Genomic DNA, 72,089 nt, shown 5'->3' with positions numbered 1-72,089 from the left:
GTAATTGAATTTTGACTTTTCCACAATGCTTATTATCTTCAGTAACAGAAATATTTGCCCAGAGTCTATTTATAGAAGTTGCCTGCTCACCCCCACTCCCATACTGAGTTTTGCTTTTTCCTTCTTAGAATAAGTTCATTCTGGAAATAGATGAGATCTGCTTCTCCATTTTTCCCATCCATTTTTATATCCCAGCATTCTGCCTGGGCTAGTCTTTGGGAGCACTCAGACTTAACTTGGAGTTTCTAGATTCTCTTCATCTTTAATTTTTCTGACAATTTAACTTATGCATCATTTTTAATGTGTTGTTATTGGTAATGATTCTCATTTTATTATATGTATTTCTAGGGAAAGAGATTATGCAAAAAAAATGTTTCATCCATTTAACTAAATGAAAACAAATAAAAGTCACATTAAGCCTTTGTCTAGACCCTGTTTCTCAGGGTCTTTTATCTTTCCACTTCAGAGTGTTTGCCTAACAGGGAGCACTCACCAACAGTTGTGCTGAATTTGGACCCACATGGCTCAAGGGCCAGAATTCACACATTGCTCCCATTTCTGATATTCTCTGGACTTGCATTCTGACTGACAAACTTCTACATAGAGTTCTGTAACCTGCAACTAGATGCTTCTGAAGAGGCTGTTCTTTCAAAGACATCTGAGACTGGGGGTCAAGAATAGTGCTACTAAGTGTCTTCATGTAGAACATGAGATAAGCTCAAGATTAGACACAACAAATGCTTCACCACGGAATTTTTAAAAATTGGAATCACGTGTGGGTTTAAACCACAGTGCTCTCTCTCATTAGTACCTGAAGTTAATATCAAGGCATCAGGAACTCTCAGTGTGCTCCCACTGTTTATACTCCTGGTCACTTCCCACACCACAGATTTCCAACCCACAAGACAAGCAATATTTAATGATGGCCACATCTATCTTCTTCTCCAAGGGATTTTGAGAACATTTTTCCATAATGCTAATGAGTTATTCCCATCAATATCTTCTTTTGCATCCAATCAATACAGTAATGTCAACTTTCTCAGCTCAGTCTAAATCTGTGACATTGAAAAGACTGATCACCTGTGTGGAATGAGACTGCTTTCTTCTCTCCACAAGAACACCTATCACTTATCCTCTCTTAATGGTGACATAAAAAAAGACAATTGTAAAGTCAAACTTAGAGAAAATCATATACTTCTAATGCATTGATTGTGGTTTAAAAGCATAAAAAGCCACCCTATCTAGAAAAATGTTATTCTGCATTTACACTATCTTAATGGAATTTTATAAAAGAATAGCTTTTCAAAGTTTTCTTCAGACACTGAAACTTGCATTGGAGCATCATCAACAAACAAGTAACCTTTTTGAAGTCATTCATAGCTAGCATTTACTCTGGCCATGATTGATGATGCAGCCTTGTTTGTAATTACAGACCCAGCATTAAATGCATGGTATTAAGGAACAGAAGAGCAAGAAAATCTATTCTGTGTTACTACCATATAGAGTCCTGACATTATGAGTAATAACTATATAGCTGCATTATTCACATAGTAAGAGTTATGAAATTAACTATGAATGACACATTTCATGTAAAGAATGCAAAGAGATGCTGCATGAACCTGAAGAGAAATACTTAATTCTTTTCTTTCTAGGAAAGTTCTTCATTGGACTGAGAATAAATAGGTTTGTAAGTTGAACTGAATGTATTATTCTAAATAAACACTATTACATTGTAGCACACTCATTTCACTTGTGCATTGTATATTGCATATTTAATTATTTTATGCAGTTAGGGAAAGCAAAATAATCTACCAAGTCTCTACATGTTATAAATACCTTGAACAAAAATAATAGCTCCATTTCTATTCTCTTACCCAGCCATATCTCCATAATCAAATTAATTGTACTTTACTGCTTGCAATGCAACAGTAATTGGTACCAGTTGATGTGTGTGGGGAAGGATAGGGCAGCTGAGTTAAATGGTTGATATAACCAAGTAGTGACCAGGTAGGTGTGGAGATACAGTGTAATTTACTGAGATGAATACAGAATGTAAGAAGGAAGCTCATTCTAAAAGAGAACTTGTAAACTATTGTTATAAGAATGTTGAGCCTTGGGAAAGGGGTGGACATAGATAAATGCCCCATCTGAGAAACTACTCACACTTGCTTATCTTCAGAATTTTGATAGTCTCTTCACTAACCACTACCCATTTTAATAAGAAGTTTTTTTTTTTTTTTAACCAATGTTGAGAACAGCACTTACCTATGGATAGAAAAATAACAATAGATATTTAGGAAGCAGTTGGCAACTTAACCTCTTAGCAATATATCAAAGGTGACTTCCCTAGACACTGTTTCTGACCATGTGTACAGAACCAGGTATGAATTCCTACTGAGATGAAGAACTCAAATCTAATCAAGAAAGCCATTGGTTATCCCCATTTACAATGTTGCCACTGAGTATGTCTCATCTGGTATAAAATTTTATTTTACCTTAGAGATGGCATTGGATAAAGAATATCATCTTTATAGATGAGAGTATTAACATTAGTGCTACATAACCTGATTGGACCAGGCCAAGAGTAAAAAAAATTAAACTGCCAACAAACTTGAAATGAAAGTGGTCAACTTCAAAGCACACTTACCAGACTTATATCCATATTTTTCTTAAATTTAGGATAATTTCTAGTTTTTGAAACTGTCACTTACAAATTGTTTCCAAATCATATGTACATGTATATATATCTCAGACAGTCATCTCATCATGGTTAAAATATTAAATAATGTTCACCAGTGAAATGGTTAATATTACATAAAGAGTTTTCTTTTACAGAAAAATCTCTCCAGCAAAATCTGAGCTGGCTAATTTTAACACCAAACTTGATGTTTTTTCCTCAAAAGACACTTAGAAATCTCTGGAGCAATTGTGTCTACTTTTAATTATGAGAAAGTAAATAATGTAGTGATTATTTTGATTTGAATGGTTAGAAAGCAAATATTAATGACCAAATCATATTTAAGCAATTGAAAGCACTTATTTAATTTAAATAAGAATATTTCCCCTTATAATTTCTGTTAAAGACGGATAGCTTATAGGAACTTGTATCGGGTGAGTTTTGTTCTTTTCATTTTACATATGGTTCTAAGCACCACCGTAGTTATAACATTTAATACTTAAGAAGATGGTGTGTATCCTACAAATAAGTAATCTGAAGTTTGATAGTCTCATAAAAAAATCCCACTGATAGTAAATGTCAGACCTATGAGCTTGTCTGCTTCTAACATATATTATGCTAGTCATTACTCTATTATGAAATTTCTGGATGTTTTTAAAAAGCAAAGAATAGAGAAAAATCACTACTCAAAATGAGAATATATTTACTTTCTTCCTGTGAACATTTATAAAGCAAAGACCACGACAGAGAAAATGTTCAAGGATATACAATGCTTTAGGAAAATGAATGTAGACAATATCTATTTGAAAATTAAGGTGTCAGTTTAGAAGTTAATAGCCACAAAGTGTTGCTAGAGTTCAAGTATTTGAAATGAAGTATAGAAATATCTGATTATTTGAGGTCACAAACTTCCTCTAATTTCTAATAAGCACTGTTCTTAAAGATGCAGTTAGGAAAGCTGTCTCTGTATGTCTCTCTCTGTCTCTGTCTTTGTCTCTCTCTGTCTCTCTGTCTCTCTATCTGCCTCTCTCTGTCTCTGTCTCTGTCTCTTTCTGTCTGTCTCTCTCTCTTTTGTATGATTAGGAAGTAGGGAGAGCAGGATATTCCTGGTAAAGTATATCTTAGTCTTTATCAGAGGAAACATTCATAAATATTTTAAAGATAAAACATGTAGTCATTCATCAAGGGAATTATTAGATCATATACTTCATTTTATTGGAGGCTAGAATTTACAGCCATCATTCATTTTAACAGAATATGGGCTACTGCCTTCCTTCGTGACAGTTACTAGATACTAGAAATGGATTTCAGAACTATGGTTCCATAAGTGTTCTAATCCTTAATGAGATGGTGTGAACACGCTTTCAAACCAATAAAAGACATTGTGTTGATTGAGCGGCATTTGATTGCTTTAGAACTTTAGACTCTCAATTCACTTACCTCTGAGAAATTGGAAGGAATGGAAATCATACCAAGAATATTGTCCTTCTATTTCCACTTTACTCCATTTTACTTGAAATTCATTTATTGCCTCAAATCACAGTTTCTAATTGAACACATGCCTAGCTCTAGGATCTCCCAGGCCTTTGAATGCAGAAGAAAATCATGGGCTTTTCATATTCCTTACTCACAAAAGGCCTCAGATTATCCAACATTTAAAAAAATGTTGGGTTTAAAAAAAAAAAAAACAAAATCTAAAAGATTCCAAAGAAATCTGTTGTTTTAAGACAAACAAATTAGTCATGCAGCAAATCCAAATGGACATCACCACATTTAGAAACCATTTCCTATCAGTGATGGTCACAGTTTTTTCTTCCACCTTAAATCACTCCAAAAGCTATGGTATATTTCATAAGTTGATGTTTTCAGTCTTTTGATCACTAGATTCTGGGATTGCTTCAACCCCAACAAGGTTCATTTCTATTCTACGCACACTAGGCACTTTCAGGTTCAGAGATGTCTTATCTTCCTTACAGAAACAAATAAAACTCTACCATGAACATGTCCTTGCTTTATTCCTATTACAGACTTCACTGTCTCATCTTTTTTTTTTCTTTTCTAGTCAAATGTCATTAAACTAAGGCCATGGACATTGTGCTAAAATTTTTCTCTGTTCATAAATGTTTGCCTGGACTGTACTCAATGTTTTGTCACTATCAGACTGTTACATTTCTTTCATCAAGGTCACCAGTATGTGAAAAAGCCTTATGTGGAATCTCTGTCTTTTTTCCTGATATCCCTAGATTAAATTAGACCTACGTGCTACCACAGAACGTAGAGAACGTTTAAATCAGTGAAACATTCTCTTTTCCCCCTCTCTCACAAAGCAGGAATCCTAATGGAGAAGAAAAATAATAAAAAGTAAATATATACCAGTAAAATATTAATGACCTATGTGAGTATGTTATACTCAAAGATTCACCCTTGGCTAAAAGTAGTCTGTGCGTAAGCACAATCAGCAAGAACTGCAAATTTTGATGTTTAAAATTGGAGTTCAAACCTGTGGTGGCTTGGATGAGAATGGCCCCCATATGCTTATCTGATACCATACTTGGTTCCCTAGTTTGTGAAACTCTTAGAGAAGTATTAGGAGGTGTGGTCTTGTTGGAGGAAGTGTGACTCAAAAGCCCATACCATTACCAGTTAGCCCTCTCTGTCTCAAATTTATTAACTCTCAGCTGCTGCTCTGGAGTCATACCTGTCTACCTACTGCCGTGCTTTTCACCATGATGGTCATGGACTCTAACCCTCTGAATCTGTAAGCCCCAACGAAACTTTCTTCCATAAGTTGCCATGGTCATGGCATCATACTGCAGGAACAGAAAAGCAATTAAGATAATACCCTGGAAAAGTTGGCTCATGAAACTCTTGAGGACTGAGTCCATCAATGTGTGTTTTAAGAAGCAAGAAGACCATTCCCCTTTTAGTTAATTAATTTTTATTAGATTTTTTTTCATACAATATATTTTTATCATATTCTTTTCCCTCATCCAACTTCTCCCAGATTTACCTTCCTCCTTACCCACATAACTTCATAGATAACTCTCACTCTCAAAAAAAAAAAAAAAGAAAATCAAAGTAAACACACTAATAAAATGGAGACAAAAAATTGCAAAACAAAACAAAAACACACAAAATAAGATCCAAAATTACTTCTCTTGGGCATATATCCGAAGGATTCCATCTATACAATGGAATATTATTCAACTGCTAAGAAAAATGAAATTATGGAATTTGCAAGTAAATGGATGGAAGTAAAAATAATGATCTTAAATGAAGTACCCCAGATCCCAAAAGATAAATATTACATGTTTTCTGTTGTGTGAGGATATTAGCTTTCACTCTTTAGATATGTATGCTTCAGTGCAAATAACCACAGGAGTTAGATAGATATTCTGAGACCAGGTGAGAGGAAGGGATCTTTCAAGGAAGAGTGAACAGAATCTAGTGTTGTAAAAGATGGAATATGGGGAATGACAACCAACAAAACCATTCTGATGTGCAATGACTTATTAACCACTCAGAGTTTATATGCTGACATGCTTATCTACCAATCTCTTAGTTAAATAAATTGGTAGAAAATATGTATATAGAGGCATCTACCTATCTATATCAGCAGTGCTTGCTTCCAATCCTAAGATATGGATGATAGAGAAAGGAAGATAAAGAGTTCAAGGCTAGCTTGGATTGTATAACACATTTCACATCAGCTTGTTAGATAAGCCTGTATATCACAATATGTTTTATCTATATAATTTATTGTTAAAAAATTGAACAAATCATTATTTATGTCAAGAAACTTTGATGTTCAAAGTTTTCCAAGTCAAGAAATATAGCCTGTAGACATTTGAACATGTCTCCCCCACTTAGTGTCTGGTGTTCAAATGCTTGTTTCCCAGTTGAAGGCCCTGTTTGGGGAAGTCTAGGAACTGTGACCCTGCTGGAAAGAAAGTGTGTCACTAGGGATGGCATCAAATTTCAAAATTCATGTGTCATTCTCAGAAACCCTCTCTGCTTCCTGTTTGCAGTTTGAGATGTAGGCTCTCAGTTGCTGCAATGTCTGCCACCTGCTCTCTTGCTGTTCTCATCATTTGGATCCTTTCAAAACAAAAGCCTCAAACACAGTCTTCCTAATAGAAGTTGCCTTGATCAAGACTGTGCAAGATGTCCACCATAGGCTTCAAAACGTCAGTTCATGCACCAGGAATAGACCCTGATCTTATTGCCAGGGGACCCTTAAACAGACCAAGCTACACAACTGTCTTGCTTATGCAGAGGGCCTAGTCCTGTCCCATGCATGCTCCACATCTGTTGGTCTAGAGTTCATGAGTTCCCACTAGGTGTTGCTGACTCCCCATAGGAGGAGGCCTTACCTTTTTGGAAGAACTATGGGGGGTAGACTGGGGAGGAAGGCTGTGGGTGAGTGGGAGAAGGGGTGAGATGGGGGATCTCTGGTTGGTATGTAAAATAAATAAGAAATTCTTAATAAAATAATAATAATAAATAAAATATATTTTAAAAATCAGGAAAAAAAAGAAGTTGCCTTGATCATGGGCTTTTTAATCACAGTAATACAGAAGTAACTAAGGCATATGCTAGTATAAAAGCAAACTTTATTGTAATAGCCTCATTGTAACATATAATATATCCAATATGCAAAATGGAACTTAAGTTTTCAAATGCAGGCCCTTGTGAGGAAGGGTTTATCCTAATGTCTGTAAGTTCTAGGAGATGGAAAGTTACTGATAAATGTCTATTTATTTTTATTTTGTGAACCAATTAACTCAAAAGTTAAAAATTCACTGAAATTATAATTGGTAATACTATTTTTATGAGATCTAAATGTATGCATCTAACATTACAGTAACAGTGTACATATGAATATATTAATCAAATCTATAAAATTTTCAAAACAACACTCCACATCTACTATAGTATATTATAATCTTACATGATCATATATATCTGTGTGTTTGTATATCAGTATATATATATATATATGTCTATATGTATGCCATAGTAAATTATAATCTTACATAATCACATATATGTATGTATATATGTATATGTGTATATGTATATATATATATTATACATCTAAAAATAATGTTTGGTATGGATTTATATTTTCATATTGATTCTTATCAAATATGATATCTGCTTATATTTATTTGACTATTCTTTATTAATTTTAAATCAGTTAATTTTTCATTTTATGTTCTATATTTACATTCTTAACCATTTTTTGGTCTCCAAATTTAGAGTGTATACTCCACAAATTTTCAGTTCTATGCAGGCAAATCTATCCATCCTTAAGACAGGTCACAAATACTTTCTCTGTCATAGTCTTTCTGAACTATTGAATGAAATTTGTGTCTCATTTTATTAACCTCTTTGTACCTTTGTGCTCCCTCAATATCATCCACTTATTTCTAATCAAATAGGCTGGAAAAGACTCAATATTATCCTACAAGCTCGTCCCCCAAAATGCACCAGAAAGTGACTTTTGCATGAAGACAGTTAATAACATCTGTATTTATTTATTCTCAACTTTTCTTCAAACTCAGTTTGAGAGCTATTTCACCAAACTGTTTAGCTTAACTGAACTAAATTGAGAATAAATTATTAGGCAAAGTAATTTATTCTCTTTAGAAAATTATAATTGCTTTTACAAATACTCTAAAAATATAAATGATCATGAATTAAATTGTACTTAATAAGTAATAATTTAAATTCAGAATTTGATAATCTCTTTTGTCATTTTAAATTTAGAGAAATTTGTTCCCTTTAGACAAAGATTTAGTTAAGACATATTAATCTCTGGATAAATTTGCTATAAATCTCAATAAAAATAGAATTCAGCTGTTAGCATTCATACTAATTAAACACTAATGTCAAAATTCCACAGAGTGCCAAGAGGAAGAAAATCATCAATTGGCCCATATATATGAGTATTATGAAAAAATCATTACTATGAACTGACTTCTGTGCAGACAGATCCAAGACACAGTAATGGACCTGTCCAACATCGCTCATATTTCATAATTAAACCTTAATCAAAATGTAACAATTTTAATAAAACTGAGTAGACTATGGTATTTTAATAAGTATTTCAAAGGTCATTATGTTTCTAGCAGCGTATGGAGTATATGGTACATTAAGTTTCTTGAAGATTTTCTTATATATTTTGAATTAAAATTAAGAAAATGGTATTTTCATTCTTATTTAATTCCTTTTTTATCATTTAGTTTATAGTTAGTGTGTTTATTTGTGAGCATGATGTGTAAGGTGCAAAATGTGTGTCATGACATCAATGTACAGGTCAGAGGGTAACTATATGGAATCAATCCACTCCTTCCACATTAACATGGGTTCTGGGGCACAAACACAGGTAGCCAGGCTTATTTGGAAAGTGTCTTTACCTGCTGCTTCATCTCAAAGGCCATTCGTCATCTAATTTTATGCTAACAAACCAGTTTCAGACCTAACAGTAACTGTATGCATTACGTAATTAATTGTATGCGAATGATGTAATTGTTGCTTATCTGTTGCAAGTTAGTTAAGAGGCTACTTACATGATTAAATTAAATGTTAATTTGTAAAGAAACTTATAAGAACATTTGTTTTATTGAGCACTGGGAGGAGAAGTGGCACCCAGATCTGAACATGCAGATCCAAACTGGTCTTTTGTGTAGACCTTCTTTATAAACAATATAGGACTCTTATAGTTCAGCACTCTGATAGTATCTATGGGTGGAGGGATTGAATATAAACAAATAGATATACCATATTTTCAAATAATGTCTTTTGCATATCTTCATTAGGAAAGTTATTATAGTTTTTAACATTTGTCAACCTTTTCAAAGATTTTCCCAATGCTATAACGCTTCCTGGGACACATAGACCTTTAGAGAAGAACAGAAACCTGAACTGAAAAGCCACCTATGATTACACGATTTACCCAAAAGTAACAATTTTCCCACCATCTTCCAAATATTTCCTATAGTCATTAAATTAATCATGTGCTCTGGAGAGGGGAGAAAGACCTGACTGAATGTGCATGGTTGACATGAGTATGAACATGTCAAGGTTCCCAATGCCTCAGCCACATGTGAATGACAAAGTTGTCTGTGGATCAGGCTTAGGAAATGGGCAAAACTGTCTTCTAGTACAAGTATAAGTGTTTATGAATGACTGGTCAGTATGTTCAAAAACCTAGCACCCACAGCTTGCTTCTCCCAGTGACTATAACCCAAGACTCTTCCCATAGAGAGATCCATTGAGACTAACCTATACTTCCTTCTTCTGCTATACACGATAGATGCGCTGAGTGCTTTCCATTAGCGGGAGTACCTTCCACACCTGATCACATCTTTTCTGTACGAATGTCTGTGGATGGCTGTCTATCTGCTGTTCCTTCATTCCTGCATTGCCCCAGTGAATCTTCCAGGATCAAACTGGCAGGACATAGCACTGTGTACCTCAAATAAAAAAACAGACTATCGAAACGTTGTATGTTTCACTTTTCCTCTGAAAATTTTTCTCTGTATTTCTTTTCTTAGCACATTCAAAATAGTACTCATTAAACTATTTATTCAAATTTAAATTCAGTCATTCAAACCATTGATAGTTCAGCTTTGTATTCACCAACCATATTACCAAGTGTCTTAGGTAGGGCTTCTATTGCTGTGAAGAGGCACTATGACCATGGCAACACTTATAAAGAAAACATTTAATTGGGAGTTCCACTTACAGTTTCAGAGTTTCAGTCCATTATCATCATGGTAGGGAGCATGGTGGTGTGCAGGCAGACATGTTATTGGATAGGTAGCTGAGAATCCTACATCTTGCAGGCAACAAAAAGTTGATGGAGATACTGAGAAGTATCCTGAACATAGGAAACCTCAAATCCACCCCCACTGTAACACACTTCCTCCAACAAGGCCAAACTCACTCCAACAAAGCCACACCTTCTAATAGTCTAGCATTGCCACTCCTTATAAGATTATGGGGATCAATTACATTCAAGCTACCATATTCCACTCCTTGGCCCTCATAAGCTTATAACAATATAATAATGTGAAATGCATTTAGTGAAATTTCAGAAGTCCTTATAGTCTATCATAATCTCAACAATGTTTAAAAATCCAAGGTTCAAGGTCTCTTCAGAGATTCATGCAATCTCTCAACTGTAATCTCCTATAAAATCAAAATCAAAACACAGATCACATACTTCTAACATATAATCGCATAGGATATACATTATCATTCCAAAACGTCGGGAAGGGAACATAGTAAGGAAATACTGGGAAAAACCAAGACCAAAAACCAGTTGGGCAAACTCCAAACTCTGCATGTCCATGTCTGATGTCAAATGCTCTTCAGATCTCCAACTCTGTTCAGCTTTATTGACTGCAACACACTTCTTTCACTTGGCTGGTTCCACTCTCTGTTCAAAGCTCTCCTTGGTAGGTATCCCATGACATTGTCATCTCTAATACCATGGGATCTGCAAGGCAATACAAGCTTCAACTTTACAGCTTCAAGCAATGGCCTCTCTACTTAACCTCTATTCAGGGACACCCCTGACACATGCCTGGCCTCATTGGCTTTCTTTAGACATGGAGGCAAATTCCATAACCCATTTCTTCTATCCTTATCTTTAAAGCCAGAACCATGTGGTTGAGACTGGCAACTTCTGCTATTTGCTGGGGCTGTAACATGGCCCCCTTGTTCAATTACATCTTCACCAGTTTTCTATTTTTCACTGCTTAAGCCTAACTGCCCGACACTTGCTCTGTAAACCAGGTTGTCCTATATCTGCAAGCTTCTGCCTTCCCAGTGCTGGAATTAAAGGTGTGCCCCAACACACCTAGCTATAAGCTTTTCTTTCATTTCTTTTCACAAGTGGGAAACTTAGCTAGGTTGGATTTTGTCCTCTGATCACCAATCCCTGTATTCCATTTCTTAATCTGTTTCTCTCCTTGAACAGAGAATTTAATTCCATTCCACTTTCTGGTGCTCTTTTTCTCCTCAAAATTTACATTTTAAAATTTACCCTGTTCAGTTTGCTCCTTTTCATTATAAATCTTCAGTAGAATCACTACAAATATCCACATGACAGAGTCTGCACTAGGCTGTTTTGAAATTCTTCTGCCATAGTGATTAATCTAAATCTCTTCACTTTTGCCTCAAATAGACTCTTCGAACAAAGCAAAAGGCAGCCACTTTCTTCAGCAAAGTATCACAAGAATGATCTCAAGGCTTACATACTAACATTCTTCTCTGCTGAAATCTCTTGATCCCCACAGTTCATCAAATCACATTCAGCATCACTGTCTTTCATGCTCCAATTAGTACAGTCCAGTAGGCAGTACTTACCTTTCACTGCTTTCCTAACCCAAACTCCCAACGTCCATATTGCTCTAAACAGGCCTATTAGAGCAATATCCCAGTCCCTGGTTACAAACTTCTGTCTTAGTTAGAGTCTCTATTGTTGTGAACAGACACCATGACAACAGCAATTCTAATAAAGAAAATATTTAATTGGAGTGACTCCCTTGCCATTTTAGAGGTTCAATCCATTGTCATCATGGTAGGGAACATGGGGGTGTGCAAGGTAGACATGGTGCTGGAGAGGTAGCTGAGAGTCCTACATCTTTTAGGCAACAAGAAGTCACTGGGAAGTATCCTGAACATAGAAAACCTCAAAACCCACCCCCACAGTGATACACTTCCTCCAGCAAGGCCATACCCCCTCTAACATAGCCACAACTTCTTATAGTGCCCCTCCCTATGAGGGCCAATTCCATTCAAATTCCCACACCTAGGATGTTATTCTATCACACATTGGAATCCTCTTTCCATGTGATACTTGCCCATCTCTATTCCATCTAGGCCCAAAACAGTCTACATAGACATTTCTTCCTTTGATCTCAGGGGAATGTATCTATATCTTATTAAATAACTTAAAAATATTAGTCAAAGAGACTTGAAAACTTTCTATGAAAATTTGTTTTTAAGTATTAAAATCTTCTCCACCTCCATCCTCTTGGGATTCAGCCTTCTGGTGCAGATCCAGCATCACACCCCTAGTTCTTCCCCACCACTCATTTCAACTGTTCCTTCTTGACTCTTTTCATCCCTTTGTTACTACCTGCCAACCCTCAGAACAGTTCTCTAGCAGGGACCCCAGAGCTATCACACTTGTCTAGAACTAAGGATAAGGCAATAACAACCAAGGAGCAGAACATTCAACCAACAAGGATCTGTTACTGAGGACACCACTTGCTTATTTCACCAAACGAAGAGAAATTGAACTCATGCTGAACTAGAAGCTTCACCCATATTATCTAGCATTCATGGTGTTGGAAGATACTCTGTATGCTACCAGAGGATAAAGACAAACACCAATATCACCTAGCTACTGACCCTGTGATCTGTAATAGTGACAGGCCTGCAAACTCTACTGGTACAACAATAGCATGAATGTTATGGGAGTAACCAACCACTCTTTACATGGGCTTAAAGTGTATTCCATGTGTTGGAACCCATACCTGATACTGCTAAAGTGTCCAAGAACTTGAGACTAGATAAGCAACGGCTCCTAGGAGAAAACCTACTACTATGAGTTAATTAAAAGAACATATCAAAACACATGCTTCCCAATGACATACTGCTATATCCAAGATCAATGAATTGCTCACCCACCATTAATTCTTCATTAACACAGAGACCAAAAACTGGATAATATAGAAGGGATGATTTTAGGGTACTCAACCCTAAATAGATGTCCTTATCGAACCCTTCTCCTCAGTGTTCATGGTTCTATCATGACAAGGAGACAGAAAGAATATAAAAGCCAGAGGTAGAGGATGACTCCAAAGAAACAGCATCCTCCAGACACAACAGGACTGAGGCACATAGGAACTCCCAGAGCCTGTGACAACACACAAAAAAATCTAAACAAGTTCAAACCAGACAAAATTCCAGCACTGAGAGGGGAGCTGGACACAAATTCCCACATCTAACCAAGAAGCTATATAATAATTTATACCTGCTGAGAAAGGGAAAATCACTTTTCTTGAATGTAGTGACAGTGTGTATATCACACTTTAAGGTAGGCCATATGCCCAAGAATAATGGCCCAACATAAAACAGTCTCCATGTTTTTGTGCGGTTTTTGTTTTTTGAGTTTTTATTGATGTTGTTATTTTTTGTCATGTTGGATTTTTTGTTTGTTATAATTTTTTGAGAGAGAGAGAAAAAAACATGAAATTGGATGAGTAAAGAGGTGGGGAGAATCTCAGAGGAATGGAAAGAATAAAATAAAAAATTATTCCATGAAAAAAAGTTAAATTATAAAAAGTGACTGTGCAATGTAGGATTTCTTTAAAAGTACAAGTTTAATTTTTTTTTATTTTAAAAAGTATTGAAGTCTCTCATTTAGAAAGCATCTTTACAAATGAGGCATAATACAAAAAAAATTGATTACCATTCTAGGGGACTGTAATTGAATTATTGTAATTCTTAGATTCGTTCATTAATTAGAAAGCATCTGCCATGAAAATGTAGGCATTATCACTTACAGCTCTCAGTATTTGTCTGCACTTCATCAGCCTAATTTAACAGGAAAGAAGCAAAGTATTCTGGCTTACAGGGGCTCTGCACTACCAAAGCCAAACAGGTGAGGCAACATGAGATGAAAATCCTATGAGAAGAAAAAAACAATTAGGTCAAAATTTTGTGTCGATAAATGCAGCACATCACAATGATTTTTTTCATTAATCAAAACTTCTTTGTAATGAGAAATAATCCCCACTGTCTCCAAATCAATATTGCCACTAGCCTTCAGTGAGAATGTGGTGTCATCTCTTTCTGGTCCAGTGCATCATCTGTGAATGAAGAGAAGCTGTGCAGATATTAATAACACACATGTGACATTAACACCTACATAAGCTCTTATCCCTGGGGTATGCTCAGTATCATTGTGACAGGAAGAATTCTAGATGAGGAGGGGGACATAGCGTTGAGCGCTTTCCAGCTTCTGCACTTAGCCCTTGATTTCACAAGCACCCTTCCGTATTTGGATTTCTGTCTGTTTTTACCATTCCCCTTGCATCTGCTTATTTGTTGGCCTTTTCCCAGTTAGGAATTCAATTCATAGGAACTCAGGAAAATACAAAAAAAAAATGATTATGTCTAAAGTTTGGAGAAGTGCAATCCACATCTCATGTAGCATATTGAATGGAACAGTAGTTAAATATTTGTCAATTTACTCCTAGGAATAAAATCATTACTTAGGAAACTTCCATATGAACTTTAATATTTTAACTCAAAATAGTGCTACTACAGTATGGTATTTGGAAAGAAACACATTCTAGAGCATAGGGAGAGGGTTTCGTGAGTAAAAATCCTTGTAGTGCAGGGGTGAAGGCTGGAATTTGAAACTCGAGCACTCCCATAAAAACCTGGATGTCCCATGTGCTGGCAACCATGGTGCTGGAGTCGAAGGGGAGACAGAAGGATCTCTGAGGCTTCTTGGCTGCCAGCCTAGCTCCAGGTTCAGTGAGACCCTTTCTCAAGGGAATAAGACAGAGATTGATAAAGCAGAACACATTCTTCACTATTTTCTTCACACATATGTGCACATACATTACACACACACACACACATAAACTCACATATGCATATACATATACAAAAAATTTTAGAGACACCTTTTTGCTAATTTCAAAATCCTGTAAATTACTCCAATTTTGATACAATATTGTAAAAGACACAAGACATAAAAGAAATTGTATTATCTCTACAATGATTTAATGCCATCCAAACATATCAATATCTTAATTCTAGGAAATTATTTGTGAATTTATTCAATTCACCAGGTTGAAAGGGATGAGATTCTAATAGTAATTTTTATTGCTATGCATACTCTGTATAAGATGAGAGTTTATTTTAGACATCTTATTGACTTTGATGTTTTCATTTCAGATTGTTTCATGATAATAGTTCAGCTAAATGTGTATAGAGGTATACCACATATGGGAAAGGATGAACATCTTTTTATGGAAGGAATCCAAGCTCAAGCAATTCCTTGCTTCTTACAAAGCATCCTGCAGAAAATCAGAGAAGCTATGAAAGATGGGTTACCTTTGATGACCAGCAGAATAAATAATGAAATTTTAAAAGTAGAACTCCTTCATTTCTGCCTGCATTATTGTAACATATTCTCTTTATTTGAGCTAATTCTATGTCTTAAATTATGAATGAGCGCCGGGCGGTGGTGGCGCACGTCTTTAATCCCAGCACTTGGGAGGCAGAGGCAGGCGGATCTCTGTAAGTTCGAGGCCAGCCTGGGCTACCAAGTGAGTTCCAGGAAAGGCGCAAAGCTACACAGAGAAACCCTGTCTCGAAAAACCAAAAAAAAAAAAAAAAAATTATGAATGAGCTGTAAAATCACCATAACCCTTTTCCATAATGGACAGTGTCATTAATGTGATTTTACCAAAATCATACAGCAAATTAGAGGCAGAGTTACAAAGTTGTGTGGCAATAAAGCTTATTCTTCTCATCCTGTCATGTTACCTCTGAGATGTTTTTGTCACCAAGGAGATACAGATTGTTTCAATGTTGCTATGAATTACATCCCTGACCGGTCTTCAAGGCTTTCTTATAAACCACCGTTCAAACAAAGAGTTATGGCCAGTGTACCACTTTCTCTCCCAAATGTGATATCACACTTCTTATACCTCATTGGATCATTTTTATAGAAAAACAAATAGGCTTGTTTGTGTTATTGGAAATTAATTTTCAGTGACATTCTAATTACAGTTGGAAATTAGGAGAATAGCAAAGATTAACATCTCCACTTCTTAATATAATCCTTTTTACTTAATGTAAAAAGGAAAAGTAATACTGTTGAAATACAGTTGGACTTGGGCCAGAAAAATAGCTCAGAATAAGAATACTTTCCCCCAAGCCTAATGAACTGAGTTTAACCTATGTCTTACGTTTCATTTAAAGTAAATACATGAATAAATGTTTGTATATGTATGTGTGTGTGACTTAGTAGTATTATTTTGTATTTGCATTTTATGTGTGTGTGTCTCTATGTGTGTATATCTGTGTGTGTGTATCTGTCAGTTTGTCTCTGTGTGTTTCTGTGTGTGTGAAACTAAGTATAATTGGGAATGCTGCTATTCTTTTTATTTTGAAAATCAATTCAGAAACAAGATTTTTGTGGGATCCTCTAATATTTTGAGCATATAAAAATATGCTAAATTTCCTTTCACTTGTGACTATTAGAGTACCAAGAACAATGGAAAAGATGTTGTTTACATCAAAGTTTTATATCAAAATTTCCTGGTTGCTCTACACTAACTAAATAAGAGTCATTTCCTAGTAAAGGTTGTTCACATTGCTAAGGATTACTAAATTAATCTACCAAAAAATGTCTTTTGAAGGGGGAATGGGTACTTAGAAAAATGGAATTGTTGTCTTTAATGGTGAAGCTTAGCACCCATAGCATCTGGACAGGCATGGAACAGAAGCAGCAGATAACAGCTGGATGACCCCATGGAGCCTCACATGGTGCACAGGATGAGGAAGGCAACCATTAACAGATGAGCCCCAAGGCCTCAGTCAGCGCAAAGCCCAGAATGGCATAGGAGAAGAGCTGTTGCTTGAGACACGGGTTCCTGGCATAACCCAAAATCAAGCTACCAAACACCATTTCAATGCCAGACCCGATCCAGCCACAGCAACTGTGGTGGCCCCAGCACCAATACATCGGCAGTTGTATCAGTGTCCCAGAAAATAGCATTAGTCTTTAACTCCCTGGTCTGGTCACCTAGAGAGGGCGGCTGCTCCAGGAAGGCTGTTTAGTTGGTTCGTTTAGCTCAACATTTTTGTTTTTGTTTTAACCTGTAAGACAGAACAACAATCAGCAAATTATCATCCAAATATTTCTACTCTCATATCTGTTTGAACCTATCAGTTGTCTTCACGTCATCTTTGATGCGAGGGAGAGGAGGGAAGATGTGAACCATAATATTGTCAGATCACATAGCATCACACATACCTATGTTCATTTCATAGGTGTTTTGTAACATTGGGAAATTAAAGCAGCCTGCGTGAAAGGATATGAAACCTGACATCCTCCTTTTCTGCAAACTTTCACAACCTGAACCAGGAAATATAGGATGAAATGGCATGGACCAGCACATCCAATACTTAGCTCTAAACCAGTTCCAGAAGTATACATTTATTATTGATAAACAGTCATATAAAAGATGACAAATGACAGAACAAAAAGTACAGAGAGTGACAACTTTAAAGAGAATGGGTGAAGGACAAGGCAAGGGGTGCATGCTAACCTCCAACCAAATGCATTAATTACAAATGAGCGGCCAAATCCACAGTATGTTGCCTGGTTTTGAGACTAAAACTGAATATGTAGATACTTTATCTTTGCTACCTGGCATCATCATTTCAGCTTTGACAATAGAAATGGCCCAGGAACATTGCATGTGGAAGAGGATCCCTTACTGACTTTAGGAACATTGCATGTGGAAGAGGATCCCTTACTGCTTTTAGAACATTGCATGTGGAAGAGGATCCCTTACTGCTTTTAGGAATTGTTTGTCATCTTTCTGGATTCTGTAGCAGTAGCCTGCAGAAGGTTTTCATGCTAGTAAAGGGCACTCCCACCAGACAACTGGCAATCACCAACAAACAGATCTTAACCAATGGACCCTTAAAGTACTAGGAGGGAGAAGACTAGTATAACCTCTCAATCTGGCTTTTGCCAACATGTTACCAAGTGAATCCTGATGGCCTGCTCAACTGTGAGTGTTCTTACTGGTACTCAATAGACAACTTGTCTGTGAGTTGCTCTGTGTTTCCCGGGTACAGATTCCCTGAAAATCTACTATCAACTAGCCTTCATCTGTAATACCAAGAGAAAGCCTCTACTATCCCATGGGCCCTAGAAACACATTCTCAAGAAGATCTGAATTCACCCTAAGAAGTCTGTCTCTTGTATTTGTCCCATCAGCCATGAAGTTTGTGAATGCTTCCTGTATTTTTTCCTCTTGTCATTTCGAATGGTTCTATTTCTCTTCTTAAAAGGCAGTCCCCTGCTAATAATGAAATATTTTCTGATCAAATCCTTACTTGGGTGCTGTTCTTGCAAAAGACCTAGATTTTGTTCCCAGCATTCACTTGGTGGATCATAACAATCTGTATTGTTATAATAGTGCCCTCTCCTAGCCACTGTGGACACTACACATATATGTGGCACATATAAACACATACAGGCAAACACACACACATATAAATAAAAATAAACCTTTTTAGAAATTTAAAAATACTCAGAATATTATTGGTATTTTAATTTTTTGACAGATATAAAAAATAACATTCAAGAAAACATGACTGTTTTATGTTCTATCCAAACCATCATCTTCTATGATGACAGTAAACTACTGTTTAGAAATTGTCATTGGTCTCTTCTTTTTGGTTGTTCCTTCCATCCTTTTTTGACTTGTTCTACTACATGGAGTGACAATCTCAAGTCCTGGGACTGCACCTCTTGTGTTTCACTTCATCCATTTTTATTTGCTTTGTTTCATCCAGAGGTTTTATACTACAATTGCTGATGAATTAAGAGTCTTACATACAAGTAGAGTTGTTTTGCTATCTTTTCTGTTCCAAGAAAGAACCACTGAGAAGCTGGTCTGGATTACTGGAGGAGGGGGGGGTGACAATCCTGAAAGCAGACCTCTTTGTCTTGATCCTACTTATTAATTAATTAATTTATTTATTAATTAATCTATCTATTTATTTATTTTACATCTAGGCCACAATTTTCCCTCTTTCCTCTCCTCTCAGTCTCTCCCTCTATCCCACCTTTTTTCCACCCTCTCAATACACTCCCTCTCCATTTCTTTTAAGGAAAGAGCAAGTCTCCCATGAGTATCAAGAAAGCATGGCATATCAAGTTGCCATAAGACTAAGCATCTCCCCATGTATTAAGGCTAGGTGAGGTGACCTAGCATCCCAAAAGCCAGTAAAAGAGTCAGAGACAGCCTCTGTTCCCACTGCTATGAATCCCACAAGAGAACCATGCTACACAACTGTAACATATATGTAGAGTGCCTAGATGAGCCCCATGTAATCACCTTGTTTGATGGTTCAGTGTCTGTGAGCCCCTATGAGCCCAAGATAGTTGATTCTGTGAATTTTTTTGTGATGTCCTTGACCCCTCTGGCTCCTACAATCCTTTTAGCCCCTCTTCTGCAGCATACTCCAAGCTCTGCCTATTGTTTGGCTGTGGGTCTGTATCTGTTTCCGTAGTTGCTGCATGAAGCCTCTTTGAAGACAATTGGGCTAGGCACCATTCTGGTCACAGATGACAAGTTCAGGCTACCTATCTGCTATTGCTAGGAGTCTAAGCTAGGGTCATCCTTATAGATTCCTAGGAAATTCCCTTGGGCCAGGTTTTTACCTGTCCAAGAACTGCCCCCTTTCCAGTAGTTTCTTTCAGTACTTGCTTTCTCTGTCCCCACAACCAGATCTCCTAATTTCCCATTCCCACCTGCCCTCAGTCCAGTTGTAAATCTCTTCTACTTCCTCCCAGAGATCTGGGCATACCCCATGAACCCTCCTTGTTACCTAATCTCTCTGAATGTGTGGATTGTGGCATAGTTATCTTTTATTTTACAGATAATATCCACTTATTAGTGAGTACATACCATCATGTTTGTCTTTCTCTGTCTGGGTGAGTTTTCCTAGTTCCATCATTTTCTTCAAATTTCTGGTGTCCTTGTTTTTAACAGCTGAATAATACTCCAGTGTGTAAATGTACAACGCTTTCTTTATCCATTCCTCAGTTGAGGGATATCTAGGTTGTTTCCGGGTTCTGGCCGTTACAAATAAAGCTGTTATGAACATGTGGTATGACTGAACATCCTTTGAGTATATGCCCTAGAGTGGTATAGCTGGATCTTGTGGTAGGTAGATTCCCAGTTTTCTGAGAAACCACCACACTGATTTCCAAAGTGGCCAATACCCACAGTAAAGAGTGTTCTGTGGTGATATTTTATCTGTGTACCCTAATAAAGCTTATCTGAGGATCAGAGGAAAAAGCCAGCCACTATATTAGATATGGAAGTCAGGCAATGGTAGCACATGCCTTTAATCCTAGCATTCGGGAGGCAGAGATCCACCTGGATCTCTGTGAGTTCAAGGCCACCCTGGGAACAGAGCCAGGCACGGTGGCACAAACCTTTAATCCCAGCACTTGAGATCTCATATTTTTTGCTTGGGAAGGATACACGCCTTTAAGCCCAAGAAGGGATGGCAGGAACCAGAAAGGTATATAAGGTTTTAGGACTAGGAACTAGAAGCTTTTAAACAGTTCAACTGAGACCCTTGGGGGTGAGGACTCAGAGGCTTCAGTCTGAGGAAACAGGATCAGCTGAGGAGTTGGCTAGGTGAGGTAGGCTGTGGCTTGTTCTGTCTCTCTGATCTTTCAGAATTTACCCCAATATCTAGCTCCATTTTTTTTTTATTAAGACTGTTTAGCAATTCATGTTCCAATGTTCCCTTTGCTCTACATGCTTTCCTGCAAGAGCTGGAGCTGTTGCTTGTTTTTGATTTTGGAAATTTTTGTCATGAATTCATATTAATTTTTACCTCATGTCTTTACCTGGGCTAGTGTTAACAACTTTTTGAATTATTTAATAAACTATTTTATGCTACATAAAATAAAATGGCAGTCTACTATGTAATAATCTGAGTCAAGAGGAATGAAAAGAGAGGGCCAATAAAAATATCTAGATAGCCAACTATGAAGTTGGCATAAATGTTTTAGCCTGTGTAAATTTCTCTATAGGATTTGATACTCTATAAAAAATAATTATAAGATATGTGCATTACTTTATAATTACAAATGGAGTAACACTAATAAAGCAACGTGTTGAAGACATAAAGTTGTAAAAGAGGAAACATGTTGGACATTGCAGTTAAACTAGTGTTGATCTCAAGCAGATTGCTACTCAGTAAAATGTTAATTTTAGACTCTATAATTAGTTAGAATAAAAATTCAAGACATGCAGTCAAAGAACAAGGGAAATTGAGGAGATTCCCTAGAAAATATCTGTTACTCAAAAGAATTAAAGAATTGGATCTAGAAAACTGAAACAAAAATGAAGTCAGAATGGTAGAATCAACCTTAATTTACTAAAAATTACACTGAACATGGGTGGAGTGAATATCCGACTTTAGGGTCAAAGCAAACTCTTCAAATCTGTTATTATTTCATTTCTTTCTACTATTGTTTTTGAGCCAGATCCTCACTATTTAGTCTGGGCTGTCTGGCCTTGACGTTGCTGTCCTCTAGGTCTATCCTTGCAAGTGTTTGTATAACAGAAGTGCATAACCATCCTAGCTCTATCAGTGACCATTTAAAATGTCAAGACACTTCAATAAGAAAAATTCAGCTTTCATAGGGGATGCAGTATAACCCGACATTCACAGAAAAAATGAATGGTGTGGAGACTGGATGCAGTGGAACACATCTGTAATTTAAGCACTGGGGATGCTTGGACAGGAAGGACACATGTTCAAAGCTCACTAGGACTACATAAGTACAAACTATCTGAAAGAGAGAAAGAGAGAGAGAAAGAAAGAGAAGAAAATACACTTGGAAAAAAAACATTACATGCTAGAAGGTAACACAATTTATCAATAACAGAAATGTGTATTTTCAGAATTTTTATTTGACAGTTATTTCTTACATATGAACAAGACACAAAATAATCAAAGAAAGCTGTGGCTTAAACAGACTTTATCAAATTAAATACTTGTCTGGTTTTTTTTTTTTTAATATCATCAAGAAGAAAATGCAACCCAGGGGACAGAGCATTAGAAATGTTTACATAAAAAGTAGCTAAAAGAATAAATTATAAAAATATGTATTGACAATGGCATCCAGAATATATTTTTAAAACTCTTACAATGCAACAATAAAAAAGTAACAAAAACTCAATGTAGAAGTTATCAAGAATGTGGAAAATTATGTCTCCAATGAAGTTATACAATTTAACAATTACACACAGGAAAAAATGCAACATCTCCAGTGACAAGGGAAGGGAGATGTCATTGCACAGGTATGACAGTATATTTAAATGAGACTCCTACCTGGTAAAGTGCTGAGAATAAGAAACTGCTGAATGCTCAGCCCTAAACAAGACATCTATATCATCTCTTCTAAAACTCAGGAAACATCACAGATGGTGCGCTGGAAGAAGATGAAGAGCACTTGGCATATCCTGAATGATGAAACTACAAATTCATGTCAGCTATTGTCACCTGCACAAGATCTGCACAACACCGAGACTTTCAACATTTCACCATGGAGTGGTCTGGGCCTTGTAAGACTCCATCTCACCCTGGGGAACAATTAATGGGGTAGGGAGAGCCACCAATAAATTGTCATTGCTCAAGTAAATAATCTCCCACCAATGGGCATGCTGCTATTACTAATTAAATGTATGGACAAAAAAAAAATACAGGATTGAAAAAAAAAAAGGAGATTAGAAGGGAAGATTTGTTAGGAAGGAAAAAATGTGAATACATACTTCTAAATCATGTTATGAAAAGTGTGGATAAATCAGAACCTCATCTATCAATCCTAAGATATAAGTGATGGTAAGAGTTTGGCAAACTCCTCACATGTTACACATAAAACTCATGATGCAACTAGCAGTTTTATTATTATGCATAAGCCAAAAAGAAATGAAATATTCATTCCATGCACAATCTTGAGTTAATATTTATGAGTCTCACATTCTCCTGAAAGTGCTTACAAAACAAATATTAATCAATTGATAAATACAGTCATTCCTGACTGTTCGTGGAATAGTATTAACCACAAAAATAATCATCATTCAGGCAAAAATGGATAAAACTTAAAATCATTGTGGTAAGTGAAAAAAAGACACAAAGTGTCATATATTGTAAAATCCCTTTTATATTAAATGTCCATATAGTCACATCTACAGAGAAACAAAGTAGGTCTATGTTGTTAAGGCCTGGGAATGGAGACAATGGAGAGGGCTACAAACGTGTAGGTTGTCTTTTCTTCTGTTCCACCTTCTTCCTTTAACTTCATCCTTTTACAAACAGTTGTTTAGGATGTACAATGCACTTTCTCTACAAGAAAATGAGTGTGCATGTCTGAAAAGTGCATTGTCTCCAGGTTTCAAAAAGTTGGAGTTTAAGAAAAATGTAGTTTCTATTAACCTTGACCTTGGTAATTTATCACCAGCCTTAACCATCCCCTTTATTTGAATCAGCTCAATACTGCACTGCATAATCACTCTCTACTTCTAAATTGAGTCATTGTTACAGCAACAAAGATATATGTACATTCCACAAAGACTACATTTGTTTATATAACAGTCTATTGAAAATCATTGGGTTTGTACTACAATGTACTGGGCTGAGATGTGGGTGAAGGATGATGACCTTTATGGAAAATAAAAAGGGCTAAAAGCTAAACAAAAATATTGTGTACACAAAGTAGGGTTTGTATAGAAATATCACCATGAAGAACATAGAGCGCTATAAAATATATTGGTGAACTATCGCTGAGCATGAATTTCTGCCTCAATAGTTGAATACTGTTATTCTATTATCTAATTCTTTTACCACTGGGAAAGAATAAAATTAATAAAAATACTCATATATATAAGAAACTCATATTTCTTCCAACAATGTAAACAGAGTGTAATTCAGAGCAGCAAGAGCAATATGTGTGAACTCATTATTCTGTTTTATTTTAATAAAAGAAGAGTAAAATGGGTGGGAGAATAACATTCTGGGAAGTAATGCAGTAATCAGCATTTTCTAGTATTCCTGAGAACTTACCACACAATTCTTTTCAAGAGCCAGTTATAAATGCAGGGATGACCACAGTGTCTGAGGAACATAAGTTAGAAAAGGAGCATTTATTTCCTCAGGAACACTGTTCCCCAACTCCCACGTGGGTAATAAATTTCTATATTGCTCCTATGAAGAAATTGTTTCTAGCTCTAAACTGACATTTTCCTGGAATAGGGTGCATTAAAGACAATCAGAACCATTTGATTATGTTCATAAATGATTGAGAATCAATGAAAAAGACATTCCTGACATGGTTCGGGTAATGATTTCTAGAAACTTTTTCAGTGACATGTTTCCATTAAAATATTTCCAGAAATATGATAAAAAAGCAAAATAACCCAGGCCAGCAAAAAATAGTGCATTAAATAATTTTACAGAAGGAAAGACTTTGTAGTAAACTTAAGAAATTTGGGACTGTCAGATAACTGTGATGGTTTTATACCGTGTATTACCTTCAGTGTACCTTAGCATGCTTTTGCTTTATTCTGTCTTTGGCACAAAGGAAAAAATTCAAGCCAGGACAGAAAGTAATTCTACCTCTAGGTCCAAACAAATGATGTCCAGTTCGAGACAGAGGTTCTCCCTACTTCATATACCATCCAGGTTTCATGGTGGATTTTCTCTTATGGAACTTGAGGATGTCTAGTGATCTAGTGTTATAAGCAATGCTGCGCTATGAAAATAAATATATGTACAGCTAGTAACATTTCCTTAGTCAATTTGGGAATGGATTGAAAAATTACAAAAAAATAGTTTTTCATCTGGTAAATTTTCTAATAAAAATATAAACCCCAAACTTAGAAGGGGACATAAGAGCTGTTACCACTAACCTTTTTTTTTTCAAGGTGCTGAATTCAAACATAAACAAATTTTTTAATACACAACATGTCTTGAAGATATTTATCCCTCATCCCTCCTTCAACTGCTCCAAGACCCAATCAAAATTCCTTTTCCCCCTCCCAATTTAATGTTATCTTCTTCTTTCTTTAAAATTCCCCACTCAGATCCTACATCTGGACCTTGACCACAGTTTCCCTTCTCTCTACTCCACCCTCTCTCAATTCCCTACCTCCCCTCTCCCCCAGATACACTCTTCCTCCATTTCCCTTCATAAATGAGCAGGTCCCCCAGGGATATCAATTTTACAAAGCATAATAATTTTTTTATAAGACTAGGCACATACCCTCATATCTAGGCTGAACAAGACAACCCAGTAGGAGGAACAGGGTCCTTAAAGTAGACAAAAGAGTCAGAGATAGCCCCCACTCCAACTGTTAGGAGTCCCACAAGAACACCAAAATATACAACCATAACATAAACGCAAAGGACCTAGCTCAGAGCCATACAGGCGTTCTGATTGTTGTTTCAGTCTCTGTGAGCCCCTGTGAGCCCTGCTGAGTTGATTTTATGGGCTGTGTTCTTGTGGTGTCCTTTACCCCTATGGCTACTACAATCTTTCTTCCCGTCTTTCATAGGGTTTCCCACGCTCTGCCTAATATTTGACTGTGCATGTGTCTGCACCTGCTTTTATCAGCTGCTGAATGAAGCCTCTCTGATGGAGATTATGCTAGGCCCTGCTCTGTAAGTATGGCGTAATAACATTAGGAATCATGTCATTGACTTTTTTTTTTTTTTTTTGTCCGTCATGGTTGTTCTATCCCAGGTCTCTGGGCTATCCTGATTCCTGGCCTTCCAGGCAGTATCAGGCATTGGCTCCCTTTCATGGTGTTGGCCTTAGTTTGGACCAGTCATTGGTTGGCTGCTCCCACAAGTTCTGTGCCACTAATTTCCCAAGGACATCTTGAAAGCAGGAAACTTTGTAGGTCAAAGGTTTTGTAGCTGGTTTGATCTCCCAGTCCCACTACTGGAAGCCTTACCTGGTTACAGAAGATGGCCAGTTCAGGCTCAATCTCCCCCTTAAGAGTCTTCCCTAGGGTCACCCTAATACATTCCAGGGAGTTTCTGTTGTTCTAGGTTTCACATCATCTCTGAAATGGACCCCAAATCAGTCATCTCTCCTGGTACTCTCTTCCTCCACCTCCTCATCCATCCTGTTCCCATCCCCACCCACCCACCAGTCCTGTTAGCTGTAAACTCAATATTTTGTTGTCATTGTTTATTTTCAGACAGGAGCTCATGTAGCTCAGGTTCTTGATCCACCTGTCTCAGCCTCTTGAGTGCTAGGATTATACGAATGCATCAGCAGACCTAGCAAGAGCCTTAAGGTTATTTGCACTTTTTACCCGAGCAACGTCCTTTAAGAACTAATGTGAATAAAAAAATAAAGATGGACAAAGCATTTGCCTAAGATACACTTCCCATTGGCTCAAATTCTAGTTGGACTCAAATGAGAAATTAAATTTATAGAGTTTTTTTAACTTTGACACTATTCAAGCTTTAATCCAGACAGATGCAGAATGTAATGAAAAGAATAATTTTGAAGATGAATTGGAATTAATGTTAACTGTCCCACTGGTCGGGTAGTGAGCATGTGACATAACCAAAAGGAATGGTCCAGAGCCTGGGGACAGGAGGTCACAGAGATGACAGGAATCAGACCTTTTGGGCTGCGAAGCTGTCAGGCCTGTCAGAATCTGCTAAGATGTCAGGGGAAGTAAAGACAGAACAATGGCCTGCCCACAAAATATATGATTCTAATTCAACAGGGAATGCAGCAAGAGCATAAAAGAATATTCTTCATGGAAGCTGTTTTATTTTATTGGACACTAAGTTGTTTTTTTTTTTTCTCCTTCTCTTCAGACTTTTTTTTTCACTCAAACATTAACTTAGTTTAATCACCCCAGTGCTGCTCAACAACATTTTCACCCAGCTTCTTCCTGCCTCCCTACACATTGTTATGAAATGGAGAGCAAGAATTTTGTCTAAGTCAGTGTCTACTGGTGTTTAGTTTTAACCCAACAGAAAAAGCTATGAGTACCTTGCTTTGCTCTAGCCTCAGCTTCTATTTTTACCCTCCGCTGTGCACTAATTACAGCCCATTCCAGGCATGCTTCACTAATGAGTTTCCAGGCAATTTTCTTCTTTATTATTTGACCTTTCCTTTATATAGTTTCCCAAAGTTAATCTTCTCATTGAAGCATTCCTTGTCCTCCATATTATATTTAATATGTTATATATTATTTGCCATATTTATTAATATTTATTATTTCATCATTTAGATTAGTAGTATATAAATTTTATTTATTAATATTTAATATATCATATTGTTAAGCATGTTACACTAAACTTTCCCTATTCTCCAATAATTTTCTCAATAAAAATAATTTTCTGGCCGGGCGGTGGTGGCGCACGCCTTTAATCCCAGCACTCGGGAGGCAGAGGCAGGCGGATCTCTGTGAGTTCGAGGCCAGCCTGGTCTCCAAAGCAAGTTCCAGGAAAGGCGCAAAGCTACACAGAGAAACCCTGTCTCGAAAAACCAAAAAAAAATAAATAAATAAAAAAAAATAATTTTCTGAGTCCTGTGTTTCACTCAATATCATACACATATCACCAGGAACAGGAGTTAGCTTAATACTTGCTCAATTACTATTTCATAGTAAGAAATCTCACATCCAGAGAATAGTCACCATCATGTTTAGTCTCAAGTCAGGTGTGTTCTTCAGTGTTTTCTACCCTGTCTGTTTACTATTTAAAGGCTTCCTCCTTCTGTATTAGTACTAAGCCATAGAAATCACTATTTTACCCCACTTTTCAAAAAAATTTCAATGAGTCATAGCCTGTTAGTCTTAGATTATAATATCTACCAATTCTTTAGATAGAGTTTTGCAATACCTTCTGTTTCTCCTGGCCCTGAACACATAATATATGGCATATAATTACTTCTGTGCCTCTGAAATCAAAGTACAATGTAGACGATATCTTTACAGTTTTATTCAACAATATTTCTTTCTACTTTTACATTCTTTCTTCAATTTTTCATCATTTGCCTTGACAGTCAAGAACATGCAACTATTCAGCAGAAATTACTTAGGTCTTCACTCTTCTAATGATTTCTCATTTCTTTTACCAGCTTTTGAGAAGTCTTACAGATCCCAGTCTCATTCAGAATATTCAAAATATCTGAATGGTTGGTTGTCATTTTATCAGAACATATTCTAGAGGAGCTAAATTGACAAAACTAGGTTTCCAGCTAGAAAGAGCAATACTTTCCTCAAGGTTATCCATGAGGATTTCACCAATCTTTGTCTCCACAAAACTACTACAGTCAACTCTCACTTAATATGTTATCTTGGAGAAGATGGACGGCAAAGAGCAAACCAAATACGTCACTCTATTCTCCAAGGGAATGGTGTGTAGGCTGCAAATCATTTGTGTAAGCCTTGCCATATGTCCTCACAGATTGCATTTTCTAGCCCCCTGCCATTTATACCAATGGACCTCTCAATTAAATTCATGCTTAGCCTGGAACAGTCAGGATACAAATTAGTTTATAGGAAAATGCTCAAGGCCCATATTGTATGTTTTATAACTTTAAAATAGGCTGACAATTTAAAGATAAATATGATAAAATTTCATCACCTCTCCTTATGTAAAAGGAAAATAAGGTACCTAACAGAAAGTTATGTCTAAACTTGAAATAATTTGAAAAACTAAAAGCGTCCCTGAAAAAATCAAATCTAAGACAGTTAAAGAGGTAAACACTTTTTGTTAAGCAAAAAAAAATGTTTTAGTTCAGTTTTTGGTTTTTTAGTTTTTTTCTCAAATATATGCATGAATATTAAGGCATATTTATCTGAAGAACAGACAAATTTTAGAAGCTGAAATAAAAATTTTAAATTATGATGACTTTTGTGTAGATGGCCACCAGCAAGATAACTCAGGAGGTAAAATACTTGTCACACAAACCTGAGCCTAAACCCTAGAGTCCACATAAAGAGACTGAACACAAGGGTATACATTAATCTGATCATTCCAACTGTGAGAAGAATTAGTCACAGACCAACTGGCTTGGAATATTGAGAAAAACAAAGACAAGAAGAGAGACCCTGCTTAAAAAAATAACCCTTTTAAAATATAAAAGGGTAGAATCTACTCATAATCATTGTCCCCTGGCCTCCACATGCACATTGTGAATATGCATGCCCACCCTCACATGCACATACATTATATACAAATACATACACACACAATGGATAATGATAAAGCATATCATTAAAGATGGTTGTGTGTTGATATGCTAAATCAAGTTTGCAGAAGTTAATTGATATTCAAAGGGACTATCTGCACAATTATGAATTACAAAAGGTTTATGAAATGTACTTTTTAAAAGCATATTCCTGTCAACAGAGTAGGATCTGATTCCTAACACTGAATTATTTTGAAATTTCATGCAAGAGAAATCATAAAAATATTGATTTGGTGTCTTTATTGTTTTGTTTAAATTACCATTTTAAAAGATTAATTCTAATTAGTTTTAAATTATTTCTCACCATATACACACCACACATGGTGTGTACACATGTACACAGGTGTGCAGAGACCACTGGAATTGGATGCGCTGGAAAAGGAGCAACAGACTTTAGAAACCAAAATTGAATCCTCTGGTAGAGCATCAAGTGCTCATGATCATCTCTCCATACCCAGAATATAATTTTTGATATGCACTACTGTGGATGACCATATATACATATAAATTTATATGAATCTGTGTTTTTATGTTTTTCATTATGTTTCTTATTCATCATCTTTTCAAATATTACCTTCCTTGATTCTTTTTCTAATTAAGAGATTTTTCTAATCATTTTACATATCAACCTCAAGTTCCCCTGTCCTCCCTACTCCCACCCCCCAGTCTTCCCCCCACAACCCATCCCCATTCCCATCTCCTCCAAGGCAAGGTCTCCCATGGGGAGTCAGCAGAGCCTGGTTACATTCAGTTGAGGCAGGTCCAAGCCCTTCCTTCCTGCACCAAAGCTGTGCAAAGTGTCCCACCATGGGCTCTAGGTCCATAAACCTGGCTCATGCACTAGGGACAGGTCCAATCCCACTGCCTGGGGACTCCCTAAACAGTTCAAGCTAAACAACTGTCCCACTTATCCAGAGGGCCTAGACCAGTATCATTGGGGCTTCTCAGCTATTGGTCCACAGTTCATGTGTTTCCACTTGTCTCTGTACTTTTTGCAATCATGGTCTCGATAGCTTTTGCTCATAGAATCCCTTCTCTCTCTCTCTCTCTCTCTCTCTCTCTCTCTCTCTCTCTCTCTCTCTCTCTCTCTCTAATGATTTATTTATTTATTATGTATACAGTGTTCTGCCTACATGCATGCTTGCAGGCCAGAAGAGGGCACCAAATCTCATTACAGATGGTTGTGAGCCACCATGTAGTTGCTGGAATTGAACTCAGGATCTTTGGAAGAGCAAGCAGTGCTCTTAACCTCTGAGCCATCTCTCCAGCCCCCTCCTCTCTCTCATCCATTGGACTCCTGAGACCAATCCACCTCCACCCGGGACCTGGCCGTGGATCTCTGCATCTGCTTCCATCAGTCACTGGATGAGGGTTCTATCATGACAGGGTATTCAGCCATCCGATCACCAGAGTAGGTCAGCGCAGGTACCCTCTCAAACTTTGCCAGTAGTCTATGGTGGAGTCATCTTTGTGGATTCCTGGGGCCCTCCCAAGCACTCTGCTTCCCCTATTCCTATGGTGTCTTCATTTATCATGGTATCTCTTTCCTTGTTTTCCCACTCTGTTCCTGATCGAGCTCAAAACTCCTTTATCTTTATCAATATATACTTTATATAGTTTATTCCTTTTATTGTTTCATATTATACTATTATACATGAACAGAAAATTTTATTTGTCCATTCCTACTTTTGACTACTGTATATACATCTTTTCTTAACACTCACCTGAATATCATTTTTTTAATCATATTTTAATTTCCTCCTCCTAAATACCTATGGAGAACTAGTGGAACAGACAGTGAATTGTGCAATAAATTAACAAACTCTTTATTAACATTTCCTGCTATTTGACAGTCCTATCACTAAAGAGAATTTTACCTGATCAGTTTTTTTCACTACCAGTGGATAATTTTGTGCCTGTCTTTTTATTATTATTATTTCTAATGAGTATCTGGCAGAAAATCATTTCGACTTTTTTTTATGTTTAATGGTTAGTACATAGCCAAATGTATTATGCCTACTGGTCATTCTATAACATTGTTTGTCCATTTTTCCATTAAAGAATTTTATCTTAACTCTTGATTGACTTTATGTTACACAACATTGAATAATTAACGTATTCATTAAGTTGACTTGCTCTAGTGTATAAAAAGTATATATACAAACATTATATTATTTATTGATAAGACCAGCCTTAATTATTATTTCCAATATTGAGGCTTTCTTTTCCCTTCCCTTACTGTACTATATTGACAAAGACACACATTTAACATTGAGTCATAAATACTAGCAGTGATGTGAGGAGACTCTACATTGATCCAGTCTCAGGAAGAAAACCTGTCTCAATATCATTTTCACATTAACACATTTCACAAATGGCTTTGTCAAAGTTAAGGTATTCTTGTCACTGTCAATTTAGTGAAGTCATTGACCATAAATAGTATTGAAGTTTTACAGTCATTTTTCTTTATTTGTGGTCATTGTGGTCACTGATTCCTTTTGAATTTTGTAAAATAAAAAATTGTCACTGTTTTCAAATGTGCAGATATTCAGTTAAAAAATCATTCTGTGACCCATAAATGTTCTCCTCTGTGTTATTATACTCCTGTTCACTGGCTGTTTTAGAGATTGTTCACCATTAAGTCTTAGTGATTTAATGAGAGTACCCCCAAGGACATTTCTTATTTATCCCATGGGGATTTCTTTGATATTTTTCTATCTGTGTTTTGAAGTTTTTCATGCTTCTTCTTTTTCATTGCTTCTATAAACTTTTCCCCATGATTCTTTACATTCTTTCTCATTTTGGGAGACTCCAATTATATGCATTTTGGACTGTTCAATATCACAATTACACACACATTATCAGATCACTTCTTGGTTTTGGTTGTTCATTGTTTTACATTTGTTAATAGAGTTTGCCTGTTTCCATATTGCTACAATTTGTTCTTAGCTTAATATTTTTTACCTTGTCCAAGTTCCCTGATTCTTAGATACAAAGATACCATACATAAGCATATATATATACTTATCTCTGCCATTGCATTTTCTCTCTAACGTTTCTACTGGACTGTTGCTACTGAAATCACTCTTGTCCATCTCTCCTTTAGATCCTTTAACCTAGTAATTAAGTGATGGAGTCGTGTCTGTCACCAAGGCTGATTTTATTTCCTTATTATTAGCAGCAAATTAATTGTTTTGTTGCTGTTGTTGTTTCTTTTCCAAAGTATCTCCAGAAAATTTGATCAAATGCTAGATTCTCTATTTGCATGAAAGTTAATGATGTGTCTGCTTCGAAGCTATTAGCTCGCGGTGTTTAGCAAATCTGGTCAGGGTCCCAACAGGTACCAATTGAGTGTCATAAGCTCAGTAATACAATTTCTAATTGTATTTGCATAATTGCTGCATTTTTCCAATCTATACAGTTGTTAACTTCATTAAAAATGCTATCCTGGATCACATCATACGTTAATTATTTTTACGTTAAAGGTTATGAAGTGTATCTTGAACATTGACAGCCTAAGGCTCAAGAAAGTTCTTAGAAACTTCCTAGAATTTTGACTAAATTACATTAATTTTGAAAGAACCAAGGTTTGGAGTCATAAGTTCATTTTTCCTATAATGCTGTGCTTTGATTGTTGGTTCCTGCTCTATAGCTGTGAAAACCTCATGGCTGACACAATCATGATGTTGTTAACTTCATGTTAATATCAATAAGTTCAGAAAAGGACTCAGAATTGTCAAGATAACTTATATTTTGTTATCCCTTCTTTCCATTTAATAATCTTAAATGAGCACACTCTACTGTGACTGGTTGGAGACCATTCAAGGGGTTTATGTGTACCTGATCAGAATTTCTAGAAACTTCTATAAGTAGTTCTTTAGACACAGGGAAGCAAACGGCACAGGACAATTGTTGGTTTTTTTTGGGGGGGGAGCGTTATTTATTTATTTTTATCTTATTGCTCATCTTTTGAGATCATACTTAAAACTTCTTTGCCTAGATTAAAGCCAAAGACCTTTAGGATTTTTTCCCTATATTTTCTTTAATAGTTTTGAAGTTTCAGATCTTGTATTTAATTCCTTAAAAGGCTTCAAGTTATTTTTTGCATATAGTCTGAAACAGAAATAAGATTTGTTTGGTGATATAATACCAATTTTTTACTATCATTATTGAGGAACCTGTCTTTTCCTAGCTTATATTCTTGTTATCTTGTTGAATATACACTATCTATGAATGTGTGTTTACTTTTTAGCTACATTTCCATTATAAAGATATATATGCCTACTTGTATATGTGTGTGTCCATTACATTTTGAATTACAATTATATCTTTCTAGGGTTTTATGTCAAATATTGGGATAACTGTAGTTTCATTTTGGAGCAAGATTGCTTAGGTTATTGCCAGCAGGTTTTTTTTTTTTTTTTTTTTTTTTTTGGTTTTTGTTGTTGTTGTTTTTGTTTTTCTCTCTCCTTCTTTTGGATCCATGTATAACACTTTTTTTATTTCAGTGAAAAATTACATGGGAATTTTGACAGGAATAGCATTAATCATGTATATCACTTTGCTTACTATGTGGACTTTCCAATGTTACTAGATTTTTCAATTCATGAACAGTGGATGTTACTGAGGACTATGGGGGTCCAGTCCCTCGACAGTCCCCTCTCAGAGTCCGGGAAGAATCTACAACCAGCTGATAATTAATCTTTAAAGAAAGGAAATGAATCTATGTACATGAAACTCCTTAGTCCATGCACTTATTATTCTGTCAGTTCTCTCTCTACAAGCTTATACTCTGCTCTCATTTTAAGCCCCTTTCTTGCCCAATTTCTCTTTATATTTTTCTGTTGTCCCCTCCAGGTTCTATCTTAATTCCTTCATCTAGTTCTGCCCCTTCTAGGTTCTCATCCATCTAGTTCTTTCCCATATCAGATTTTCTCCCATCTCCTTTTCTCTCATCTTGTTCTTCCCCATCTGGCTCTTCCTCATCTTCCATCTTGTTCCTCTAGTACTCTCTTCTAGCCCTTCAATCTAGTTCTTCCCAATCTCAGTTTGTTCCTTTAGAGTTCTTACCCATCTAGTTCTTCCATTCTCTTTTCTCTTCTCCATCCCTCATGCCCTGGAAGTCCTGGTATATATACACTTACAAGCAGTAATCCCTTGGCAGTGTAAAGCCAGTCTTCCAGGGTCAAACAGAGGGATAAGATAAGAATCACATAGAGAGGCAATAAGCATTAATCATCATTTGAAACCCAAAAGGGAAGTGACCAATGGAGAAATGAATTAACTAAAGGCTAAATTCGGGTAATATCTAAGAAGAGGGATCTTATGTGCTTAACTATCGTCTTAAACGTGATTAGTAGAAAATGTTAAGAATCTGTAAGTTGCTAAGTCAATGGGAGAAAATAAAACTGCCTTCTTTTTTTTTCCTGTGGCTCCTATCTGTCCAAGCTATCTGCCCCTTATCTACAGGGTAGGAGAAGGTATGTTCAGGCCCTAGTGTACAGCTAGGTGCCTCTGGTGATAGTTAAAGGGAGATCTGGAACTAGAGGTAAGGTTTGGGAAAGGAGGAAGTCTGAGCTAAATTGTGTAAAGCTATTACTTAACATCCACCTGACCTAGGTGGTGTCTCCTTATGGGATTTACTGTAAGTCAGGAGACTTGCATGCGGGCTGTTATCACTGTTAGTCCTTGAAAGTAGCTATGGGAGATAGCTGATTCCAGAGAAAGTCTTTCCTGAGGCAGTTCTTCAAACACCTTGAATGTGTATGTCCAGAGAGTGATCAGTCCACACTGTTAGCCCTTCTTATGGGAAAGTCAATTGGAAAAACTATGAAGGCACATATGATTTTCATAACAGAATACAGCTGATATATAACAAGCCAAATAACACCAAAAGCTTCTTGGAATTTGGCTTCCTCTGGAGAAAGTCCATGATCCCTCCAGATAGTGACTTTGCCATAACCAACCGAGTTCTTATGATAAATTCCTGCGGCCTGCAGCAGGATGCATTGCCACTAATTTGCAAGTCAGTGGTTTTCATCAGTATTATATTTTTCTGTGTCTAAAATTTTCACATCTTTACTTATACTTGTCCAAAGATACATTTGTAGTTATTATTAATATGATTGTTTTATTCTTAGATAGTTGGATACTAACTGTACTCAATCTTATGATTAGCTCCATTAGTTGGTAGAAGTCAAGGTTTTGGAATATACAAACACCAATTACTTAACTTCTTTCTTCCCAGTCTACATGCCTTTTCTTTGTCCGTCCTACTTGCTCTGGCAAGAACTTCTAGTCCTGGTTTGAATGGAAGTTTCAAGTGTCATCATCCACACTTTTTCCTGATCTAAGAGGTTAGGCTTTCAATATTTGAACATTAGGCAATGCTTTCAGGCTGGTAAGGCAGCTCCATATGCAGAAGTACCTCCTGCCAAGCTGATAATTTGAGTTAGATCCCTTGGCCCCACAGGGTGAAAGGGGAGACCTGATATTCAACCTGTCCTCTGATCTCTATGTGTGCACTGTAATACTCCCTTTACCAATAAATAAATAAATGAATTATTTAAAATGATGGCAGCACCATGCCGAAATGCATGTCAAATATGCCCAATTTGTTGAGTTTTTCATGAAATAACAAAGAATTTTATCAAACATTTTGTAGATATCTGCTTAAACCTTATACAGTCTTGTGAGTTTTCTCCTTCAATACAGCAGTATGGCGTGGCACACCTATTGGTTTGCCTAAGTTGAAAATATTTTCATCCAATGAATAAAAATTTGGATATTTCCATTTTATTATACTGAAGGACCATTTCATTATATAATGTTTAATTCAGTTTACTCATTTTTCAATGAAGTTTTTGTGTTGCTATATATATTGACCTATAATGTACTTTTATTGGAGCACTCAACCCTGCCATTGGCAGTAGGATAATTTGGACCATTATAAATTTATTTTGGGGAGATTATTTTACTTATCTGGAAGTATTTGAGAAAGACCTTTACTGGCTCTTTAAATGGAATTCAGTCGTAGAGTCTTCATGTGCTGGGATTTTTGAGATTAGGGGTTTTTAATTACTGACAGCATTGCTCATTATCAACCTGTTTATACATTTTATTTATTTGTGATTTAGTTTTTGTACGTTGTGTTTCTAAGAGATTACACTTATGCATTTTACCACCATTTGTGGCAGAATATGACTGACAGGTGCATGAAAAGCAGCTCAACATCAGTAAATATGAAGGAAATAGAAATAATAATCACTATGTCTTAACATACTAATTAGCAACACAAGGCATTCAGTATGGTATGGGGGATAAGGAAGAAAGGGAATTTATATATACATATGGGTAGGTACATGATTACTATGGCTAATACAGAGAAGAGTATGGAGGTTGCTCAAAAAGAAGAATGTACAACTAGTATGCGGTCAGCCATTCTAGTAGTGAGCATTTGTACAAAAAAAAAATGATGTCAGTTTGTAAAATTGCTACCTGCACCTCTGTGCCCTAGCAGCGTCATTCATTACAGCTATGGTATCTAATCCACAAAATTGCCCAGTAACAGATAACCCACGCTGTATGAAATTTGGAATGAAAAACATTCAGTGTTCAAAAAGTCCTGTTTTGTGACAACACAGATAAGCTTGTCAAGCATAGCTGATTAAAATAAGCCAGGCACAGAAAGTAAACTTTGCATAATTTCATTTATAGATAAACTAAGACAGTCAAAGTTACCAGGGCTCCAGGAAGAAGGGTTTCTATGTGATTTCAGGAAAAGAAGTAGATTTGTTGCTGACTGAACTTCAGTTTACAAGAGGAAATTTCTAGAGAGCCACAAAGTGAAGATAATTAACATTACTGAACTGGACATTTAACAATGGTTAATTGACAAAGATTTGTATGCATAAAAATAAATAACTTCAAAATTTTAATAGTGGTATTTTGTTGTAATGTTTTCAATTGTTAAGCCATTAATTAACACCTAATCTTAAATCATGTGAATTTTCTCTGCTTGCTAAATATAATATAAAGATGAGTAAAAAAAATATTTTATTAAAATATAGAGAGAACATTATAAAATCAGTAAAGGATTCTTTTTGCAATATAATGTCATTTTTAAAAATGGACTGGACTGTACAAGGTTCCTAAAACTAAAAAAAGTCCTCTCTAAAATTCCAAAGCACATTAAGTACAGTAGAAGCCAGGTTGCCTTCTAATGAAGCTGATAAGTTGAATGTGATTACAAGTCCAAGCATAGGGATACAATAGATAAAAGAATCTTAATAAACTATGCTTGATTGTGTTGTTGTAATTCTTACAAAAGATTCTGGGAATCTTTTGCCATGTAGAGTGGCAGGAGGAGCAAAGAACTTATGTAAATGTATATGAGTAGGAAGAGAAGGAACGTTATGAGACTATTACATATTTCCACTCTTTTTCTGTCAAGCAAGAATAAGCACTTGTAAGGAGGAATCAGAAGGATCATGAATTTTAGGCCAGTCATAATGAATTTCAAGGCAGCCTGGGCTGCCTTGAAATGTTACAAAATAGGATGTTACAAAATAGGATGAAAAAAAAAAGATGAAGTTGTGATGAGCAGCCACACAGCCATGTCCTTTCTGGACTTCATCTTTACATCTTCTTTTGTAGGAAACAAAACTTAACCTGTGAATTCTGTTTGCCTGTAAAATATCACTAAGTTCTTAGAAATTCTCTGCAATTTTCCCATTAGACAGAATGGGATGCCCTTAGACAGGAAAGCCTTTTAACTAAAGGAGAACCTCATATTGAAGACATCAAAATTGTGGACTGTTGTGGGATATTTGTACATTGGGTGAAGATATATTGCTCTGACTGGCTTAATAAAGAGCTGAATGACCAATAGCAGATTGGAGGTATAGGCGGAACTTCCAGGTAGAGAGAGAGGAAGTAGAAGATGAATCTAAGTGAGAGAAACACCACGAGATATGGAAGAAGCAGGATGGGCAGTATGTGTCAGAATGAAGAATAATATAAATGGGTTAATTTAAGTTATAAGAGCTAGTTAAAAACAAGCCTAAGCTAAGGCCAAGCTTTCACAATTAATAAGAAGTTTCCATGTCATTATTTGGAAGCTGTCTGGCAGGGACAGAGAAAGACTCATTACATATGGTGCCCAATGTGGGGGCATGTATTTCCACATAGACTCTGAGAAAGCTTAAAATAAAAGTTCCAAACATGTAAACATGGAGCCAGTTGTCACTTCTTAGTCCTGCAATCTCTTGGGCAGGCCAATGTTCAGTATACAGAGGTGCAGCTACTGGCCTCTGCCTGTGGACTGGAGCCAGGGCCATGTGCCAGTGCTGTGTGCTAAACTGAGCCACGAGGCAACAGACCTGGCAGTTTAAGATTTGTTTCACATGGTCAGAGACTGCTACAGGCACTTAGTAAAGACAGATTCAGACACAGAAAACCTCTAAAAAAGTACAGTATACTTAAAAATGTACTTAAATGCTAAATAAAGAAAAAGAAAATGGGTATAGACAGTCATAGACAAAGTAGTTTTAAAGTAATAAAGTCTTTAAAGAATAGAGGAAGTAATATAAAAAGAATAAGCCATGTAAGGATGGGAAATACACAGGTCATCTGCATTTTGTATGGTGTTTTTCTTGAGTTTTAGTTTTTTAAATGGTAATGTACAAAAAGCAATATCTGCTGAGAGATGTTGAATTACAGAAACTGTTAAATTAAACTAACCTATATATTTTAAGAATATCTTCACTTCAAAATGGAATTAAAAAAATATGTATTGGTGAAATTATTAAAGACACTCCATGTAGTTAAAAGGGAGGTTTATTAGTGGCGTAACTTACAAATGAAGGGATAGATAGGTTGCAGGGTCTGGGGAAGAGGTAGCACAGTCTGGCGGTGTTCTCTGGAGAACTCTGCTAGGTCTACCTCTAGTGTCCAGGGTCCAGGATCCAAGAGAGGGTGGCTCATCAGGATCTTGGGTCTTCAGGGTCCTCTCTTGGCCCTGCCTTGTAGGCATGACAGTTACCGAAGCCTCAATGGGGGTTGGAACTTCCAGATCAAAGCTGGAATGGCTACCCACTACAAATATGTTATATTGGGGAAGAGGTTAGGCAGTTGTTTCCACAGGAAACAAAAAGTTATGGTTCTCTTCAAAATTAATGAAGATCAGATTTGATTGCAGGAGACCTGAAAATCTTGACTATAGACATGAAAAAGAAACCAAGAAAGACTACAGGACAGATGACATATATGAAGATCCCTCTACTATGGGAAGAGCTTTGAGAATGGATGAGACATGATAAATCCTGTTGGCAACAGTCCTTATAACTTATTATTATATGCCGTTCTTTCATATGGCATGGAGAAAGGTTTGGTTATACGGTCCAAACATATAACAGATGACTTTCACCTGCTCAAACATAAACAAAGAAATCTTCTTTAGCTGACTTGCACACACCATACATTCTATACTAGTGTTAATACAGATATGTATGTTACCTTTAAAATTTCGTGTGTTTTCTGAACAAAAGAACCAGACAACAATAGAGACAAGTAGCTCATATGATCCACTTTCTCAGATTTCCAGTTCAGCAGTTTCCTCAAAAATCTACATCCAAAACAACTTCAAAGCTTCCTGGTGAGATAGTGCAGTTTCACAGACTATTCCAACCAGACTTCAGATAAGCCCTGTACCTTCCAATCATACAGAGACTAGACAACGGTGAGCTTTTCCAGAACTTCATCATTATCTTAATTTTCTCAGGATCCCCAAAAGATGTCATCATCCCCAAATAACAGGAAGCAATCTAAAGAACACACCTTTCATATTCCCAAGAGGTGGAATGGGTAGTTTTTGGTAATTCAGTGGGTTATCAATGTTTGTCATCATTTTGGGGGATTGGTTACAAGTTTTTATTGGTAGTGATCAGAAAAAAAAATGCTACACAAAGGAGATTAGATTCAGGGATCTCTTTCTGAAGGGGAAAATGGGTATAGTGTATAGAAATGATAGGATAAAAATGTAGATTACTGAATCTACATTTAAATTTAAAGAAATCAATTAGTCTTAAATATTTTACATTGGTATAGATTTTTATATGTTAATCACAATTTAAGGTTATTTTTGTTATACTGTATATATGTTTCTATTCTTTTTAATGTAATATATATATATATATATATATATGCAACTCATTTAACACTGTAATGTAAATTTCTAGTTCTTGAAAGTTATTACAAACTATTTGGATAATTAAGAAATATAGGTTAGTAGTCATCTATAACAACAAAATTTATAGTCATTCTAGCTATGTTTTTTAAGGTCAAACTGAGATATATTTTAAATGGATGATCTTCAAACTCTTCAAAGACCTACAGAATATGGCAATTAAAATGTTTTAGTAATATAAGGCTTTTTGTAACAGTGAAACACATCTGCTCCTAGCAACACCAATTTACTTCAAATAAGGATGGGCATTGAAGAACCTCTATACAGAGTTTGCTCTCAATGTGACAAAGCTAGCCATTTGAACAAATCTGTCCTTGCCTCAACTTCTATCCAAAATTTGAAGAACAGGACACAAAAGAAAGCAACTGCTAAACTTTACCAAGTCATGATGGGACAGTCTTTCAAAATTCCTGCTTCACAGAAAAGTCTGTCAGATAATCTAGACCTGTAGGCTAAAGATGGATGCCCCAACATTGTAGAGTGACTGTCCAGGAACCCAGCTATTTCTGTCATTTCTATAGTTTTGGAAGTTGTTCACTCTATACTTTCTATTTACTCAGGTAATATTACATACTTCTCAGGTGTGATGGAGTTAAAACTAAATTAATTATAGTCTTACAGTTAGTTTTTCTTGTTATGAAATTTTTAAAAAATTACAAAAGAGATATAAAGTTTATAAGGTTGAGAGACTATAGCTGGAGTTTTCTCCTGTCCTGCCTGGCCTGTGGTCAAGACAAATCTCTCTTACCAGTCCTACAGCCACTCAGACCCAAATAAACACACACAGGCTAACATTATTTAAAACTACTCAGCCATTAGTTCAGGCCTACCACTGACTAGCTCTTATACTTAAACTTAGCCCATTTTTGGTAATCTATGTGTTGCCACATGTTTTGTGGCTTTACCTGTGTGCTTGTTACATGCTGCTCCCTGGATGGTGGGCTGGCATCTCCTCACTCAGCCTTCCTATTCCCAGAATTATCTTCTCTACTTGGCCTGCCTATACTATACTTTCTGCCTGGCTACTGGCCTATCAGCATTTTATTTATCAATCAATCAGAGCAACACATTCACAGCATACAGAAAGACATCCCCAGCACTTGCCCTTTTCTTTTTTCAAAAAGGGAGGTTTTAACTTTAACATACATATAACAAAACAATTATCAATCAAGAATTATAGTTATAATGTCTAGTATATTTGTATTTGGCAAAATTAAAGAAGACATCCTATCTATCCTATATTTGTGAGTCTAAGATTTTATATCTAACTTATCTTTTATCATAACTAAGGAAATTGTAACTATCTAGTCTTCAACTACATCAAAGACCTCAGAAGGATATAATATTACCTGAGAAATGGGAGAAGGACAAAATCAACTTTTGGGAGTCTTGTAAGAGTAGACAAAGATATCTGGCAGCCTGGGCAGTCATCCAAAGTTCCTCTGTAAAGTTGGGACATCTGTCTTTAGCCCATAGGCCTAAAGCTTCTCAGTCATGTTTTTTCTGTGTCCTGTAGAATGTCTGGCAGTTTCTTCTGCAAAGCAGGAACCTGAAGGACCATTTTGTCTTGCAAAGTTTAATGGCTATCTTCCCATGGTATCTGCATGTCCAGTCGATCCAGCAGTCCAGGCAAGAACAGTTTCTTGCCCAAATGGCTATTTTTGCCAAGAAGAAGATAAACTCCATATGGAGTGTCTTCCACACCCATCTTTCTCTTTGAAGTAAATTGGTGCTGCCAGGAGCAGACATGTCTCACTGTCCAGAAAGTCTAAATTTTTAAAACATTTTAAATGCCATATTCTGTAGGTCTTTGAAGTGTTTGAAGATTACTTACCTAATTGAATTATATCTAACTATACCTAAAAAATTTAACATGACTTTAAGTTTGACTATCATAGAAGATTAATTATTAATCTGTATTTTTAATTATCTATTGCAATCTAAATGAGTTACATAAACATAATACCTCAAATGAGAATAGAAATAGATATACAGTATAACAAAATTAAATTTAAACTGTGTCATTAAACTAAAATCCTTTACAATGTAAAACATTTCTAAACACGTTGTTGTTCTTTAAAAGTAGGCTCATTTCATTTCATCCTATTATATCTATGTCTCTGACTGGTGACTCCTGAGTCAGCTTTCCTGTTCCCAGAATTTTCTTCTCTGCTTGTTCCATCTATACTATACTTTCTGCCTGGTTACTGGCCAAAGTATCAATATTTTATTTATCAATCAATCAGAGCAACACATTCACAGCATACAGAAAGACATCCCAACAAGAGACATAAAAGATTAAATTGTTCAAAACATATTTTCAGGATGATAAAACAAGTTATGATAAAAAGTGGTTTAGGTATAAAACTTTATACTCATAAAGATAGGACAGATTAAAGTAATTTCTCCAAATTTACCAATTACAAATGGACTGGACATTGTAAATGTTAATTCTTACTGATAATTGTTCTAATTGTATATAGTTTTACTATGTTAGTGCTAAAACCTTTTTTTTTTTTTTTTTTTTTTTTTTTTTTTTTTTTTTGGTTTTTCAAGACAGGGTTTCTCAGTTTAGCTTTGCACCTTTCCTGGAACTCACTTGGTAGCCCAGACTGGCCTTGAACTCACAGAGATCCATCTGGCTCTGCCTCCCGAGTGCTGGAATTAAAGGCGTGCACCACCACTGTCTGGCACCTTTTTTTTTTTTAAGAAAAAGGAGGAAATGTTGTGGGATATTTGTACATTGTGGGAAGATATTTTTCTGTGATTGGTTTAATAAAGAGGTAAACAGCCAATAGCTAGGCAGGAGGTATATGCTGAACTTCCTGGCAGAGAAAGAGGAATTAGGAGATGAATCTAGGTACAGAGAGACACCAGAAGACATGGAAGAAATAGGATAGACAATATGTGACAGAACATAGATTAATAGTAATGTGTTAATTTGAGTTATAAGAACTAGTTAGGAACAAACCTAAGCTTAGGCCAAGCTTTCATAATTAATAAGAAATCTCCATGCCATTATTTTGGAGGTGGCTGGCAGGCAAATCAGACTCAATACAGTAGACTCTCTACCATAGCAATAGCTTAGCAGTGAGTCATTACCATGACTCACATATAATCTCTATGCCTATTAGAGTAGACATTATTTGCTGCTGTTGTTTGAGACAGGGTTTCTATATGTAACAGCTCTGGCTGTCCTGGAACTCACTCTGTAGACCAGAATGGTCTCAACTCAGATCCATCTGTCTCTGATTCCTGGTGCTGGGATTAAAGTCATGTACCATCATTTTTGTGCGTGTGTGTGTGTGTGTGTGTGTGTGTGTGTGTGTGTGTGTGTAATGAAGGTTAGCCATAAACATACAACTTACACTCAAATTCATGAAAGAAAGATGATCTGATTATCTCATAAAAAAGCACTCAGCAACAATTTCCTCATGTGTTTCTTTACTGAAAGGTCAATGCATTGGCTGATTTGATTTTATTAAGGGAACCCATGAATGTTTCACATGTGAATCCCATAATCCATGGTTAATTTCTTATCATCCTATATTTTCTTATTCACTTCATAGTCTTTACCATACAATATGAGTATATGTCTTGGCTCTAGGTCAAGGAATTCTAAAGGTAAATTTCATAATTTAAGTAGCAAAATTTATATATTGGATTATTTTTAATGCTTTGTGTTTTAGAACATCTTCATATTTCATATGGAGGATGTATTTTCTTTCTTCTTTTTATTTATTAGTTCAACTAAGTTAGGATCAGATATATGAAGGCTATCAAAAAATTCTGAATTGTATATCACTCAAAGTCCTACAGTGCTATGTAAATTTTGCACTGCCTTGAAAAGCTTTTAGTGACCTTGGATACAACCCAGGTATAATGGAAATAATAGTAAAGACATTAATTTACAACATTTTTTCATGTTCCCATATTTTATAGTGAACACTGAATTTTTCTTATGAAACTGAGCACAGGAGAACTTGTTCATAATTAATTAATAAGTTGTCATAGTATCTAATAAATAACTCTATACTGTGATACAATTTTTATAACTGTTTACATTTTTAAGGTTGTAATTTATTTTACTCTCACCTGATTTTAAGGAGAATATATAAATAATTTTATTGTTATGAAATAATAATAATGCATCTTTCTAAGTAATCAGATTATCCTTTATCTTTTAAAACTATGTTGAATCTAACATGGTGACCCTGATGTCACAGTTTGTATTGCATTGACTTTGTCACAAATATTCTCCTATCTCTTTTGTCAAAGTATGTTTCATTTAGGAACTCTCATAGGTAGCTGGATAAATAGATAGAAACATATACGTTTTGATATGTATGAATTTTAATATGATTTCAGATGGAATAAAAATAGCACATATAACTAAAACTACTTAAATAATTTCTGTTTCTCTTTCTTTTTCATCAAAGCTTCATATAAAACTAGCTTTAAACTTTTTACATGTCCAAGTATGACTGTACACTTCTGATCCCTGATCTGCACTTCTGAGAGCTGGTATTACAATCATATATCAGCATAATTGGTTTATGTTATGCTGAGTATCACACAAAGAGGACCCTAAATACTAAGCATTCTACCAACTGCATTCCTGGCCAGTTACTGATTTTTTTTTTCAGTATGAAATATGACAATGAGAAAGATACTGCATTTGAAAAACCCGTTCTCATTTTCAAAGTTCAAAGATTTTGGGAATAACATTACCTTTGCCAATAGATAGAGATTCTCTGTTTCACTTTAAGATCACTGGTCAACAGATAACTTTGTTGTTATTTTTTTCATCAATTAAATACACCTACAAACATAAATAACTGGAAAAAAGAAAGATATTGTAAAGACATGGCAGTATTCAAAGTGACTGGAGGAAAAAATATGTGGCTAATAAAATTTTAGCCACATGTGAGTAAGGGTTATGAGCTAGAATGTGGCCGATTTAAGGTCAATAAAAGAACTGAGACAGTGAGATGGGTTTGTACTAATCCTTGGATTCATCTGGATTTGATGAATGGCTGAATGGAAAGAAAGTGAAATCACTTTATTATAAGCAAGTATTTTAAGAGGTGTAAAAACTTACTAGTGTATAGTTCTGTGGAAAGAAAGAGGATATATAATTGAAAAACACTGAGTTTAGACAGAGATATTGATAACTGTAAATAGTATACTAAAGAGCATTCATCTGAGAACTCAGCAGAAATGATAGAGGGAAGTGGGGTCATGATTAGAAGAAGCTGAACAACAATGGTGGGACCTCTATAAAAATCATTTGTTGGTGGGTATATAGCCCTGATAAATAGACTGAATTATTTATAAAAGAAGGACTCTTTCCCTCCTCTCTCATGCTCTCAAAAGATGCATTGTTGTCCATCACTACCTTAGGAAGTAGCAATGAAACCTTGACAGATGAGCCTTACCAGACTAGGACTTCTCACCTTAGATCATATCTCATATAAGATATGATCCTGTCAAAGGGTCATGTTAAAGGTCTTGTTAAGAGGTAGTGGGATATGAAAGTTAGGCACCAAGGAAGGTCTTTAGGTCATTAGGAGTAAGCTCTTGAAAGTATCCCTTGCTGTAGAATAATTCTATATACTATGAATATGTGTTACTTTCATTGTTAACAACAAGCTGATTAGCCAATAGCTAGGCAGGATTTTTAAAGCATAGAGAATACTGGGAAGAAGAAGGGTAGAGTCTGAGTAGTTACCAAGCAGACATGGGGAGAAAATAAGAGGTACAAAATGAAAGAGAGGTAACACCATCCATGTGTCAGATTAATATTAATGAATTTATTGAAGTTATGAGTTAGCTAGTAACAAGCCTGAACTATCAGCTGAAGATTTTTTTCTATATTTTTTTAATTTATAACTGCTCAGCATTAGCTCAGGCTTATTACTGACTAGCTCTTACATTTAAATTAACCTATAATTCTTACCTTTGTTTAGCCACATGGCTTGGGACCTTTTTGCAGTTCTGCCTTGTCATCTTGTTTCCCTTGTGTCTGGCCGGTGACTACTGACTCTGCTCTTCCTCTTCCCAGAATTCTCCTAGTCTGTTTGCTCTGCTTGTACTTCTTGCTTGGCTACTGGCCAATCAGTGTTTTATTAAACCAGTGTACAGGAGCATCATCCCACAGCATTTCCCCTTTTCTGTTTAATCAAAAAGGAAGGTTTTAATATTAAGATAGTAAAATTACATATACTAGAACAGTTATCAACAGGAAGTACAGATATAATATATAGTCTATTTGTATTTGGCAAGATAAAGAAAATATTTTATCTTATACATTTGTGAGTCTAAAGTTTTATATCTAATTTATCTTTTATCATAATCAAGAAGAATTATAACTATAGCTATTTTGTCTTCAACTCTATCAAAGACTCCAGAAGGTTATAATATTACCTAAGTAAACAGGAAGGCATTGTAAGCAACTTCCAAAAATCCAGAATGACAGAGACAGCTGGCTATCTGCACAGATACCCAAAGTTCCTCTGCAACATTGGGGCATTCATCTTCAGCCTATGGCCTAGAGTTTTTCAGTTGCTTCTCCCTGTGTCCTGCAGAATGTCTGGCAGTCTCTTATGTGAAGCAGGAACCTGAAGGACAATCTCATCTTGTTTTGGCAAAATTTAGTGGCCATTTTTCTATGGGTCCTGAATGTCTATTTACATGCAATATTTTGTCAATCGGTCCAGGCAAAAACCATTTCAGAGACCTAAAGAATATGGTGTTTAAATGTTTTGATAACTTAGGATTTTGTTGATGTGAGACACGATTGCTCCTGGCAGCACCAATCTGATCCTGAGAGAATGTTGGGCTTCTAGACATTTCCATTTAGAAGTTTGTCTTCTTCTTTGCACAAAATGGCCAGCCTCAGCTACTGACAGTATGAATGCTGTCCTTTCCAGATGAGCGGGGCACAAGGAAAAGCAACTACTGAACTCTGACAAGACAGGGTAAGATAGTCTTTCAAAAGTCCTGCTCCTGAAAATGGTCTGTCAGATATTCTAGGCCTGTAGCCAATTGGATGTTCCAACAATGCAGAGAAACTTTAGGTGACTGTCCAGGCTGTTTTCTGTCTCTGTCTATTCTTACAAGAATTTTGGAAATTGCTTGCGTGTATTTTCCATCTTCTCAAGTATTATTATATTCCTTCTCAGGTCTTTGATGGAGTTGAAGACTAGATAGTTACAGTTACAATCTTCTCATATCTTAGCTAGAACATATTAGTACTAGAGTTAGAATCTTCAGGATAGATCAGCTATTGGAGTATTCTTAGTAATTTGTCATTTACCTATGTTCTGGACACTTTAGGACATTTAGCATGTCTTTCTTATTTAATGTTATTCTTGTGGGTTGTAGTTCCAGTTTTGTTTATGTTATTAACCTTTGTTTTTATTGGACAGTAGTTGATAATCATTCTTATTGTATATAGTTTGCAATAAGTTTAGAACCTTCTTATTTAGACAAAAAGGGGAAATATAGTGGTATTTGCTCTACCCATGACCTTGGACTATAAGGCCAGAAGGAGGTGGTGATTCCTGCCATTTTACATGACCTCTTCAAAGGAGAGGAAGAAGGATCACATAACCCCTTTTCCCTGCTCCTGCCTGTAAGGTGAATTCATTTCAGTCAGATCAGAGGATGATTTCAGCTGTCTACTCCATTCTGTATTTGTGAGCATATTTTCTCAATTTACCTTAATAAATTTCCCTAATACTTCTTAATAAGACTCCTGGGGATTTATCACTTCAGTGCTGGAATTTGTCAAAGGCTTTTTCAGCATCTAAAGAGATGACAATGTGAATTGTTTTTCTTTCAGTTTGTTTATATGGTGAATTACATTGCCCATTCTTTGTTAAACCATCCCCACATCTCTGGGATGAAAACCACTTGATCATGGTGTATGATCTTTTGATTTGTTCTTGGATTCACTTTGCCAGTATTTTATTGAGTATTTCTATATCAATGATCATGAAGGAAATTGGTATGTAATTCACTTTCTTTGTTGAGTCTTTCTGTGGTTTTGGGTAAATGTGGCCTCATAAAAAGAATTTGGTAATGTTTCTTCTGTTTCTATTTTGTGGAATAATTTAAAGAGTATTGGCATTAGCTCTTCTTTAAAATATTCTGCACTGAATCCATCTTACTCTGGGCTTTTATTGTTTGGAAGGCTTTGAGTGACTGCTTTTGTTTCCTGAGGAGTTATAGGTCTTTTAAATTGTTTATTTGATCTTGATTTAATTTTGGTACTTGGTATCTATTGAGAAATTAGTTCATTTCTTTTAGATTTTCTAATTTGGGGGATTTCCCTAATACTAGGTTACTCCCTAACCCTTTAATGGCTCCCTCTGTCAAGATATCTCTTTCATTGCTCTCCCTCTCTATCCCTCCCCCAACTCAGCCAACTCAATCCCTAGTGTTCCCAGCCCCCATTCCCTCCTCTCTACTGCCCTTTCAGTTTATCTAGGAGGACTTAGTCATTTCCCCTTCCTGGGGCAAGCCAGCATGACACTCTAAGGGTCTTCCTGTTTACCTAGTTTCTCTAGGGTTATGGATTTGGCCTGTTTATCCTTTGCTTTGCATCTAATATCCACTTAAGAGTGAGTACATACCTCATATCCAAATGGATCCAAGACCTCAACACAAATCCAGTTATATTGAACCTGATAGAGAGAAAGTAGAAAGTAGCCTTGAATGCATGGGCACTGGAGACCACTTCCTAATTATAACACCAGCAGCACAGACACTGAGCTCAACAATTAATAAATGGAACCTCCTGAAACTGAGAAGCTTCTGTAAGGCAAAGGACATGGTCAATAAGACAAAACAGCAACCTACAGAATGGGAAAAGATCTTTACCAACCCCACATCTGCCAGAGGACTGATCTCCAAAATATATAAAGAATTCACGAAACTAGACATCAAAATACCAAATAATCCGATTGAAAAATGGGGTACAGATCTAAACAAGGTCATTTTCTTGTGCTTTGGTTGTGTTTGAATGTTCAGATCTTATTATTGTAGGATAGCTGGATACTGGTGGTGGCATATTACTCTTTCTGTTATTGACTGCGTTCTTAACACTGGCATTTAGGCATATAATTTTGGATGATTATAGGTCTAGGTGTTGATTCCTATGTTTGTCTTTGTTGGGTGGGTGTTTTGTCCCTTGGTTTCTGTTTCTTCTCTGGTCTTCTGGTCTAAGTGTCCAAGTGTTTTGGTGACTGGTGAGTCTTCAGGTCCTGTAGGGTGTCTCCACTGGAGCTTGGGGGGGGTGGGGGCTTGGGTCATTTGATTGGGTCTGGTCTCCAGTAAAGCTTGAGTCTACTTCTGGGGTACCTAGGACCAGCCTGGCCTCCAGTAGAGCTGCTGGCACTGTTCTTCAAACTGGAATGAACTGTACATGGGCCTATGGAGTCTGCTGGAGTTCTGAGGGAAGCACTGGCCATGGGGAGGTGGAAGGGGTTGGGTGGTGGTTTGAGCTTTAGGGGAGCAGAAGCCAGAGAGTGGTAGCAGTCCAGCTGGCAGGTGAGCCACTATCCTGCTGTGGACTTGTAAGGGTTGCACCAGAGCAATAGGATTCTTCCAGAGTTGGGAGCAGGGCCTAGCAGTGATGCTGATGCTGAGTTGGGAAAGGGGTGGGCCACAGGACACGAGGGTCACTCACCAGTTGCAGTTGGTGTGTTCTGTGCCCCTGTGGAGGAAGTCCACTGGTGTTAGGGGCAGAGCCCAGCAGCAGCAGGGCCAGGGATGAGGTCGGATGATGTGGGTCTGGGGAAGGATTCCAGGGGACAGAATCTAGGGAGGGGTACAATTCCACTGGCAGGTGGGTCGCTTACAAGTTGTGACTTGTGTTTCCAGTTTATTCTTACACTCTTAAGTTCTGTCATTTAACTATTTGCTATCAAAGAGGAGCTTTCTTTTAATGTAAATGTACTTCAAATGTTCCTACTTTCCTTCAAATAATTCATGTTTTCTAGCCTTGTGTTTAGCTCTTTACATATCTGGACAAAACATTCTGAGGAATCTCTGAAATGGTTCTCTCTATGCCTCTTCAAACTCAAGTGAAATATATAGCAAATCTTTCCTCTCTGATTCACTTCAGCAGTAAGGATACAAGAAGTAATTCCAACTTTAAAGTGACAGGAAAAATTGTAGTAGCCACCATTTTCTCTTGAGATCAGCATGTCCATATCATCTTTAATTTCCCTCTTGCATTTTCTCATTAACTGGCTTATTAATTGTGATAATGTAATTATAATTTAATTTCATTATTATAATGCATAAATGCATCATAGATTGAATACTGATCACTCAAAATGCTTGAAAACAAATGTGCTTCCAATTTCAGAGATTTGAAAAATATTCACAGAAACTTTCTAGTTTAGCTTCCTAAATACAAAAATCTAGAAGCAGAATTCTCCAAAGAATTTTGATTAGAAATTCAGGAGGATTGTTTTTATTCCTGATTTTCACATTAGAGATGCCTAATCCGTATAGCAAATAATAAGTATATATGAATTCTTATCAACTGATCACAAATAATTTTGTGTTTTGTATTTCTATAATTTAATATGATTATTTTATCATCAGTTTGTCTGATATCAGTGGAAATAGAAATTGCACATTATCTAAGGGTTAATGTTACTTGAACAGACTGAACAGAATTAGATTCTACACTGTTACTGTGGGTAGGTAGCTTGTTTTAAGTATTTCCAATCTATTTTCAGCACTTTCTCAGTACAGCTCAATTGCAACTCTAATTATTTGATGCATTTTTGTGAAAATTCACTGGGAAGGAAATGGAAATAGAGTAGCAGGAGACAGACTACAAATGTGAGGCTCGTTTTAAAACTACTGCAGTATCAACAGACTTCTGACAAGCCAAATCCTTTTGATAAGGTATTGATTAATGTTTTTCAGCTGTAAACCTTCATCTGTGCATGGAGGTAGACACAGATCTCTTGTCACCAGGGGCAGTCAGACTAGCAGGAGGTCATTGCAATTGCTGCTCATATCTGCCACTCTTTGACTTTTGGTTTGCCAGGCTACTCCAAAGGTTTGTAGAGACTAGAAAGATTGTTTTCAAGCTGTGATTAGGGTGGCTGCAGCTGCTGCTATGTGAAGCTGACATGCAAAAGGTAAGCTATCCCAGGTCTCTATGAAGGACAAGTATCTGTCCCTTTGCCCCATGGCTTTCACCTCTACACTCCACACATTGTCTCAGCATATGCCAAAGGATTTCACACCCATTTCAAAATAACATTTAAATCGAGACATCATTGTCAGCATTTTTTTTTCAGACACGTAACCTGTCCTTAAAACAAAAGTCATTTATGGCAATGAAAATATAACAGAATTCTATGCAGAATGAGGAGACATGATCGTCAAATGGAAATGCAGTAAGTAAAAAGAGAAGAAAATATTTAATATCTCTGCTACCTGCTTCTGCAAGGTTAGCATTAAGATGTTAGAGTGAGGAATAGCATTGAGGTGAGAAAGGGAAGAAAAGAAAACTGGATATCTTTTAGGAGCCTTGCACTGAACTGAGTAAATAAGCTAAGCAATGATCACAAATTTACTGCCCCAGCAAGTGGTGCTCCTCTGACCACAAATGAGTGCTGCCTCTTCAACTGAATAAGGAAGCAGCAGGCAGTCTCTAGAGAGGACTCATGACAAAAATAGCAAAAATGTATTCATTATGAATCACATGCTCTGTCTGAAATAAGAGGAAACCTTTCAGGAAAGACTAAGAATTCCCCAGGTCCTCATTACTGCAGTCAACACAAAAAGGAAGAGATAGGAATGAATCTCTCTTTCCATCTGAATGACGAATGTAGAGAAAACACCATAGTTTGGCTTCACTGAGCTTCTTGGCTTTTTAAAGGATATTTTCAATTCATCAAACTCAAGAACACATTGTGGAAAGCACTGCACTTTTATCTTTAATTTATGGTGCTCTGTTTACTTTCATTTATGAGTGCCCCACATGTTATTGCAAATTTCTCAGAGCCATTTGAGACTTGGCAAGCATCTGACAGAGCAATACAGATGCAAAGACCACTAAAGATTATGGTATTGTCATAGTCCACTCCATCTTTTGATATATGAAGACAACAACCCAACAGCAATGAGTTGATTTCTGCAAATTCACTCTGATATGTAAATGAGCCAAATTTAAAGGACTACTGAGAGCAAAGCATTCCGACTCCCACATTTCTTCTATCTTGACTTTTAATTAGCTTGGACCAGGCACACTGTTTTCAGATCAACTCCTTTTAATTTGGGTTTCTATATATGAACATTGAATGCAATTTTGTCTTTTGTTTGCAAAATTCTTATTCAATGATTGGTTCCCCAGAATAAAGATTGCTAGACACTTGATCTCTATCAACCTGCATAACAGTAGGACACTCCACTACTGACTTGCATTCTCACATTGGGATAATTGTCTTCTCATTCCTCCATCTTTTAACTGTCTCTTCTTTAGAAACCATTCATTCTGTAACAAAAGACACAGTGAGTTATATGAGTTAGAAGACAGTAGATAGCAAAAAAAGAAAACCAACCAGAATATTAGGAAAGATTATAAAAGTATAACTGGATGGGAAAAATGAGGTAAAATAAAATAAAATTTCAATAGGATATTAGCATGGAGATATACAGATACGTACAGTAAACACTGTAATCAACAACAAGTGTAAAGAAACAAGCATGTGATAGGGAAACTTAAAAAAGTTACCATTATGGTTGATTTTATTTTTCTTAGGATGGAGTATATTTCACCTATTAGCAAGGACCAACTGCAAAAAATTTACTCAATGGAAAGGGTTTTCTCATAGAAGTAAGCTTCTTTGTCAGTTCCCTTCTGCATTACATTTATATACACATACATACAAATCTATGCTTATAAAAATCATGCAATGTAGAGAAATTATTTAAGCATCATACACATTAAGGATAAATGAGGTATAAAAGTATGCCTCAGTAGTTATTCCTACACACCCTAGGCCTCCTACCTAAGAAAGCATCTGTTTATTTCATATTCTTTAAGAATTCATGTGGGGGGAGTATTTACCAATTGCAGTAAAACTGATATGGTATGAGACTTGAGCAACAGCCAAGCACTCTGTCTTCCCAATTACAGATACTTAGGAAAAATTTATATATGAAAACCTCTATTTCTCCAAGTGAACGAATAAAGAATATACAATGCTTGGAATGGGATTGGATTGAGTTTTAAATCCCAAAATTCTTGTACTAATATCTGAGTCCTAAGAGATCTTAACATATCAACAACATCCCACCCTTCAAAGCAGATGGTTTCTATAGGGATTACATTGAAGATGACAGTTTCTAGAGGCTTGAGTGTTCATTGAGATGCTTGTCTTTTTAGGCTTGACAAACTGACAGATTTGGAGGCTGTGACCAACAAAAGAAGTGTTCCCCTGGGATGCATTTACATGAATATTTTCCTTAAACTGTATGTAAATATCTACATGAGAATACTGCAGTGAAGCTGTCCTGGGTCCTACCAAAGACTTCATAGAAGACACAGGAGTGTCAGCAGAGAGAAGCTAAGGCAAGTGCACAATGCCTAGGAGCTAAAAGGGAGACTCAACAAAACAGCTGGAAGAGATGGGAAAATAAGCATTAAAGTACTAGGGTGATTAAAAAAAAAAAAAAAAAAAAAAAACCTTGTGGTGTGAATTTATTCCTCAAGAAGACCAAAAATTAAAAGACCAAAAGCTCACAACTAAAGTCTGCCAAATCCACAATGGAGCAACATGAAATGCCAATGAAAAGACTGTTGTCATTCCTATTTGCCATAGGCTAAAAGTGTGAAACAATCTGATGCATGGTATAGTCTAACAAATTCCTTCTGTAATAATCTATGCTGTGGACATTCAAATTCTGCCTTCTTATTAAATATGTATATTATTTTTGTTGGAGAACCAGAGAAAGTACAGGAAATGTTTTTTTTTGTCATAGATATTCTCATCAACTTTCTTTATCTTAAAACTCTTTTATCTCAGCTGGGCCATGGTAGTGCATGCCTTTAATCCCAGCACTTGGGAGGCAGAGACAGGAGGATCTCTTTGAGTTCAAGGCCAGTCTAGTCTACAGAGTGAGATTCACGACATGCACTAAAAGTACACAGAGAAACCTTGTCTTGAGAAACAAAACAAAACGAAACAAAAACAACAACAACAAAAAAAAAAAAAAAAAAAAAACCTCTTCTATCTCTGTCCTGAAGGTCACAGTCACAAGACCATGTGAGAAGAGCTTGTTTGGTTGGGCAGACTCTATTAAGTAACAGTGAGTGCAGGCAATGCCTTTGGCATCTATAGAGATTTGGAATTGTCATGTATCTTTTATCATTACAGTATCATCTGATGTCCTTCTAAGTTGATACATGGATATCCCCTCACAATTTTTCTTGTGATTCCAATACATAGTATGAAGACTAGTAAGTGATTATGGGTTGAAGACTCTTGACTTCTCTGGATACTGCCCCAGTCTTTTAAAGAAATAACTAAAAGCTTTCTGGGCTTTCTCTTTATAAGTATGGTTGTGTGACCATTGTTTTTATTCCTTTCATTTTAATTGTAACATTTCTCTTTTCCTTTTATTTACTCCCTCTGGACCCTCCATTATACCTTTCCCTGCTCTTCTTCAAATTCACAGACTCTTTGGTTATCAATTGTTGTTATTGCATGCATATATGTATTTGTATATACATATATATATTCCTGAATATAACCTCTTCAGTCCATATAATGTTACTTGTATGTATATTTTCAAGGCTGATTCTTTAGCATGGGGCAACCAATTAGTATGTTCTTCTCTAGGAAGGGCCAGCTTTCCCACTTCAAAAATTTCTCACTTATCTATAGTTCTTGGTGTATGGTTGAGGCCTCCATGGGCTTCTCACTGTGCAGCTTGGTATATTCATTTGTGTCCTCCTTGTTTAATTCACATTTGGGTGGTCATGTTGGTGAGTCTTTACAGGTTCAGTTTCTGATGTTACTAGGATACACAATCTCATAGAAAACTCCCTGATCCTTTGGCTATTACTATCTTTATTTACCCTGCCTCCACAGTGTTCCCTGAACCTTACTTAAGTAGGATGGGGGAGTATTTTGCAGATGTATCCACTGTGACTAGCCTCTACAACTCTGCATTTTGATTGGTTATGGTTTTCTCTAGTGGTCCCCATCTGTTACACAGAGAGGTTTCACTGATGAGGTGTGGCTACTACAGTTGTCTATAGATTTTTGTTAAGGATTTTGTTGATGGAAAGAATTAGTGGTGAGTTCTCTCCAAAAAACACGATTTCACTAGCAGTAAGTAGTTAGTTGGTTTGCTATACCAGATGTGCTTTGGCTCTTGTTGAATGGGTCTTAACTCCAATTAGAGAGTTGTTTCTTCCCACAAGGATTATGTTTTATGAGCCATGACTACACCTGTAGAGTTATGCTGTCATACTGTTTTTTTCATATGGTTCACAGACATTGTAGGTTGTAGTTTGTTGGTTTCTTCCCTCCTTTGGAAGCTTGCATAGAGCCTTTTGATACCATGACAACTAGTCCTCAGGGAGGGAGTATTTCTAAGATTTTGACGATTACTAGAACACCAGGTCTGGTGCTATTTTACATCTATTTTTGCATATTTATAGCTATTAGTATTCTTTAAATGGAAAGAGACAGTATTTATCGTCTAAAAAGAAAATTATTCATATGTATTTTAAAATTACTTACATATATAATTGTATAAACATATCACTCACTAGTATCATTACAAGAACATTGTGGTAAACACAAGGACAGATTCCTCCTACTGATGCTTGAATTACTTCACATTTATTGCATTAGTCTGACAATAATCAGGAAGTTAAGAAATATAAGTATTGTTGATATACTGTTAGGGACATTTTAAACAAAGTGACATGAAACAATGACAAGGGTGTTCCTGAAAGATGACATCTGACCAAGACACATGACAAAAGGGGATATTTGAACATCAAAGGACCACTAGAGCAAAGACCCAAGGGAGACTCTTTTGTGTGTACTGGAAAGATAGTGAAAGAAGAACAAATCACTGACCTTGATGAGCAGATTAAAGAAGTCTTCTCCACAGAAGACCTGACATAATGATGTAACCAAGGTGTAAACCTGATATATCTACATCCAATACAGCCAGAAACAGGCTAACATGGCTTTAGTAGTGTTTAACATGTAATCAAGATAGTAGCTCAGTCTGATGAGCCCTGGTCACAAATCAGCAACTTAAGGAAGGGTATCTCCAAATTTTGTGACTACAGTAAGCCTCCATAAAATACTAGACATGGATGAGGACATCGCATGAGACACAATGTTGTCAGAATACGTAGGAAAGAAAAAGAATGTTTCTAAGTGGCAGAGCAGTCTGCACTTCTAGCCTCACTAAGTCATGAAAAACCTTTATTGCTAAATGATCAAATGGATTTTTGAACACACCAGAACTGCATCTCTGTGTTCTTTGCACATTCTTCAATGGTTAGAGCCCCATAAAACAACAGAGGGTGCCTTTTAGAATCGTCACTGTATGTGTATTATGTGGGAAATGGAAAGTGTTAAGGAACACATAGGTCTAGGGAGATGTTCTAAATGCTTCACCAGCCTAACTGACCCAGTGGGCTCCCTATATTCCTAAACTCGTCTCCAGTTCCACAGCAAATAGTTGGTGGTGGTAAGTGCTGAGTTGTTGTTCAGCATTAGTGTCTGTGCTCCCGTAGGACATCAGGAGCAAAGTCTGTCTAAATTTTCCTCACCCTGACATAGATTTCTCCACTATATTCAAATAAAGTTTCTAAAATTGTGGGAAAACTTCCACTTCACAGTTGTGTATTGGGTAGTTCAAAATATATAATGTGGTTTGGAATTTATATATAATCATAAGACAGATGACATATTTCTTTTTTTAAAATATGCCTCTAATTGAAATAGAATTGCATCACTTTCCTACCTCTCTTTCTCCCTTCAGCTCCTACCAGACACCTTCTCTTAAAAATCTTCCCATGCTTCCTCACTTTCAACTTAGTTAATGACCTCCTTTCCTTTGATTATTATTGTTAAATATGCATGTGGATGCACACACACACACACACACACACACACACACACACACACACACACACACACACAAAGAGACACATACACAGACTTGCTGAGTCTGTTTTGCTTTTCGTGTGTCTATGGTTTCATGACGGACTGCTTTCTTTGCACTGGTCATCCCGTAAGGTCACTCATCTCTAGGAGAGGCTATTTCTTCTCTCAGCAGTCATTCGTTACCTGTAGTTCTTTTTCTCAATGTGAGACCCCATGAAAGCTGTCCCCTTCCACTAATATTAGCATGCCCGTTCGCACACCCATTCTTCCCTCTTCTTTGTATAGCCATTCCTAGGAGGCACTGTTTCACAGCAGACTTCCTAGTATTTTGACTTTTACAGCCTTTCTCTCTCTTCTTTCCATGGTGTTCCTTCAGCAATAGATGGAAGAGATATGAGGAAGATGTATCCACTGGGGCTGGACTCTCCAGGATCTGTTGATGTTCTGATTATGTTCAGTTGTGTCTTTCTGTGATGGAATCTGTTTACTCTAAAAAGATCATCTTTGATGAGAGTTGGTAACACTTGCCTGTAGGTGTAAGGCTGAGATTTAGAATGCAGTAAGGAATTATTTTGATTGAGCAAAGTGGTAGTAGTAGAAACTTTTCTAAGGTCCATGACCTCACCAGTCCCTGAAAGCTGGCTGGGTTCTATGCATCAGACATGATTTCCTTCCTGTTGAGTGGGCTTTAAAGTCCAATTAGATAGCTCTTGGTTGATACCAACATGGGAGTGCCTTTATTGAACCTTCATGTATATTTTGCCATGCTGAACATTGTTGCAGTTAATAAGTGTTGCCACTGGGTAAGATGGTTGAACTGTTTTTTTTCTACCTTAGTAGCTTGCGTAGTATTTTCTGGGAACTAGGGAGCTAGACCACTGGAAAGAAGCTTTCAGGCACTTACAAGAATCGTAGATGAAAAAAAACCCTTGTATGGTGGTTTGAGTAGGAATGGCCCCCATAGACTCATGTGTTTGAATGATTGGCCCATAGGGGACAGCACTTTTAGGAGATCTGGCCTTGTTGGAGTAGGTTTGGCCTGTTGGAGGAAGTGTGTCACTGTGGGGATAGACTTTGAGGTCTCGTGTTCTCAAGCTATGCCTCATGTGGCACGCAGTCTCCTTCTGCTGCCTGCAGATCGAGAGGTAGAACTCCTAGCTCCTTCTCCAGCACCATGTCTACTTACATGCCACCATTGTTCCCAACATGGTGATAATGGACTAAATCTCTCAAACTGTAAGCCAGCACCAATTAAATGTTTTCCTTTGTGAGAGTTACCATGGTCATGGTGTCTCTTCATAGCAATAGAAGCCCTAAATAAGACACCTTGTATGAGTCACAAGAAATCTCCTCTTGAATTGTTTGTCAAAGCAGTCCAAGTGATCCCCAAAAGAATATAGATTACCAAGGTAGTCATTGGTTGCCTCTCAAGGGTTGAGGGTGGGCCCCATATTCTGAAGACACCACATACTTAGCACACAGGATTTGGATGATTCAAGTTGGACCTAGCCTTAAGGAATATGCTTCATGTAGTATTTTAGTCACCATAATTGCTCTTGAACTAACAGATTCCTGTCTATACTTCTCACAGTTAGCATAGCATTACCTGGTGAACTCTAAGCTGTAGCTGAAGTTTTCCTGTGTCCCAGCCTGCTGGCAGTAGGGACAAATCTCTCCCATCCATCAGTCCCGCAGCCAAGTAAACACACAGAGACATATATTACTTAAAGTGTTTGGCCTAATGGCTCAGGCTTCTTGCTAACTAGATCCTACATCTTAAATTAACCCATTTCTATAAATCTATACCTTGCCATTTGGCTCGTGGCTTAACCGTATCTTACATGTTGCTTCTCCTGGCGGCGGCTGGTAGTGTCTCCTCACTCAGCCTTCCACTTCCCAGAATGCTCCTCTCTCTTTGTCCCACCTATACTTCCTGCCTGGCTACTGACCAATCAGCACTTTATTTATTAACCAATCAGAGCAAGACATTCAGAGTATACAGAACATCCCACAGCACTAAGCCTTTGGATCTTAGCACAGTGTTAACCACTTCATTCCAGGAAGTTTTACCTAGACTCTAAAGCCTTGGGGAATGACCTGCTTATGTGCTCTGGTAAATATTTTTCATCCATTAATGTAATATTACAATAAATGCTCATCTGATTCAGGAGAAAATTGTTGTTTTGTAAGGCCCAAATGCAACCTGTAAGCCCTAACTGCCCAAGGATCAGGTAACTTCCTGGAATGCTGGGAGTTGTAGTTCATGGAAAATAAGAAAGCCACATGGAAAAATATGGTGGCTGAATAATTTTGTATTTAAAAAGCTTCTTTTTTTTTTTTGATTTTTAATTATTATTTTTTATATTTTTTTTTTTTTTTTTTTTTTTTTATTTTATTATTTTACAAATTCATTAAATAATAGCACAGATTCCCTGTTCTCCCCTCTCGCCCCCTCCCCGACCACCCCCCTTCCCCCCCAATCAAGTCTCCCGAGGCCGGAATTGACCTGGTAGACTAGTAGCATATTTGACTAAATGTTGATAAGTCAATTCAAACAACTCATGTAACACAGGATGGCTGCCAGCTGCCCCACAATCACCGACTGTCTCACCATTCAGCTGATCAGTCCCTCAGCTTTTTCATTCTGTGCTTCCATTCTTTTTTTGTCCGTCTTTTCCCTTCTTCCTTCTCGCTTTTCTTCTTTCTCACTTTGCTCCAGTCTCCACGGGCCACCGTGATGTCTGCTTTCAGATTCCTCAGTCTTGGATGTATGCAATACTTCAGATTAAAGGTATAAAAAAAAATAAAAAGTTTAAACACATGTCTCATTGCCACTTGCTGGGATCCCAGGGAGTGGGCCTAGACAAAGTCCATCTACTTCGTCAGTTTTTAATATTTAATTAAAGCTTGCTTCAAAGTTGGCTCAAACTTGTGAAACGGTTTTTTCCCTTTTTCTCTTGTAAATCTCAGGATTAACATTTGGAGCCACACAGTGAAATAAGAAAGACCATTCCACTCCAAACTCTGGAGTTAGGCTTTCACTCCAGCTCCACCCCACACAGTGAACAGCCATGCTTAGAAAAAGGAAATAGCAATTGTTTTCTTATGGAGGCCTCGTCTTGGTAAGTCATGGAAGCCTCTTTTTTTTTTTTTTTTTTTTTTCTTTTAATCTAACTTCCTATGGCATTTTTCTGCCTGGTTTCTGAATTCTGGTTATCAGGCTCCCTCTCTGGGAATGGGGAGGACCTGACAAGATCTATACTACCTGTTCAGGTTGAAGGGATGTGTCCCACAGCCTACTGATTAATCCTGGTTAATTGGGGAGTTCGGCCAGAGCCACCAGATTCTAACTCCTGATCTTCAGACCCTGAGAACCCTCTGTGAGACTGGGAGCCAAAGTACAAAGTACTCAAAGAGGCTGGAGCACCTTGGCATTGGTCAACAGGATTCCAAAACCTAGACTGTAAACAGAGCAGAGGAATTACAGGGGTGTGCCATGACACTCAGGCCCAAGCTGAGGGTGTGGACAGGCCCAACATGCCAGGGAGGACTCGGAGAGGTCCAGCCTTTGATGAGTTCTTAGCATCTGGTGGACCTCTGAGGCAGAGGACTCCAATTGTTAAATGTCATTGTCTCGTTTTCAGTTGTCAAATGGCTATATGTTTTCTGTCATCCTTTTGACTCCATGTCTTGTCTTGTGGGTGCACCTTTGCTATGTATTCTGACTCAGGGTGACTGAATAGACAAGAGCAGGACTGATATGCTGCTCTTGGAGAGGTCCTTCTGGAAACTGAGCAGCTTTGGGGACATGAGAGATAGGGATCTGTGTACAACTGGCCCTGTAGCTGCTTACTGTGGTGGCTCTATGATGCAGGCAGTCACTATTGACCACTGGCATTGAGTTCAGTGGCAGTGGCTAGCAAGACTTCCACATTGTAATGGTAACATTGGAGGAGGTGAGGAATGTCTGTTTTATACATAAGAATGTCGCCACTACATGTTTGTTTCTGACTGGTCTTGAATGTGTAAGCTTCTCTTCCAGCCACCCAGGCTCAGAATTCATCTCTGCACTTCCTGGCCACTAGATCTAATGTAATATGGACTGAAATGTCATTTAGGAATGAGTAATATTAAAGTTGTTTTATGCTGTTCTACTTTATTGAAAGGCTGGATCTGGAATTGGTTTCTGGCTCACCCTTTTTCAGACACAGGCATGCTTTTAAAGTCTTTATGTCTGGGGTCAAATGCTGTGACAGGAAAAAAGTCAGAACAGCTAAAAGGATTTTTGGCTTGTAAGTTTATTTGGGTATGGTTAAAAATCTGTAGTATCTATAATAAGAAGTTAACTTAAAACTCACAACACGGGGTTGGTAGTTAAAAATCTATGCATAGGTAATCTTAACAGAACCATGGAGCATGATTTCATTTTGCAATATAAACAATATATGGCTAGCAGTCTTAGGTAGCCATGTGGCTAACAGCCATCTTTGCCAGGGTTGCAGAGGAAAGATGTCTCGTGGTAATACATTGTGTATCCCAGTAAAGCTTACCTGAGGATCCGAGGACAGAGCCAGCCATTAAATCAGACATAGAGGTCAGGTAGTGCTGGCACACACCTTTAATCCTATCACACAGGAGGCAGAGATACATCTAGATTTCTGTGAGTTCAAGGCCACACTAGGCTACATATAGGACACAGAAAGGTATATAAGGCATGAGGAAAGAGGAACTTGCTCTCTTGAGGTTGAGGATTTAGTAGAGGTAAGCTTGTAGCTGGCTTGCTCTGCTTCTCTGATCTTTCAGCTTTCACCCCAATATCTGGCTCTTTTTTAAAATTATTATTATAAGACATTTTAAGATTTGTGTTACAATGTCTTATGCCTTCTATGCCATTTTGATTAAGGGCAACCATGTGATACTATGGGCCCACCAAGAAGACAACAGTTCTCCAAAGATTCTTTTGAATTGGGATGGATTTTTATATGCCTTTACAGGAAATTTAAGTGAAAAAAAAAAACCTGGATATCATTTAAGGAACAGCTTTTAAAAAATATTTAAGTTTATAAGTCTATGGGACATTTTATGTTTATAATATTTTATTATTATGTTTTATTAGTATGTGATCTTTATATATATGTAAATAAAAGGCTAAAAATTAGGGCCATAGTTATGAGCACCAGACATAAACACCAGAGACTGAGGTATTCCTATCTTATAATGTAGCAAGACAATGACCTAAATAGTCTGGCAAAAGGTCTCTCCTTTCCTAAGATCTATTCAGGCTCACAAACACTGATTTAAGAATGTGTGGCTGATCACCTTGTTTGTTCTATCTAGCATTGTTCACCCATAGATATTTCAATAAATTGAGTCATAAAAAAAAAACTGTTATAGTACACTATGTAAAGACCAGGAAAATAAAGTTGCCAATCTTCCTATGAACTGTATTCATGAAAAGAGCTTCAATTCAGAAATTGTTATTTTATTTATAAACTGCTAAAGATGATTGAGCTTTAATAATTTCAAAACTATACTTATATATACTTATATAGCCATGCTAAATACTAATAAAATTAAATACACAACAAGCTTTATTTAGCTTCCTGTACATGTTTTCAAGTTACAACCTAAAGCAAGTAACTAAAAACAAGTAAGAAGTGCTTGGCTGAGATATACTTAATAGATAATGGTCCTCAAACTTGTCAGAGTTCTGCTGAATATGGCACTTAAGATGCTTAAACTTACTATGACAGAGATTCCCAGATCCTAATGGGAACTCTAAGGTCTCCAAAAAGATTATGGGTACCACAACTTCACCTGGCTTATCCTTAAGCTAACCACTGGGGAAAACTTCCCCAATGCCTCACCTGCTGCCAGGACCTTGCTCAAATTGTGGACAAGCAGGACATTAGAGAGCTAACTGCCTCACTTGGCTTAGACAGAGTAAGCTCAATCCCATGTTCCTTTTCCACAGAGAAGCCTCTTATCTTCTGGGCCTGATGGCCAAAGACTGATGCTGTCCTGCTACCTCTGCTCCCAATGCCATGGAGACCACAGGGACCTTAGATTAATGTCTAGGAAATAGACTATGTACTGGTCTCTGTAATTTTAATTGATACATAGTCCATTTGGATAATAATTCCTGCTATAATTTATTGTTCTCAGATCTCTGATGATGATGACAGCTAGGCTAACTACATAGCTTTAAGAGCTTGGCAGCAGCAGGCAACCAGCTTCTCCCTACAAGGCTGCAACCACCTAGTTAGCTCATTAGTCAGTTTATTAGTTAGTTAAAACTACTAGGCTCTTGTTAAGAAAAGGCAGACAGAGTTGCCTTGCTCACAGGTGTAGCATGAATCTTAAAAGCTCTTAGTAATAAAATCAAACCTGAGGCCAGTTATTGAGGTCAATGCTGGTAGATCAGAGAACAGAACAAGCACAGCTACCTTACCTAGCGATCCTCAGCTGGTCTTGTTTCCTCAGACTGGAGGCTTCTGAGTCCTCATCCAGAATGGGTCTCAGCTGAATTGCTGCTTAAAAGCCTGAATGCTTAACCAGGCCAAAAGCCGCTTGTTTCTGGTCTTCATGCTTATATACCTTTCTGCTTTCTACCACCACTCCTGGATTAAAGTTGCTTTCTGGATTAAAGCATGATGGTCACCATTCCTGTCTGTATCTTGAACATGGATTTCTGCTCTGGAATACTAGATTAAGTGTTGCTACACTGCTATCCTTTATGTTTATATTGTGGCTGCTCTGTCTCTGACCCCAGATAAGTTTATTAGGTACACAATATTTTGGGAAACACAATACCACCACACACAGGCTTCATACTAAAAGAAAAACAAGTTTGAAATGTAACTATCCACTAAAGTACAATGCTTTGCAATGACTGTTCTCAGCAATAACTATTCACATCTCTGGTAAGTGACGAGATTGGGTAAAAAGAGGTTTAAAGTCCATATAAGTTCTAAGTATCTAAGAAAAAGATTTAAGACATATAAATTCAAATTGTAAAGACATAAAAATGATTCAAGATACATAAAAATAAGAAACATTTTAGATTTAGATTTCGTTCCCCCTTCTATGCTCTTGTTATACTAAGATTTCAAAGGTTCAGAATATTAACATTGATCAATGGAGTTCTGATAAACTGGTAGATCACTGACTACTGTGGTGATTTGAAAGAAAGTGGCCCCCAGAAGAAGAGGCACTATTAGAAGGTATAGCCTTGTTGAAGGAAATGTGTCACTATGGAGGCGTGGGAGTTGAGATCTCCTATGTTCAAGCTACACCCAGTGTTTCAGACACTTCACTTCCTATTAACTATGGCCCATAGAGTTGAGGAAATTGGCTCAGACCAGTTGCCAAGGCATTCACATAATGTACTCCTTATGAGCCAACCTGGAGTTTGCCTGAGGGTCTAGCAACAGGAACTGTCAGAGGTCCTGGTCACTGTCAGAGTTCTTGATTGTGCAGAGTCTGCCTGAGGGCCTAGCAACAGTCACTGTCAGAGTTCCTGATTGATGTCAAAGTTCCTGATCATGCCCAACCAATGAAGGACAACCACACAGACTGGGTGCTGGGAGGAGGGTATATAAGACCATCCCTGTTATTGAATAAATGAGTTTGTTATTTGCCTTCAATGTACTTCCAGTGTCTGTGCCATTGACACCATGCTTTCTCACCCCCTCCCCTAAGGGAGCTGTTAGAATCCAAGCAACAGATCAAGATGTAGACCTCTCAGCCTCCTCTCCAGTACCATGTCTGCCTGCATGCTGCCATGTTTCCCACCATGAAGATAGTGGACTAAACCTCTAAAACTGTAAGCCAGTCCAACTTAAATGTTTTCCTTTATAAGAGTTGCCATGGTCATGGTGTCTCTTCACAGCAATAGAGTCCCTAACTAAGACAAAAGTTGGTACTAGGGATTAGAATATTACTATGATAGAACAGACCATGTTTTTGTTTGGAGGAATATGGATTTTGAAACTATGGATTAGAAAAGCAGTTGAATGCTTAAAGTGGGAATTAATGGGTCAACCTAGTAGGAGCATTGTAGACTGTGGTGCTGAGGGTGATTTGAACAGTGGAGACCTGGCTCAAGAGGTGTCAGAAGAGAAGAATTTTACTATGTTGTCTAGAGATCATTCTTGTGACATCTTGATGAACAATGTGGCTGCTTTATGCCTTTATCTGAAGAGTCTTCCTGAGGCTAGAGTAAAGTTTTGAGTTTATTCCACTGGCAGAGAAAAATCTCAAAACAGCCTACTATAGACTTTGCTATGTGATTATTAGTGGTAACACTAATGAAAAGGAGAAAGTTGAGCATGTAAAAATGCAAAATGTACAATTTGAAGAGAAAAGAAACACCAGGAAGTAGAATGTAGCTACACCCTATTCTCAAAGAGATAAATAGATGAAGAAATGAAAAAAAAAGGAGTGGTGACCTTTTTCAAAAGATCAAAAGATATTTTTCAAAGATGCCACACAACTTGTATAAAAAGGGATTAAAGAAAATCTCAGAGATAGGTGTGATGGTACATGCCTTTATTCCCAGCACTCCAGAGGCAGAGGCAGACAGGCAGATTTCTGAATTTGAGGCCAGCTTGGTCTAGAGATTGAGATTCATGACAGCCAAGCTTAGGCAGCAAAGGAAACCATCAAAAACAGAAAGCTGGTGAAGATGTAATTGAATGAGAGGGCCGTATTCCAGCCCCATCAAGCAAAAGACCTCGGCAGCCTTGACCACATGGTCCTGGCTTTAGAGTCAAGAATAAAAGAAAGAGGTTATGGAATCACCTCCATGCTGCTGAGGCCAGGCATGTGTCTGAGGTGTCCCTGAATGAAGGCTTAGAGAGCCCATTGCATGAAGCTGTGAAGGTGAACACTGGATTGTCTTGGAGACACCAAGATGTTGGAGGATGTTATGGGATTCCTGCTGAGGAAAGTTCCTAACAGAGAGTGGAACCAACCCAAGATAAAGCAGTCAACAGTGCTGAAAGGAGTTGGAAATTGGAGTTTTTTGACATCAGATATGGAGATGCAGAGTTTGGAGTTTGCCCAGCTTGGTTTTGCTCTTGCTTTGGTCCAGTATTTCCTCACTATGCTCCCTTCTGTATGTTTGGGAATGGTAATGTATATCCTGTGCCATTACATGTTGAAAGTACATGATCTGCTTTTTGATTTTTATTTTACACAGGATTACAATTAAGAGACTTTCATGAATATCAGAAGAGACTTTAAACTTTGGACTTTTAAACAATTGTGAGATTGTAATAAACAATGGGGATTTTTGAAATTAGACTGAATGAATTTTGTATGATGATATTGTTATAAGCTTTTGGGGGATAGGGAGTGGAATGTGGTGATTTGAAAGGAAATGGCCCTCATAGGGAGTGGCATTTAGGAGTATGGCCTTGTTGGAGTATGTGTGGCCTTGTTGGAAGACATGTGCCATTATATGAGTAGGTTTTAAGGTCTCCTATGCTCAAATTATGCCCAGTGCTGCAGACAGTTTGCTTCCTGTTGCCCATGGACCAAGCTGTTAAACTCTCAGCTATCTCTTTAGCTCCATGTGTGCTTGTACTGCACACTGCCATGTTTCTCAGCATGAAGATAATGGCCTAAACTCGGAACTGTAAGCCAGCCCAAGTAAAGGTTTTCCTTCGTAAGAGTTGCCATAGTCAGGGTGTCGCTTCAAAGCAATATAAACTCAAACTAAGACAACTACTTACTATTCAGTAACAATCTCAATATTTTTTTTAAATAAATTTCCTTTGGTTGTTATCTAAATACAGAATTAGAGATACCTCTCATTGAGCTAAAAACATATCTGGCTTCCTAGGCAGAGGAAAAGATGTTCATGCCTTTTAACCCAAACCCATCGCTTTTGCTATAACTCAAAGGCATAAATCTGTTCCAGCTGTTTAACACCAGTTAGCTGCTTTCTCTATGATGGGAATTTTGATACAATGGTAATGCTAATGTATCTAGAACTTTTACATCCTTTTGTAAACTAAAAATTCATGTAATCTTCAGAGAGTCAAATAAGTCATGACTTAGATACACCTATCACAGATCAAACAAAGTCCAGATAACTACACCCTAAGTTTCTGTTCCTGTCTATTCCTGAGAATTGGATCTCTCCCCTGGTCTTAGGATTCCTTCCCTTTCTCAATTATTAAGACTGTGGGCCTAGAAGTTCCAAATCTATGTTTCTAAATTTTAACTTCTGTCCCTAATCTATATTGTCTCAGCAGGTTTCCACTTGGCTGACAGATATCATCAAGGGACCACACACAGACTGCAAACTGCTGAGCTCTGAACTTGCTAAAAGCTGATGTAAACCAGCCCAACCAATATGGTTGCTCCTTGCATCTTCAACTGGATGAGCTAACCAGACGCTTCTGATGAATGACCCAATGTCCAACCTTTGACTAGCTTTTCTGCCTTCCTGGGCCCAGACAGGAAGTGACTTAGGAAGTGGCTTTGTGACTTGCTGATGACCTGAGTTCATCCACAGAATCCATCTAATAAAAGTAGAAATTTGACTGCTGAAAGTTGTTTTCTGACCTCCATATCCACCCTGTGGCATGTGCACACCCACACCCACCCACATAAATTCACACAAGAATACATGCACACACTGTGCTTATACACATATACATATACATATACACATACACATACACACACACACACACACACACACACATATATATATATATATATATTATATATATATATATATATATGTACACACACACACAACACATTAGTTGCTTTTCTCTCATTCCATGTACTTTTGTATTGAGTGGACAAACTCTTCATGTAAACACTGGGCAGAGTAGTCACTGTTTTATGAAAGCAACAAAGAACATTTGCTGAAAGTCAAACTAAGAAACATAAAATATTCTTTAAAACAACAAAAGCAGAATATTTGGATAAATTAGAATGCATGAGATTGTGGGTGATGACTCTGAATATTCATCTGTGGAGTAGTGTGACTCTTCTAGGAATAACTGGTTGGCAACTTAAAGGTTTCCAAATTTCCCTTGAACCTCATAATTATATTTCACTTTAAAACAATTTATTTATACCTACATGGGATAATTTTATTAAAAATGTATAATCACATTGTTAAATTAACAATTTTAACACTTCAACTCCCTATTTTACATGTATAGTCTTGATGACTGTGAATGTTCTGCTTGTAATTATTGCCCTCAAAACTCGTATAGGGTTGAAACTGTAAGGATTTGTGGAAATCCTCATGTCTCATACTGTTCTTCCTGTAGCATCACAAAATTAAACCTCTAATGAGCCATTTGAATATCTAACCAGAAGCCTCTCCTTAGAAAGCAGGAATTTTGCACCATTTTAAAAAATATTCTTGGATTTACAATATTTCAAGTATCTACAACAAAGCATTTATTGCATAATTCTCTATTTCAAGAAATAATTTTTGAAAGTCAGCTGTCCTCATTCACATAGCATTCATAGCATGATAAAAATCACCATGGTCCTATGATTCTTAAATATTAATGTGCTTTTCATGGAAATAACAACTGAGAATAGTGAATCCTGATTGTAATCAACTGTCATCTCACTCTTTTTACTATAGCTGGAATATTAGAAATGAAACATTTGTGTGAGCTGATATATATGTGTAGGAATATCTAGTCCAGGTCTGTGGAGGGTGTCCTTTAAACTTAAAAACTCTTACCAATATTGGAAGAGAAAATTAATTGGGAAACACAGCCATCACACCTCTCCCCAATAAATAGATAGTAGCTATGGAAAAAAATGTACATTTGGTCATGTGTTACCTAGGAAGAGAACTCGCTTAAGGCTCTCATATATACCATAAATATTTTTTTTTTTTTTTTTTTTTTTTTTTTTTTCGAGACAGGTTCTCTGTAGTTTGTGCTTTCTTGAGCTCACTTGTAGCCAGGCTGCTCGAACTCACAGAGATCCGCCTGCCTCTGCCTCCCGAGTGCTGGGATTAAAGGTGTGCGCCACCACCGCCTTGCTATACCCATAAATATTTTTAAAAGAAAATTTAGAGATACATCTACTTGAAATATAAAGACATCTATTTTTATTTTGTATATTTTCAAATAATTTGAACACTATGACTTATTCATTTAAAAACATTCCCTGTTATTTATATTTCCTTTCTTTCATTTATGGAAAATAGGTTTGATTCTTACATAATATATCCTGATTAGGGTTTCCCCTCCCTCTACTCCTCCCAGTTCTTCCCGACATGCTCTCCAATCCTGATCCACACCCTTTCTGTTCCTCATTCGAAAGTAAACTGGCATCTATGGTTTAATAAATCATATATAATATACTATAATATGGAAAAACAAAATGAATGCATTGGACTTGACAAAACAAATTGAAGGAATAGAGCCCAAGAGAAGGCACATTCTTCTGTTGAGGGACATCCATGTAGTATCCAATTTTTATTCTTATGAATGCAGCTGCTGTGAGCACAGTTGAGCAAGTGCCTCTGTAGTAGGATGAAATGTCCATTGTGTGTGTGCTTAAGAGTGATATAACTGGATCTTTAGGTAGATCTCTTCCCATCTTCCTGAAGAACTGCCCCATTAATTTTCATAGCTTGTACTCTCACCAACAATGGAGAGGGCTACCCTTATGCCACATCCTTGCCAATATGAGCTGCTCTTGATTTATTTATTTAACCATTCTGAATGTTGTAAAATTATGTCTCAAAGTTGATGATTTACATTTCCCTGATAGCTAAAGATGTTGAACATGTCTTTGTTCCTCAAATATTTGAGATTCCTCTTTTGAGAATTTTCTGTTTAGATATGTACCCCATTGTAAACTGGATTATTTGTTTTCTTTATATCTAGGTGTGTTTTTTGTTTATTTTTACATATTTTGATTTTTAGCCCTCTATTGGATGTATAGTAGTTAAAAATATTTTCCAATTCTGTATGTGACCACTTTGCTTTATCCACACGACAGAGCAGCTTGCCTGACAGAAGCCTTTTGTAGCCAGAGGTTTCTCTGGTCCCGCCCAGCTCCACAATTGGGACAAATCTCTCCCACTTGAGTCCTGCAGCCATTTGGTCCCAAGTAAACACACAGAGGCTTATATTATTTACACACTGTATGGCCTATGGTTCAGGCATCTTGCTTGATGTTTTATTAGTTTACCTCTGTGGTACAATATGAGGTTGTAGAAGGCGATACCTCCAGAAGTTCTTTTATTATTCAGGATTTTTTTTTTAAACTATCCTAGGTATTTGTGTTTCCATATGGAGATGAAGGTTGTCCTTTCAAGATCTGTGAGAAAGTGTTTTGGAATTATGGTGGGTATGCAGTGAATATGTAGATTGCTTTCTGGATGCATTCTTTACTATGTAATCTCTGCTTGGATTTCCTGCCTGGCTGTAAGCTTTCATACCATAGGCAAAAACAGCTTTATTGTAATCATCCAATTAGGTAGTCCAACATGTATATTACAGAATATTAGAAAAGTAGCCTGATTCCTCAGTCCATTTGTCGTTTGTATTAGGAAGGCTACTGATTTTTGTCAGTTAATTTAGTATCTAGCTACTTTCTTGGAAGTGTTTATCAGCTGTAGGAGTTTACAAGTGGAATTTTTAGGGTCACTTATATATACTAACACATCATCTTCAAATAAAGATATTTTGAATTTTTTCCTTTTCAATTAGTATCCCCTTGGTCTCTTTCAGTTGTCTTATTGCTCTATAAAAAGTCTTCAAGTACCATACAAACTGACTATGAAGGGAGGGCCAACCTTGTCTTGTTCCTGATTTTAGTGGAATTGCTTTTAGTTTCACTCCATTTAAATTGATGCTGGCTATGAGCTTACTCTAAACTTCCTTATTG

This window comes from Peromyscus leucopus, chromosome 17, assembly GCF_004664715.2.
Source record: "Peromyscus leucopus breed LL Stock chromosome 17, UCI_PerLeu_2.1, whole genome shotgun sequence".
Classification (NCBI taxonomy): domain Eukaryota; kingdom Metazoa; phylum Chordata; class Mammalia; order Rodentia; family Cricetidae; genus Peromyscus; species Peromyscus leucopus.
The sequence above is the reverse complement of the archived record's forward strand: the minus strand, read 5'-3'. Positions refer to the sequence as shown.